Here is a 72,089-nt window from a genome sequence, read left to right as displayed (position 1 = left end):
CAAGCTCTATGTAGTTATTCATTAATAGGTACAAGGTACATGATGCAAGAGCTTAAACATGATCTATATGAGCACAACAATTGCCAAGTATCACATTATTCAAGACATTATACCATTTACCACATGCGGCATTTTCCGTTTCCAACCATATAACAATGAATGAAATAGTCCAACTTTCGCAATGAACATTAAAGATAAAGCTAAGAACATATGTGTTCATACGAAACAGCGGAGCGTGTCTCTCTCCCACACAAAGAATGCTAGGATCCGATCTTATTCAAACAAAACAAAAACAAAAAAACAGACGCTCCAAGCAAAGCACATAAGATGTGACGGAATAAAAATATAGTTTCACTAGAGGTGACCTGATAAGTTATCGATGAAGAAGGGATGTCTTGGGCATCCCCAAGCTTAGACGCTTGGGTCTTCTTAAAATATGCAGGGATGAACCACGGGGGCATCCCCAAGCTTAAACTCTTCACTCTTCTTGATCATATTGTATCATCCTCCTCTCTTGACCCTTGAAAACTTCCTCCACACCAAACTTAAAACAAACTCATTAGAGGGTCAGTGCATAATTCATATATTCAGAGGTGACATAATCATTCTTAACACTTCTGGATATTGCACAAAGCTACTGAAAGTTAATGGAACAAAGAAATCCATCAAACATAGCAAAACAGGCAATGCGAAATAAAAGGCAGAATCTGTCAAAACAGAACAGTCCGTAAAGACGAATTTTCCAGGGGCACTTAACTTGCTCATATGAAAATTCCCAAATTTAATGAAAGTTGCGTACATATCTGAGGATCACGCACGTAAATTGACAGATTTTTCTGAGTTACCTACAGAGAACCATACCCAAATTCGTGACAGCAAGAAATCTGTTTCTGCGCAGTAATCCAAATTTAGTATTGACTTTACTATCAAAGACTTTACTTGGCACAACAATGCAATAAAATAAAGATAAGGAGAGGTTGCTACAGTAGTAACAACTTCCAAGACTCAAATATAAAACAAAGTGCAGAAGTAAAATAATGGGTTGTCTCCCATAAGCGCTTTTCTTTACCGCCTTTCAGCTAGGCGCAGAAAGTGTGTATCAAGTGTTATCAAGAGATGAAGCATCGACATCATAATTTGTTCTAATAATAGAATCATAAGGTAACTTCATTCTCTTTCTAGGGAAGTGTTCCATACCTTTCTTCAGAGGAAATTGATATTTAATATTACCTTCCTTCATATCAATGGTGGCACCAACAGTTCGAAGAAAAGGTCTTCCCAATATAATGGGACAAGATGCATTGCATTCAATATCCAAGACAACAAAATCAACGGGGACAAGGTTATTGTTAACCATAATACGAACATTATCAATCCTCCCCAAAGGTTTCTTTATAGCATTATCAACAAGATTAACATCCAAATAACAATTTTTCAATGGTGGCAAGTCAAGCATATCATAGATTTTCTTAGACATAACAGAAATACTTGCACCAAGATCACATAAAGCATTACAATCAAAATCATTGACCCTCATCTTAATGATGGGCTCCCAACCATCTTCTAACTTCCTAGGAATAGAAGTTTCAAGTTTTAGTTTCTCTTCTCTAGCTTTTATGAGAGAATTTGTAATATGTTTTGTAAAGGCCAAATTTATAGCACTAGCATTGGGACTTTTAGCAAGTTTTTGTAAGAACTTTATAACTTCAGAGATGTGACAATCATCAAAATCTAAACCACTATGACCTACAGCAATGGAATCATTGTCCCCAACGTTTTGAAAAATTTCAGCTGTTTTATCACAAGCAGTTTCAGTAGTTTTAGCAGTTTCAGGTAATTTTGCACGCTTTGCACTAGGAGTAGAAACATTGCCAACACCAATTATTTTACCATTGATAGTAGGAGGTTTAGCAACATGTGAATCATTATCATTACTAGTGGTGGTAATAGTCCAAACTTTAGCTACATTATTCTCTTTAGCTAGTTTTTCATTTTCTTCTCTTTCCCACCTAGCATGCAATTCAGCCATCAATCTTATATTCTCATTAATTCTAACTTGGATGGCATTTTCTGTAGTAACAATCTTATTTTAATTATCCTTATTAGGCATAACTTTCAATTTTAAAAGATCAACATCAGAGGCAAGTCTATCAACCTTAGAAGCAAGAATATCAATTTTATCAAGCTTTTCCTCAACAGATTTGTTAAAAGCAGTTTGTGTACTAATAAATTCTTTAAGCATGGCTTCAAGACCAGGGGGTACACTCCTATTATTGTTGTAAGAATTCCCATAAGAATTACCATAACCATTACTATCAGAAAGATATGGCCTATAGTTGTTACCAGAATTATTCCTATAAGCATTGTTGTTGAAATTATTACTTTTAATGAAGTTCACATCAACATTCTCTTCTTGAGCAACCAATGAAGCTAAAGGAACATTATTAGGATCAACATTAGATCTACCATTCACAAGCATAGACATAATAGCATCAATCTTATCACCCAAGGAGGAGGTTTCTTCAACATAATTTACCTTCTTACCTTGTGGAGCTCTTTCCGTGTGCCATTCAGAGTAATTTATCATCATATCATCAAGAAGCTTTGTAGCCGCCCCTAAGGTGATGGACATAAAAGTTCCTCCAGCAGCTGAATCCAATAGGTTCCGCGAAGAAAAATTCAATCCTGCATAGAAGGTTTGGATGATCATCCAAGTAGTCAGTCCATGGGTTGGGCAATTCTTTACCAAAGATTTCATTCTCTCCCATGCTTGAGCAACATGTTCATTATCTAATTGCTTGAAATTCATTATGCTACTTCTCAAAGATATAATTTTAGCAGGAGGATAATATCTACCAATAAAAGCATCTTTACATTTAGTCCATGAATCAATATTATTCTTAGGCAAAGATAGCAACCAATCTTTAGCTCTTCCTCTTAAGGAGAAAGGAAACAATTTCAATTTTATAATATCACCATCTACATCCTTATACTTTTGCATTTCACATAATTCAAGAAAATTATTAAGATGGGCAGCAGCATCATCAGAACTAACACCAGAAAATTGCTCTCTCATAACAAGATTCAGTAAAGCAGGTTTAATTTCAAAGAATTCTGCTGTAGTAGCAGGTGGAGCAATAGGTGTGCATAGGAAATCATTATTATTAGTGTTTGTGAAGTCACACAACTTAGTGTTTTCAGGAGTATTCATTTTAACAATAGTAAATAAAGCAAACTAGATAAAGTAAATGCGAGTAACTAATTTTTTTGTGTTTTTGATATAGAGAACAAGACAGTAAATAAAGTAAAGCTAGCAACTAATTTTTTTGTGTTTTGTTTTAGTGCAGCAAACAAAGTAGTAAATAAAATAAAGCAAGACAAAAACAAAGTAAAGAGATTGGAAGTGGAGACTCCCCTTGCAGCGTGTCTTGATCTCCCCGGCAACGGCGCCGTAAAACGATCTTGATGCGCGTGAGACACACGTCCGTTGGGAACCCCAAGAGAAAGGTGTGATGTGCACAGCAGTAAGTTTTCCCTCAAAAAGAAACCAAGGTTTATCGAACCAGTAGGAGCCAAGAAGCACGTTGAAGGTTGTTGGTGGCGGAGTGTAGTGCGGCGCAACACCGGGGATTCCGGCGCCAACGTGGAACCCGCACAACACAATCACAGTACTTTGCCCCAACGTAACAGTGAGGTTGTCAATCTCACCGGCTTGCTGTAAACAAAGGATTAGATGTATAGTGTGGATGATGATGATTATTTGCGAAGAACAGTAAAGAACAATTGCAGTAGATTGTATTTCAAATGTAAAGAATAGGACCGGGGTCCACAGTTCACTAGTGGTGTCTCTCCCATAAGGTAAACAGATGTTGGGTGAACAAATTACAGTTGGGCAATTGACAAATAAAGAAGGCATAACAATGCACATACATATATCATGATGAGTACTATGAGATTTAATCAGGGCATTACGACAAAGTACATAGACCGCTATCTAGCATGCATCTATGCCTAAAAAGTCCACTTTCAGGTTATCATCCGAACCCCTTCCGGTATTAAGTTGCAAGCAACAGACAATTTTATTAAGTATGGTGCGTAATGTAATATCCTTAGACAAAGCATCGATGTTTTATCCCTAGTGGCAACAGCACATCCACAACCTTAGAACTTTGGGATTTCTAGTTTCGTGCCCCTGGTTCGTTAGTTGTACTCAGTTTTCCCCAGCCTCTTAACTTTTCCTCAGTTTTCCCCTCCCTCTAGTTTGAAACCCCTTCCGGAGGCTCGGACGGGAGGGTTGCCGTCTGTTCAGAGGCCTTCCGTTACCGGTGACGGCTAGGGAGCCGCGGTGGTTTTGACTTGACCGTTGCTTTCGAAATGTGTTGACTATTGACTGGAAGAGCCGACCCAAAGCTTTCCCCTCCGTCCGAGACTGGAGGAGCTCACACACCGCCCCTCCGCCGCCACGCCATCCTGCCCACCTACCTTATGGCGTCGTCCGCCGCCGAGCCGGCCCCGCCCCCACCACCACCCCCGGGCTCCGCCTCCACCAGATCTGGATCTACCCTTGTCCTCTTTGTAATTCCGTCTGGTGTGCAGACTATTCCCGCCAGCCGTGGAGAAGGATTGGGAATCGGAGGGATCTAACGCATGGATTCCATCTGGGTAAGCATCGTCTGCCTATCCCATGTGAATTAACAGTAGGCAGTTTTTGAGCGCCAATCGTTGTTGCTCAACTAACTGCGTTGCTTTTCGAATAGGATGGATCCAGCGGCGGCTTTTCGGCTGGTGGTTAGGCTGGATTCTAGCTTTACGCGTGATTCTAAACGCTGTAAGACCGGGTTTAACTTCCCTGCGGTGGTTGCAACCACCATTTCGTTAACGGATTTCAAAGCTAACATCTACGATAACTACACCGGAGCTCTCTCGATGCGGTTCATTTCGAATATTTCAACAGCTCGGAGGGAAGATTTGTTCCACTAATTTCCGAAGACGATCCGGGATTTCTTTTTGCTTTGAATGCTTCTTGCCGGTTCGGTAAAATTCGTATCCATGTGGACAGGGGCCGGGCATCATCCGGTGCTGGGGCATCATCGGGTGGTCGGGCATCATGTCTCTCTACTCGCTGCTGCCTCCGCTAATAGTGTGCGCCGTGGCGCTCCTTGTAGGTCCACAACGGCACCATCTGTCCCGGTGCTAGTGGTAGCCGGATCGTTCGTACGGTCGATGTGGAGGACGATGCGGACATTGAGGATCAGCCTCCTCAAGATGATGAGGATGAGTTGATGTTTCCTGAATTGGTAGATCGATGCGATAAGCGGGCAATGGAGGATCAATACATGGAAGATATGGCTTTTGGTGCCGAGATTTGATGACACTGATGATGAAGAGAAGAATGAGAATGATGACAGCCTCGTTTTAGCCGATTACGAAGGTGAAGACTTGCCAACAATTGAGTGGAACAGGGAGAAACCCCATCTTGTAGAAGGCACCGTGTTTCAAACGATGATGGACTGCCGTAATGCAATTACTACATATCACATTCTCACTAAGAATAATTTCGAGGTTATTAAAAGTGAGCCGAGTAGGTTCACAATTAAATGCCCATACCCAAGGTGTAGGTTTAGGCTGCATGCATCCACAATGCGCAGTACGACTTGGTTCGGGTACTACGCCAACCGATTGTGTATTTAGATCACGGTGTAAAATTTGTTATCTATTACCGACATCCCTTATCATTATGTTTCAGATAAAGAAGAATAATGAGATCCATAGGTGTCCACCTCTAGGGGAGAGCCGGAGCTGAAAACAAAGCTAGCGAAGACTAGGTGGTTGGCAGATGTAATCCTAGATTGGCTGAGAGAAGATCCTTCACTTGGTCCAACAGCACTCGTAAAAAAGGTGGTTGAGAAGTATAAAATGAAAGTACCATACATGAGAATGTTCTATGCAAAGGAAATGGCTCTTGACAAGATCAATGGTCCATGGAATGAAAGCTTTCAGTTGCTTTACACTTTCAAAGCTGAAGTGGAGATGGCTAGTCCAGGCAGTGTTGTAGCGATAGACAAGCATACAGTTCCCTACAAATTGAAAAGCGGGAAGGTATGCGACACTTGGTACAGAATTTTACAAAGAAATTCAAGGGTAAAGTTTTTACTGACAACCTATGGCCAGCTTCATACACATGCAGATCTAGGAAGCATCTGTTTCATTTGGATGTGTTGTATAAACAAAAACCTGGGGTGAAGGAGTACTTGGATGAACATCATGGTAGGGTGTGGTCAAGAAGCCAATTCAATGAAATTTGCAAGGTAGACTATGTAACAAGTAACCTTGCGGAGAGTTTCAATTCAAAGGTCAAGTCATTGAAAGGGCTTATGCTGTGGCAAATATTTGATAAGATTAGGCGAGATGATCATGATAAAGATCGATCTGCGTCAAAGAATTGCATCCACAAATTATGTTGGCCATCTCATGCTCCCGTCTTTGATTAAGTCTTTGCATGCCAGGGCAAAACAATTGAGGATGCGAGTGCGTCGGAAAAGGAATGGAGGCTGAGGTAACCTACACCGACAAAGAAAACGAGCAGTGGAGGTATCCGGTGAGTTTGGTTGATAGGACATGCCATTGTAGGGGATGGCAGATCCGTGGGATACCCCGCATACACGCATTGTTTTTCATGAGTGTTATAGGGGGTGAAGATGGTGAAGTTGATCGGTATGTGTCGAGTACTTCTCTCGTTGCCAAATTTAGGGCTGCATATGCTATGAATGTTCCTACCTTGTTGGGAAAAGACCAATGGATGAAAGTCGATCCAGGCTTCAAACTCGTACTCTCCAGTATTGACTAGACCGGCGAGTAGGCCGAGGAAGAATAGGATCAGAGCTAGTGCGAGAGGGTGGTGCACCGATTCGAAAACGTAAGTGCAAACGTTGTGGAATCCCTGGACACATTGCTAGGCTTTGTAAAAATGGAGTTGACCCAGCTTTTGGAATGGAAGATCAGAGCGGGAGCGAGAAAATGCGAGAGGAGAATGAAGCAGCAATTCAACTTGAGATTGAAGCGAGCAGTTCAACATGATGTGATTGAAGCGAGCAAATGCGAGAGGAGATTGAAGCGAGCACTTCAACATGAGGAGATTGAAGCGAGCAAATGCGAGAGGAGATTGAAGCGAGCAGTTCAACATGAGGAGATTGAACCGATGGATCGAGAGCGGGGGGAACAGATGGATGTAGAGCTGCTTGAACCATTGGATGGAGAGCGAGAGGGAAAAGATGGATATAGAATGGCTTCAACCGATGAGTCTAGAGGAGAGGGAACAAGTATAGTCGAGAATGCCACGAAAGTGGTAAGGCCATGATACAAGCTAACTTTGAAGAGTACATGGCAGAAGAAAAAGCACAAGCTTTGCGGAAGAAGAAGAACAAGAAAGAGGGCAAAAGGAAGGTAGACACCGGTAATATCCCCTGTTAGGGTTACCCGGAGTAAGGTGGTGGCCCCGGCGAGTCACACCAGGAGCAAGAGAAAGATTTTATTCTGAACAACTAATTTGAATTTGTATGAACAATTTGTATTGGGGTTCCCTTTGTATTGGCGATCCCTTTGTGTATTGGGGATGCCTTTGTGTTGAACAATTTGAATTTGTATGAACAATTTGTATTGTGGTTCCCTTTGTATTGGGGATCCCTTTGTGTTGAACAATTTGAATTTGTATGAACAATTTGTATGCCACATTTAAGCCACATTTATCATTTTAGGGTTTTAGGGTTTTAGGGTTTTAGGGTTTTAGGGTTTTAGGGTTCAATTCAAAATAATTCAAAACATGGTGGAACCTTCCCATGGAGCCTTGTTATGTTACCTACAACCTAGAGAAATAATAATGGAAAAGGAAATATAGAGATATGAAGTTTTTATGCCAAAAGCTTCAAAACCACTTCCTAGTCCATGAGCTACTAGATATGAAGATGCAGGGCTTTCTGCTCAATACACCTCCCAAATACCCACTATGCTTACAAACTTTGTCCAAATGAGTCCAAATTCGTCACACTTGTGTATCTTTGAGTTGCAAACAATATCTAGTCGGCCAAAATGTAATATATTGTTCAAATAACACAATTTTACAATTTTTATGCCAAAAGCTTCAATTTCCCTTAGTCCGTTTATTATTTGGGTGCCCCTTGTTTTACTTAGTGTTACTCGGTTTTCCCCCTCCGGGCCCACTTGTTTTACTCGGCCATACTCGGCTTTGCCCTTCCGATAAACATTTCCTCACTTTTCCCCCTCTTAGTTCTACTCAGTTTTCCTAACTTGTACTCACTGGCTGATCTCTGATTGGTCGAGATGTATGTCACACGGATCTTGGTTAGTTGAAAGCTCAACGAACGCTGATGGCGTGTATTTCACACGTTCGTTGGGCAACCCCAAGAGGAAGGTATGTGATGGCGTGTATTTCACACGTTCGTTGGGCAACCCCAAGAGGAAGGTATGATGCGCACAGCAGCAAGTTTTCCCTCAGAAAGAAACCAAGGTTTATCGAACCAGGAGGAGCCAAGAAGCACGTTGAAGGTTGATGGCGGCGGGATGTAGTGCGGCGCAACACCAGAGATTCCGGCGCCAACGTGGAACCCGCACAACACAACCAAAGTACTTTGCCCCAACGAAACAAGTGAGGTTGTCAATCTCACCGGCTTGCTGTAACAAAGGATTAACCGTATTGTGTGGAAGATGATTGTTTGCAGAGAAAACAAGTAAAAACAAGTATTGCAGTAGATTGTATTTCGAGTAAAGAGAATTGGACCGGGGTCCACAGTTCACTAGAGGTGTCTCTCCCATAAGACGAACAGCATGTTGGGTGAACAAATTACAGTTGGGCAATTGACAAATAAAGAGAGCATGACCATGCACATACATATCATGATGAGTATAGTGAGATTTAATTGGGCATTACGACAAAGTACATAGACCGCCATCCAACTGCATCTATGCCTAAAAAGTCCACCTTCGGGTTATCATCCGAACCCCTCCAAGTATTAAGTTGCAAAGCAACGGACAATTGCATTAAGTATGGTGCGTAATGTAATCAACAACTACATCCTTAGACATAGCATCAATGTTTTATCCCTAGTGGCAACAAGCACAACACAACCTTAGAACTTTCTCATCATCGTCCCGGGTGTCAATGCAGGCATGAACCCACTATCGAGCATAAGTACTCCCTCTTGGAGTTAAAAGCATCTACTTGGCCAGAGCATCTACTAATAACGGAGAGCATGCAAGATCATAAACAACACATAAGCATAACTTTGATAATCAACATAACAAGTATTCTCTATTCATCGGATCCCAACAAACGCAACATATAGAATTACATATAGATGATCTTGATCATGATAGGCAGCTCACAAGATCCGACAATGATAGCACAATGGGGAGAAGACAACCATCTAGCTACTGCTATGGACCCATAGTCCAGGGGTAGACTACTCACTCATCACTCCGGAGGCGACCATGGCGGTGTAGAGTCCTCCGGGAGATGATTCCCCTCTCCGGCGAGGTGCCGGAGGCGATCTCCGGGATCCCCCGAGATGGGATCGGCGGCGACGGCGTCTCGGTAATGTTTTCCGTATCGTGGCTCTCGGTGCGGGGGTTTCGTCACGGAGGCTTTAAGTAGGCGGAAGGGCAAGTCGAGAGGCGGCACGGGGGGCCCACACCATAGGCCGGCGCGGCCGGGGGTGGGGCCGCGCCGCCCTAGGGTTTGGCCACCCCGTGGCCCCTCTTCGTCTCGTCTTCGGACTTCGGAAGCTTCGTGAGAAAATAGGCCTCCGGGCTTTTATTTCGTCCAATTCCGAGAATATTTCTTTACTAGGATTTCTGAAACCAAAAACAGCAGAAAACGAGCAAGCGGCACTTCGGCATCTTGTTAATAGGTTAGTTCCGGAAAATGCACGAATATGACATAAAGTGTGCATAAAACATGTAGATAACATCAATAATGTGGCATGGAACACAAGAAATTATCGATACGTTGGAGACGTATCAGCATCCCCAAGCTTAGTTCCGCTCGTCCCGAGCGGGTAAAACGATAACAAAGATAATTTCTGGAGTGACATGCCATCATAAACTTGATCATACTATTTGTAAAGCATATGAAGTGAATGCAGCGATCAAAACAATGTGTATGACATGAGTAAACAAGTGAATCATAAAGCAAAGACTTTTCATGAACAGCACTTCAAGACAAGCAACAATAAGTCTTGCATAAGAGTTAACTCATAAAGCAATAATTCAAAGTAAAGGTATTGAAGCAACACAAAAGAAGATTAAGTTTCAGCGGTTGCTTTCAACTTGTAACATGTATATCTCATGGATATTGTCAACATAGAGTAATATAACAAGTGCAATAAGCAAGTATGTAGGAATCAATGCACAGTTCACACAAGTGTTTGCTTCTTGAGGTGGAGAGAAATAGGTGAACTGACTCAACATTGAAAGTAAAAGAATGGTCCTCATAGAGGAAAAGCATCGATTGCTATATTTGTGCTAGAGCTTTGATTTTGAAAACATGAAACAATTTTGTCAACGGTAGTAATAAAGCATATGCATCATGTAAATTATATCTTATAAGTTGCAAGCCTCATGCATAGTGTACTAATAGTGCTCGCACCTTGTCCTAATTAGCTTGGACTACCCGGATTATCACCGCAATACATATGCTTTAACCAAGTTTCACAAAGGGGTACCTCTATGCCGCCTCGTACAAAGGTCTAAGGAGAAAGCTCGCATTTGGATTTCTCGCTTTTGATTATTCTCAACTTAGACATCCATACCGGGACAACATAGACAACAGATAATGGACTCCTCTTTTAATGCTTTAAGCATTTGACAACAATTAATTCTTTTCTCATTAGAGATTTGAGGATATTTGTCCAAAACTGAAACTTCCACCATGAATCATGGCTTTAGTTAGCGGCCCAATGTTCTTCTCTCACAATATGCATGCTCAAACCATTCAACTCGGTGTAGATCGCCCTTACTTCAGACAAGACGAACATGCATAGCAACTCACATGAAATTCAACAATGAGTTGATGGCGTTCCCCAATAAACATGGTTATCGCACAACAAGCAACTTAATAAGAGATAAAGTGCATAATTACATATTCAATACCACAATAGTTTTTAAGCTATTTGTCCCATGAGCTATATATTGCAAAGGTGAATGATGGAGTTTTAAAGGTAGCACTCAAGCAATTTACTTTGGAATGGCGGGAAAATACCATGTAGTATAGGTAGGTATGGTGGACACAAATGGCATAGTGGTTGGCTCAAGTATTTTGGATGCATGAGAAGTATTCCCTCTCGATACAAGGTTTAGGCTAGCAAGGCTTATTTGAAACAAACACAAGGATGAACCGGTGCAGCAAAACTCACATAAAAGACATATTGTAAACATTATAAGACTCTACACCGTCTTCCTTGTTGTTCAAACTCAATACTAGAAATTATCTAGACCTTAGAGAAACCAAATATGCAAACCAAATTTTAGCATGCTCTATGTATTTCTTCATTAATGGGTGCAAAGCATATGATGCAAGAGCTTAAACATGAGCACAACAATTGCCAAGTATCACATTACCCAAGACATTTATAGCAATTACTACATGTATCATTTTCCGATTCCAACCATATAACAATTTAACGAAGGAGAAACTTCGCCATGAATACTATGAGTAGAAACCAAGGACATATTTGTCCATATGCTACAGCGGAGCGTGTATCTCTCCCATAAAGTGAATGCTAGGATCCATTTTATTCAAACAAAACAAAAACAAAAACAAACCGACGCTCCAAGAAAAAGCACATAAGATGTGGCCGAATAAAAATGTAGTTTCAGGGGAGGAACCTCGATAATTTGTTGATGAAGAAGGGGATGCCTTGGGCATCCCCAAGCTTAGACGCTTGAGTCTTCTTGATATATGCAGGGGTGAACCACCGGGTGCATCCCCAAGCTTAGAGCTTTCACTCTCCTTGATCATGTTGCATCATACTCCTCTCTTGATCCTTGAAAACTTCCTCCACACCAAACTCGAAACAACTCATTAGAGGGTTAGTGCACAATATAAATTGACATATTCAGAGGTGACACAATCATTCTTAACACTTCTGGACATTGCATAATGCTACTGGACATTAGTGGATCAAAGAAATTCATCCAACATAGCGAAAGAGGCAATGCGAAATAAAAGGCAGAATCTGTCAAAACAGAACAGTTCGTATTGACGAATTTTAAAATGGCACCAGACTTGCTCAAATGAAAATGCTCAAATTGAATGAAAGTTGCGTACATATCTGAGGATCATGCACGTAAATTGGCATAATTTTCTGAGCTTCCTGCAGGGCAGTGGGCTCAGATTCGTGACAGCAAAGAAATCTGGAACTGCGCAGTAATCCAAATCTAGTACTTACTTTTCTATCAACGGCTTAACTTGGCACAACAAAACTCAAAACTAAGATAAGGAGAGGTTGCTACAGTAGTAAACAACTTCCAAGACACAAATATAAAACAAAATACTGTAGCAAAATAACACATGGGTTATCTCCCAAGAAGTTCTTTCTTTTTAGCCATTAAGATGGGCTCAGCAGTTTTAATGATGCACTCGCAAAAGATAGTATGTGAAGCAAAAGAGAGCATCAAGAGGCAAATTCAAAACACTTTTAAGTCTAACATGCTTCCTATGCATAGGAATCTTGTAAATAAACAAGTTCATGAGGAGCAAAGTAACAAGCATAGGAAGATAAAACAAGTATAGCTTCAAAAATTTCAGCACATAGAGAGGTGTTTTAGTAACATGAAAACTTCTACAACCATATTTTCCTCTCTCATAATAACTTTCAGTAGCAACATGAGCAAACTCAACAATATAACTATCACATAAAGCATTCTTATCATGAGTCTCATGCATAAAATTATTACTCTCCACATAAGCATAATCAATTTTATTAGTTGTAGTGGGAGCAAATTCAACAAAGTAGCTATCATTATTATTCTCATCAAGTGTAGGAGGCATAGTATAATCACAACAAAATTTACTCTCCATAGTAGGTGGCACAAAAAGACCACTATCATTATCATCATCAGAAATAGGAGGCAAAGTATCATCAAAGAAAATTTTCTCCTCAATGCTTGGGGGACTAAAAACATCATGAAAACCAGACTTCCCCAAGCTTAGAACTTTCTATATCATTATCAACAATGGTGTTCGAAACGTTCATACTAATATTACTACCAGCATGCAAATAAGATTTCATAGGTTTTTTAATTTTCGCATCAAACAATCCATGTTTTAAATCAGGAAATAGAATAAGAAGCTCACTCTTGTACATTATGCCAAACTAGTGTAATAAAAACATGCATGATATTAAGTAAAGTAAAACAAGTAACTAATTTTTTTGTGTTTTTGATATAGAGTGCAAGACAGTAAATAAAGTAGTAAATAAAATAAAGCAAGACAAAAACAAAGTAAAGAGATTGAGAAGTGGAGACTCCCCTTGCAGCGTGTCTTGATCTCCCCGCAACGGCGCCGGAAAAAGAGCTTGATGGCGTGTATTTCACACGTTCGTTGGGCAACCCCAAGAGGAAGGTATGATGCGCACAGCAGCAAGTTTTCCCTCGTAAAGAAACCAAGGTTTATCGAACCAGGAGGAGCCAAGAAGCACGTTGAAGGTTGATGGCGGCGGGATGTAGTGCGGCGCAACACCAGAGATTCCGGCGCCAACGTGGAACCTGCACAACACAACCAAAGTACTTTGCCCCAACGAAACAGTGAGGTTGTCAATCTCACCAGCTTGCTGTAACAAAGGATTAACCGTATTGTGTGGAAGATGATTGTTTGCAGAGAAAACAGTAAAAACAAGTATTGCAGTAGATTGTATTTCAGTAAAGAGAATTGGACCGGGGTCCACAGTTCACTAGAGGTGTCTCTCCCATAAGACGAACAAGCATGTTGGGTGAACAAATTACGGTTGGGCAATTGACAAATAAAGAGAGCATGACCATGCACATACATATCATGATGAGTATAGTGAGATTTAATTGGGCATTACGACAAAGTACATAGACCGCCATCCAACCGCATCTATGCCTAAAAAGTCCACCTTCAGTGTTATCATCCGAACCCCTCCAGTATTAAGTTGCAAAGCAACGGACAATTGCATTAAGTATGGTGCGTAATGTAATCAACAACTACATCCTTAGACATAGCATCAATGTTTTATCCCTAGTGGCAACGAGCACAACACAACCTTAGAACTTTCCGTCACTCGTCCCAGTGTGTCAATGCGAGCATGAACCCACTATCGAGCATAAGTACTCCCTCTTGGAGTTAAAAGCATCTACTTGGCCAGAGCATCTACTAATAACGGAGAGCATGCAAGATCATAAACAACACATAAGCATAACTTTGATAATCAACATAACAAGTATTCTCTATTCATCGGATCCCAACAAACGCAACATATAGAATTACATATAGATGATCTTGATCATGATAGGCAGCTCACAAGATCCGACAATGATAGCACAATGGGGAGAAGACAACCATCTAGCTACTGCTATGGACCCATAGTCCAGGGGTAGACTACTCACTCATCACTCCGGAGGCGACCATGGCGGTGTAGAGTCCTCCGGGAGATGATTCCCCTCTCCGGCAGGGTGCCGGAGGCGATCTCCGGGATCCCCCGAGATGGGATCGGCGGCGACGGCGTCTCGCAATGTTTTCCGTATCGTGGCTCTCGGTGCGGGGGTTTCGTCACGGAGGCTTTAAGTAGGCGGAAGGGCAAGTCGAGAGGCGGCACGGGGGCCCACACCATAGGCCGGCGCGGCCAGGGGTGGGGCCGCGCCGCCCTAGGGTTTGGCCACCCCGTGGCCCCTCTTCGTCTCGTCTTCGGACTTACGGAAGCTTCGTGAGAAAATAGGCCTCTGGGCTTTTATTTCGTCCAATTCCGAGAATATTTCTTTACTAGGATTTCTGAAACCAAAAACAGCGAAAACAACGAACCGGCACTTCGGCATCTTGTTAATAGGTTAGTTCCGGAAAATGCACGAATATGACATAAAGTGTGCATAAAACATGTAGATAACATCAATAATGTGGCATGGAACACAAGAAATTATCGATACGTTGGAGACGTATCGGTATGATGCGCACGGCAGCAAGTTTTCCCTCGAGAAAGAAACCAAGGTTTATCGAACCGAGGAGGAGCCAAGAAGCACGTTGAAGGTTGATGGCGGCGGGATGTAGTGCGGCGCAACACCGGGGATTCCGGCGCCAACGTGGAACCTGCACAACACAACCAAAGTACTTTGCCCCAACGAAACGAGTGAGGTTGTCAATCTCACCGGCTTGTCTGTAACAAAGGATTAACCGAATTGTGTGGAAGATGATTGTTTGCGGAGAAAACAGTAAAAACAAGTATTGCAAGCAGATTTGTATTTCAAGTATTAAAAGAATGGACCGGGGTCCACAATTCACTAGAGGTGTCTCTCCCATAAGATAAAAGCATGTTGGGTGAACAAATTACGATCGGGCAATTGACAAATAGAGAGGGCATAACAATGCACATACATGACATGATAAGTATAGTGAGATTTAATTGGGCATTACGACAAAGTACATAGACCGCCATCCAACTGCATCTATGCCTAAAAAGTCCACCTTCGAGGTTATCATCCGAACCCCTCCGAGTATTAAGTTGCAAAGCAACGAGACAATTGCATTAAGTATGGTGCGTAATGTAATCAACAACTACATCCTCGGACATAGCGCCAATGTTTTATCCCTAGTGGCAACGAAGACAACACAACCTTAGAACTTTCATCACATCGTCCCGTGTGTCAATGCGAGCATGAACCCACTATCGAGCATAAATACTCCCTCTTGGAGTTAAAAGCAAAAACTTGGCCAGAGCCTCTACTAGTAACGGAGAGCATGCAAGATCATAAACAACACATATGTAATAACTTGATAATTAACATGACATGGTATTCTCTATCCATCGGATCCCGACAAACACAACATATAGAATTACGGATAGATGATCTTGATCATGTTAGGCAGCTCACAAGATCCAACAATGAAGCACAATGAGGAGAAGACAACCATCTAGCTACTGCTATGGACCCATAGTCCAGGGGTGAACTACTCACTCATCACTCCGGAGGCGACCATGGCGGTGTAGAGTCTTCCGGGAGATGAATCCCCTCTCCGGCAGGGTGCCGGAGGAGATCTCCATAATCCCCCGAGATGGGATCGGCGGCGGCGGCGTCTCGCAAGGTTTTCCGTATCGTGGTTTTTTCGCCTCGGGGGTTTCGCGACGGAGGCTTTAAGTAGGCGGAAGGGCAGAGTCGGGGCCCGACGAGGGGGCCACACCATAGGCGGCGCGGGCCCCCTTGGCCGCGCCGCCTTGTGGTGTCGCCACCTCGTGGCCCCACTTCGTATGTTCTTCGGTCTTCTGGAAGCTCCGTGGAAAAATAGGCCCCTGGGTCTTCGTTTCGTCCAATTCCGAGAATATTTTGTTACTAGGATTTCTGAAACCAAAAACAGCAGAAAACGAGAACCGGCACTTCGGCATCTTGTTAATAGGTTAGTTCCAGAAAATGCACGAATATGACATAAAGTGTGCATAAAACATGTAGGTATCATCAATAATATGGCATAGAACATAAGAAATTATCGATACGTCGGAGACGTATCAAGCATCCCCAAGCTTAGTTCTGCTCGTCCCGAGCAGGTAAAACGATAACAAAGATAATTTCTGAAGTGATATGCCATCATAACCTTGATCATACTATTTGTAAACATATGTAGTGAATGCAGCGATCAAAACAATGGTAATGACATGAGTAAACAAGTGAATCATAAAGCAAAGACTTTTCATGAATAGTACTTCAAGACAAGTATTAATAAGTCTTGCATAAGAGTTAACTCATAAAGCAATAAATCAAAGTAAAGGTATTGAAGCAACACAAAGGAAGATTAAGTTTCAGCGGTTGCTTTCAACTTGTAACATGTATATCTCATGGATAATAGTCAACATAGAGTAATATAACAAGTACAATATGCAAGTATGTAGGAATCAATGCACAGCTCACACAAGTGTTTGCTTCTTGAGGTGGAGAGAGATAGGTGAACTAACTCAACATAAAAGTAAAAAGAATGGTCCTTCGAAGAGGAAAGCATCGATTGCTATATTTGTGCTAGAGCTTTTATTTTGAAAACATGAAACAATTTTGTCAACGGTAGTAATAAAGCATATGAGTTATGTACATTATATCTTACAAGTTGCAAGTCTCATGCATAGTATACTAATAGTGCCCGCACCTTGTCCTAATTAACTTGGACTACCGGATCTTTGCAATGCACATGTTTTGACCAAGTGTCACAATGGGGTACCTCCATGCCGCTCGTACAAAGGTCTAAGGAGAAAGCTCGCATTTTGGATTTCTCGCTTTTGATTATTCTCAACTTAGACATCCATACCGGGACAACATGGACAACAGATAATGGACTCCTCTTTAATGCATAAGCATGTGGCAACAATTATTATTCTCATATGAGATTGAGGATATATGTCCAAACTGAAACTTTCACCATGAATCATGGCTTTAGTTAGCGGCCCAAAGTTCTTCTCTAACAATATGCATGCTCCAACAATGAAGGTGGTAGATCTCTCTTGCTTCAGACAAGACGGACATGCATAGCAACTCACATGATACCCAACAAAGAATAGTTGATGGCGTCCCCGTAAACATGGTTATCGCACAACAAGCAACTTAATAAGAGATAAAGTGCATAAGTACATATTCAATACCACAATAGTTTTTTAAGCTATTTGTCCCATGAGCTATATATTGCAAAGGTGAATGATGGAATTTTAAAGGTAGCACTCAAGCAATTTACTTTAGAATGGCGGATAAATACCATGTAGTAGGTAGGTATGGTGGACACAAATGGCATAGTGGTTGGCTCAAGTATTTGGGATACATGAGAAGTATTCCCTCTCGATACAAGGTTTAGGCTAGCAAGGTTATTTGAAACAAACACAAGGATGAACAGTACAGACAAAACTCACATAAAAGACATATTGTAAACATTATAAGACTCCATACCGTCTTCCTTGTTGTTCAAAACTCAATACTAGATGTTATCTAGACTCTAGAGAAACCAAATATGCAAACCAAATTAGCAAGCTCTAAGTATTTCTTAATTAATGGGTGCAAAGTATATGATGCAAGAGCTTAATCATGAGCACAACAATTGCCAAGTATCAAATTATCCAAGACATTTTAGAGTTACTACATGTATCATTTTCCAATTCCAACCATATAACAGTTTAACGAAGATGAAACTTCGCCATGAATACTATGAGTAGAGCCTAAGGACATATTTGTCAATATGCTACAGCGGAGCGTGTCTCTCTCCCATAAAGTGAATGCTAGGATCCATTTTATTCAAACATAAACAAAAACAAACAGACGCTCCAAGTAAAGTACATAAGATGTGACGGAATAAAAATATAGTTTCAGGGGAGGAACCTGATAATGTTGTCGATGAAGAAGGGGATGCCTTGGGCATCCCCAAGCTTAGACGCTTGAGTCTTCTTAGAATATGCAGGGGTGAACCACCGGGGCATCCCCAAGCTTAGAGCTTTCACTCTCCTTGATCATATTGCATCATACTCCTCTCTTGATCCTTGAAAACTTCCTCCACACCAAACTCGAAACAACTCATTAGAGGGTTAGTGCATAATAAAAATTCACATGTTCTATACATTGCATAAAGCTACTGGACATTAGTGGATCAAAGAAATTCATCCAACATAGCAAAAGAGGCAATGCGAAATAAAAGACAGAATCTGTCAAAACAGAACAGTCCGTAAAGATGGATTTTATTAGGCCACCAGACTTGCTCAAACGAAAATGCTCAAATTGAATGAAAGTTGCGTACATATCTGAGGATCATGCTCGTAAATTGGCTTAATTTTCTTAGCTACCTACAGGGAGATAGACCCAGATTCGTGACAGCAAAGAAATCTGGAACTGCGCAGTAATCCAAATCTAGTACTTACTTTTCTATCAAAGACCTTACTTGGCACAACAAAACATAAAACTAAGATAAGGAGAGGTTGCTACAGTAGTAAACAACTTCCAAGACACAAATATAAAACAAAAATACTGGAGTAAAAATATGGGTTGTCTCCCACAAGCGCTTTTCTTTAACGCCTTTCAGCTAGGCGCAGAAAGTGTATATCAAGTAACATCAAGAGATGGTGTGTCAACCTTACCTTGGGCTTTACCCTTACCTTACTTATTGTTTTTCTTTCCCTTTGGTTTAGGAAATATATGATTTCCCCCTGGTATAGAGGTGAATTTCAGAGTGCCTTCTCCCACATCAATGATCTGCTCCCAATAGTTTCAACAGGGATCTCCCGAGTATGATTTTTCCTGTTTCAATAACAAGATAATCAATGGATATTGTTCTTCCAAGAATGGTTGTATGCACACCTGCGGCTATTCCCTTAGGAATTATAATAGAGTTATCAATGAGAGTTATTTCTTCTCCTCCTTCATCGACTCCCCAAAGTTTCAAAGATTTATAAATGCTTTCGGGCATAAGGCAAAATTCATACATAATATCACAAAGTAGGCATGAAGAGTTCGATCACCGATAACAATTTTAACAAGAGGATCCCACAATGAAAGTTTAGAATTCACTAAAACTTGTTCAAGACGATTACGAACGTGGCAATAGTTATCATCCAGGCGAGATGTACTTATCTCGAGATTGTTTAATCTACTATATATGCTAGTGAGGGCTGAATCAAAGTTATTAGCTGAATCATGTGATGCAACCAACTTCTTTATGGCATTAAAAGCTTGATCCCCATTGCAATGGAGGAAATCTCCTCCCACTAAAGTATCCAAAGCATATCTATAGCGAACCATAAGACCAAAATAAAAATTACTAAGGAGCAAACTTAGAGTCATTTGAGGTTCAGTTTTACGATAAGAAGTAAAAATTCTAGACCAAGCATCCTTAAAACTCTCCTCATCCCCTTGTTTAAAAGTGAAGACTAATTCTTCAGGCAAAGAAGTAACAGGTTCAGAGCTAGACATGGTAACAAAAGTAACTAAATATTTTTTTTGTATTTTTAATATAGAGTGCAAGACAATAAATAAAGCAAACTAAATAAAGTAAATGCAAGTAACTAATTTTTTTGTGTTTTCGATATAGCAAACAAGATAGCAAATAAAGTAAACCTAGCAACTAATTTTTTTGTGTTTTGATATAATGCAGCAAACAAAGTAGTAAATAAAATAAAGCAAGACAAAAACAAAGTAAAGAGATTGAGAAGTGGAGACTCCCTTGCAGCGTGTCTTGATCTCCCGGCAACGGCGCCGGAAAATATGCTTGATGGCGTGTATTTCACACGTTCGTTGGGAAACCCCAAGAGGAAGGTATGATGCGCACAGCAGCAAGTTTTCCCTCGTAAAGAAACCAAGGTTTATCGAACCAGGAGGAGCCAAGAAGCACGTTGAAGGTTGATGGCGGCGGGATGTAGTGCGGCGCAACACCGGGGATTTCGGCGCCAACGTGGAACCCGCACAACACAACCAAAGTACTTTGCCCCAACGAAACAAGTGAGGTTGTCAATCTCACCGGCTTGCCGTAACAAAGGATTAACCGAATTGTGTGGAAAATGATTGTTTGCAGAGAAAATAGTAAAAACAAGTATTGCGAGCAGATTTGTATTTCAAGTATTAAAAGAATGGACCGGGGTCCACAATTCACTAGAGGTGTCTCTCCCATAAGATAAAAGCATGTTGGGTGAACAAATTACGAGTCGGGCAATTGACAAATAGAGAGGGCATAACAATGCACATACATGACATGATAAGTATAGTGAGATTTAATTGGGCATTACGACAAAGTACATAGACCGCCATCCAACTGCATCTATGCCTAAAAAGTCCACCTTCAGAGTTATCATCCGAACCCCTCCAGGTATTAAGTTGCAAAGCAACGAGACAATTGCATTAAGTATGGTGCGTAATGTAATCAACAACTACATCCTCGGACATAGCGCCAATGTTTTATCCCTAGTGGCAACAAGCACAACACAACCTTAGAACTTTCTCATCACCGTCCCGAGTGTCAATGCAGCATGAACCCACTATCGAGCATAAATACTCCCTCTTGGAGTTAAAAGCAAAAACTTGGCCGAGCCTCTACTAGTAACGGAGAGCATGCAAGATCATAAACAACACATATGTAATAACTTGATAATTAACATGACATGGTATTCTCTATCCATCGGATCCCGACAAACACAACATATAGAATTATAGATAGATGATCTTGATCATGTTAGGCAGCTCACAAGATCCAACAATGAAGCACAATGAGGAGAAGACAACCATCTAGCTACTGCTATGGACCCATAGTCCAGGGGTGAACTACTCACTCATCACTCCGGAGGCGACCATGGCGGTGTAGAGTCCTCCGGGAGATGAATCCCCTCTCCGGCAGGGTGCCGGAGGAGATCTCCGTAATCCCCCGAGATGGGATCGGCGGCGGCGGCGTCTCGCAAGGTTTTCCGTATCGTGGTTTTTTCGCCTCGTGGGTTTCGCGACGGAGGCTTTAAGTAGGCGGAAGGGCGGAGTCGGGGCCCGACGAGGGGGCCACACCATAGGGCGGCGCGGGCCCCCCTTGGCCGCGCCGCCTTGTGGTTTCGCCACCTCGTTGCCCCACTTCGTATGTTCTTCGGTCTTCCGGAAGCTCCGTGGAAAAATAGGCCCCCGGGTCTTCGTTTCGTCCAATTCCGAGAATATTTCGTTACTAGGATTTCTGAAACCAAAAACAGCGAGAAAACGAGGAACCGGCACTTCGGCATCTTGTTAATAGGTTAGTTCCAGAAAATGCACGAATATGACATAAAGTGTGCATAAAACATGTAGGTATCATCAATAATATGGCATAGAACATAAGAAATTATCGATACGTCGGAGACGTATCAAACGCTTGCACCGTTCGATCATTTATGATCGGACGGCCTGTATCTCTCTCTCTACCACGATGGACGCATACGGAGACAAGAGCAGAGCACATACCTACCAACCCTGGCAGTCGCATATTCCAGTCGCATCCTCCTCTCTCGTATTTCCTCTCTTACTACGGCGGTCGCGGCGGCGCGGATCTAACCGTGCGTGCGGCGGCGTGCGGCGGCGCGGATCTAACCGTGCGTGCGGCGGCGTGCGGCGGCGCGGATCTAACCGTGCGTGCGGCGGCGCGGATCTAACCGTGCGTGCGGCGGCGTGCGGCGGCGCGGATCTAACCGTGCGTGCGTCGGCGTGCGGCGGCGCGGATCTAACCGAGCGTGCGGCGGCGTGCATCTAACCGTGCGTGCGCCGTGGATCTAAGAGTGCCGGTGAGGATCTAACCGTCAGAAATAGTTGAAATGTCTCTCTCTGTCTCACTTTCGATTCTATTCTCAGATCCGTTGAATGATGAAGAACACCAAGACGGCGGCCGTGCCGACGGTGGTCATCGATGCCACGAACATTGAAGCCATCGCCTACAACATCGCTTCGACGGCGCGGACCCAGCCTTCAATGTCGGAGCTCGTTGATGTCTCACTTCCGGTGCCGAGAGTGCGAATCGATGCCAAGACGATTGAAGCCATCGTCTACAACCGCGCTACAAAGCCGCCGATCCAGCCCTCCGCAGATCCGTCGCTGATGAAGTACACCAAGACATCGGCGGTTCCGACACTGGTCATCGATGCCACGAACATTGAAGCCATCGCCGATAACATCGCTTCAACGTTTGATGGCGCAGATGACCACCCTCAGCCGCCCGTCGTCCCGGCCTTTCTTGCCCATCGCTGCGCGACCGTGTTCGACGCCGCAAATTGGGATAAATTATTATAAATTTGTATTTTTCAATTTCCAAATGGGATAAAATTGTTCGAACTACTACCTCCGTCTCAAAAAAAGCTTCTTCACGTTCTTGATGTGTCCATGTACATCCGTATGTATGATTTGAATTCTATCCCAACTTGATTGGGAAGATATTGATATGTATTTGATCCGGAGGCTGGTACATGCTTTCACTTTTGGGATCCCTTGCTAAAATTATCGTGCACATTACTTAGCACAAGTAGGAAATTGTACACCGAAATACGAGTGCTTAGAGCCACAACAAAATACAGTGGTTAGAGCCATCTACCGAATAACAATTCTATACTAAATCGTCTACCGGAACCACATAACCGCTAGGACAGGGATGACACCTAATAAAACTGCACAGTATGAATCTACTTTTCTCCTCTCCCATCACTTTAAGTTCATGTTCTAGATTTTCTACCACTTGATCAAATACGGCAAGATCTGTCTCAACTCTCAACTTCTCCTTGCGAATAAGCTCGAATTCTTCTTTTCTTCATCCACAATACGCTTCAGCTCGAATATCATCAGGTTTTTACGGGCCAATTCATCACCTAAATTGGCCACCTTCTCCTCCAAATCCATCCTCCGGCTACACCACCGGGTTGATTCATCTTGGTATGCAATGTACCATGGATCATCGGCTTGCCCGGCTAACCGTAACAATAATGGAAAAAAGAACAACCGAAATCACCCCAACGAAGCCATGGCGGAACTTCAAATTCAACGGTAGTACGAGAGCTGAAGCTATATACCTGCACTTCCGACGAGGTAGGAGAAGTAGAACGTGGCCACGACATGATCGAATCCCCACCCTCGCCGGTGTACCCGCTACGACGAGACATTGAGGACTATTTCGTACCCGCAAACTCCAATAAATTACGGGAACCGAATCGATTAGGGGGCGGGGGAGTGCAGAAGCGGAGGTCTACCAATTGGTGCGCGGAACAAATCCCGGTCGTCGTGGGCGGCGGATCCGCTTGCGGCGGACTTTCCCGCGGTGGGTACAATGCGTGCGGACGAAACAAGTGCCGGAGCCGTGGTTGACGTGCGCCGCCGCGGTTCGTCCGACGCCGCCGGGGGACAGAGCCGGCGGCGCGATGAGGCGCCGGCGCACCGCCGGCGATGGCTGCTCCGTCCGACGGTGGGGAACGAGCTGCCAGCGGTTCTCCGGTCTAGCTTAAGAATAATTAATTAGCGAACTTGTTGCTTCTCTCTATGATATTCTCTAAAGACATATATCGGAGCGGCAAGATATGATTTTTTCTCTCTAAATAAATAGACGACCCCACTCGGTCATTGGCTGCGGCAGCCCACAGCAGCGGCAATATATGAGTTTCTCTAAATAAATAGACGACCCCATCGGTCATTGGCTGCGGCAGCCCTACGGAGCGGCAATATATGTCTTTTCCCGAAAAATAGACGACCCCACTCGGTCATTGGCTGCGGAGGCCCCACGGAGCGGCAATATATGAGTTTCTCTAAATAAATAGACGACCCCACCGGTCATTGGCTGCGGCAGCCCACGGAGCGGCAATATATGTCTTTTCCTGAAAAATAGACGACCCCATCGGTCATTGGCTGCGGAGGCCCCACGGAGCGGCAATATATGAGTTTCCCTAAATAAATAGACGACCCCACTCGGTCATTGGCTGCGGCAGCCCCACGGAGCGGCAATATATGTCTTTTACTCGAAAAATATACGACCCCACTGGTCATTGGCTGCGGCAGCCCTATAGAGCGGCCCCATTTGTCATTGGCGGCACCGCGTATAAAATCATGAAATAAAATGGCCCACACGTCGGCGATAGATGGATGGCTGCTCCGACGTGTCTCCTCGACCCTACCCGTCGGCACGAGACGGTCGGGGAGGAGCTGCCCCTGTGCGGCCCCACCCGGTCGGACTAACGGTCAAGGCCTCCGACCCGACGGCTACCGGCCGTTCCAGGCACTTGTGCGTGTTTCAAACTAGAGGAGGGGAAAACCGAGGAAAAACTAAGGGACCGGGGAAAACCGAGTACAACTAACGAACCAGGGGCACGAAACTAGAAATCCCCGGAACTTTTCGTCACATTGTCTCGGATTTAATGGAGGCATGAACCCACTATCGAGCATAAATACTCCCTCTTGGAGTCACAAGTATCAACTTGGCCGAGCCTCTACTAGCAACGGAGAGCATGCAAGAAAATAAACAACATATATGATAGATTGATAATCAACTTGACATAGTATTCAATATTCATCGGATCCCAACAAACACAACATGTAGCATTACAAATAGATGATCTTGATCATGATAGGCAGCTCACAAGATCTAACATGATAGCACAATGAGGAGAAGACGACCATCTAGCTACTGCTATGGACCATAGTCCAGGGGTGGACTACTCACACATCGATCCGGAGGCGATCATGGCGATGAAGAGACCTCCGGGAGATGATTCCCCTCTCCGGCAGGGTGCCGGAGGCGATCTCCTAAATCCCCCGAGATGGGATTGGCGGCGGCTGCGTCTCTGGAAGGTTTTCCGTATCGTGGCTCTCGGTACTGGGGGTTTCGCGATGAAGACTATATGTAGGCAGAAGGGCAGGTCAGGGGGAGTCACGAGGAGCCCACACAACAGGCCGGCGCGGCCAGGGCTTGGGCCGCGCCGCCCTAGTGTGTCTCTACCTCGTGGCCCCACTTCGTTTCCTCTTCGGACTTCTGGAAGCTACGTGGAAAAATAGGACCCTGGGCATTGATTTCGTTCAATTCCGAGAATATTTCCTTACTAGGATTTCTGAAACCAAAAACAGCAGAAAACAGCAACTTGCTCTTCGGCATCTCGTCAATAGGTTAGTGCCGGAAAATGCATAATAATGACATATAATGTGTATAAAACATGTGAGTATCATCATAAAAGTAGCATGGAACATAAGAAATTATAGATACGTTTGGGACGTATCACTCAGATATAGTCTAATCATCATTATTTTTTTCTTATTTTTGCCAATAATTCCTCAGCTTCGGCAGGAGTTCTTTTCCTGAAAACACAACCAGCACAACTATCCAGGTATGTCCAAGATTCAATAGTTAGTCGATTATAGAATATATCAAGGAGTTAATTTTTTGATAGTGGATGTTTAGGTAGTGCTCTAATTAAAGAACAAAATCTTTCCCAAGATTCAGGCAATTTCTCTCCTTCTACCTGCACAAAGCCAAAGATTTTCTGCAAAGCAGCATGTTGAGCACTAGCAGGGAAATATTTATCAAAGAAAGCATTAACCAAACCAATAGGACTATCAATAGATCCAGGAGATAAATTATCATACAAAATTTTAGTTGCTCCTTTCAGAGAGAAAGGGAAAATTTTAGTGACAAAGTAAGTGTGTATCTTAATATCATCGGAGAATAAATTTCTCAAAGTAGAGAGTTCATTCATATGTTTCGTAGCACTTTCATTTTCAGTACCACAAAAAGGTCCTTTCTCAACAATATATATGTAAGATAAATCTAGAGAGAAATCATAATCCTTATCTATAATGTTTATGGGAGATGTGGCAAACTTAGAATCAGGAGACAAATTATATCTAATAGCTCGTCTTGCAAGAAGACTTTTAATAGCACTTGCATCTCTAGTAGCATGACATTCTTCAATGAAGTCATCATCAAGTTCAATATAAGTTTCATCAAGATCATAACTAGGATCCCCCTAGCTTCAGGTGAACTAACAGGTGTAATAATATTTTCAGCATTTTCAATTTGTTTAGCTCTAGCAATTGTATTATCAAGGAAAGGACCTAACGAACCACTCTTATCAAGCACAGTAGAAGCATCATCAAAATCATCATGAGCATTATCAGATTCATCAGAAGTAGCGGCATATGGTGGAGTAAGAACCTTACTCATAACAGATGGCGAATCAAGAGCAACAGAGGTGTTCAGAGTTGTACCTCTTCTTGTAGTGGATGGCAATATAGGAAACTTCGATTCAGGAGCTTTCCCCATAATAAATAAATTGCAGCAAACAATATCACCTTCAAGTGGGCTTGTAAATAAAGCTATGCTCCCCGGCAACGGCGCCAGAAAATAGTCTTGATGATCCACAAGTACAGGGCATCGCAACAGTCTTCGAGGGAAGTAAAACCCAAATTTATTGATTCGACACAAGGGGATCCAAAGAATATTTATAAGCTTTAATAAATGAGTTGTCTATTCACCTGCACCTGGAAATATACTTGCTCACAACAGTTTATCAGTAGTAATAGTTTTATAGCAGTGGTAGTAGTGAAGTAACAATAGTAATAAAATAAAAACAGCAATAGCGATGATTCCAGTAGAAAGCAGGATTAAAATACTGTAGGCACGGAGATGGATAAACGGGTGTTGCATGAATGAGATAGTTCATATAATAACAATTCATAGGCATTGCAAATAATAATGATAAAAGCATCCTAGTATAAAATAACCATAGGCGTGTGTTCCTATTTAGTCGTGTGTGCTCGCAATGAGAAACTTGCACGACATCTTTTGTCGTACTAGTTGGTTGCAACGGGGCCTGAAGGGAAACTACTGGTAATTAAGGTACTCCTTTTAATAGAGTACTGATACGTCTCAAACGTATCTATAATTTCTTATGTTCCATGCTACTTTATTGATGATACCTACATGTTTTATACACATTATATGTCATTATTATGCGTTTTCCGGAACTAACCTATTGACGAGATGCCGAAGGGCCGGCTTGTCGTTTTACGCTGTTTTGGTTTCGAAATCCTAGTAAGGAAATATTCTCGGAATTGGACGAAATCAATGCCCGAGCATCCTATTTTTCCACGAAGCTTCCGGAACACCCGAGAGCCACCGAGAGGAGGGCCTCGGGGGCCCACACACTAAGGCGGCGCGGCCAAGGAGCCAGGCGCGCCGCCCTACTGTGTGGTGGCCCCGTCAGCCTTCCGACTCCGCCTCTTCGCCTATAAAAAGGTCCCTGACCTAAATCTTCGATACGAAAAAGCCACGGTACGAGAAACCTTCCAGAGCCGCCGCCATCGCGAAGCCAAGATCTGGGGGACAGGAGTCTCTGTTCCGGCACGCCGCCGGGACGGGGAAGTGCCCCGGAAGGCTTCTCCATCGACACCACCGCCATCTTCATCACCGCTGTTGTCTCCCATGAGGAGGGAGTAGTTCTCCATCGAGGCTCGGGGCTGTACCGGTAGCTATGTGGTTAATCTCTCTCCTATGTGCTTCAATACAATAATCTCATGAGCTGCCTTACATGATTGAGATTCATATGATGATGCTTGTAATCTAGATGTCATTATGCTAGTCAAGTGGGTTTTACTTATGTGATCTCCGGAGACTCCTTGTCCCACGTGTGTAAAGGTGACAGAGTGTGTGCACCGTGTGGGTCTCTTAGGCTATATTTCACGGAATACTTATTCACCGTTATGAATGGCATAGTGAAGTGCTTATTTATATCCCTTTATGATTGCAATGTGTTTTGTATCACAATATATCTCGCGTGCTACTCTAGTGATGTTATTAAAGTAGTTTATTCCTCCCGCACGGTGTAATGGTGACGAGTGTGTGCATCGTGTAGTACTTGGCGTAGGCTATGATTGTGATCTCTTGTAGATTATGAAGTTAACTATTGCTATGATAGTATTGATGTGATCTATTCCTCCTTTCGTAGTGTGAAGGTGACAGGTGTGCATGCTATGTTAGTACTTGGTTTGGTTATGTTGATCTGTTATGCACTCTAAGGTTATTTAAATATGAACATTGAATATTGTGGAGCTTGTTAACTCCGGCATTGAGGGTTCGTGTAATCCTACACGGTTAGTGGTGTTCATCATCCAACAAGAGAGTGTAGAGTCTAGCATCTATCTATTTATTCTGTTATGTGATCAATGTTGAGAGTGTCCACTAGTGAAAGTATGATCCCTAGGCCTTGTTCCTAAATATCGCTATCGCTGCTTGTTTATTGTTTTACTGCATCTTTACTTCCTGCAATATTACTACCATCAACCGCACGCCTGGCAAGCACTTTTCCGGCGCCGTTACTACTGCTCATATTCATTCATACCACTTGTATTTTACTATCTCTTCGCCGAACTAGTGCACGTATTAGGTGTGTTGGGGACACAAGAGACTTCTTGCTTTGTGGTTGCAGGGTTGCATGAGAGGGATATCTTTGACCTCTTCCTCCCTGAGTTCGATAAACCTTGGGTGATCCACTTAAGGGAAACTTGCTTGCTGTTCTACAAACCTCTCGCTCTTGGAGGCCCAACACTGTCTACAAGAATAGAAGCACCCGTAGACATCAAGCACTTTTCTGGCGCCGTTGCCGGGGAGGAAAGGTAAAAGGCACTCATACTCCGGTCCCAGGTAAGTAAGTACTTTTATGTTGCCGTTGTGTGTGCGCTCGAAGCTATTTCCTTTAGATCCTGCAGTTGCATCTTTTTGTCTCGTGTTTTACACTAGTAAGGCTTAATGGAAGACAACAACAAAATGAGAGATCTTTATGAACTTTATCTTGAATTAGGACATGATGTGTTTGAAGAGAAAATTTAAAAACCCATGGAACTTATGCATGCTAATGGGAATGTTATTAGTATGAATGCTTTGAACACCATTGTTGCTAATGCTATGGAAGAATTTAAGCTTGGGGAGGTCGGTTTTGATGAAAATGATCTCTTTAGTCCTCCGGGTATTGAGGAGAAAGTTTATGTTGATTATGATATGCCTCCTATTTATGATGATTATAATGATAGTAGTCTTTTAGTACCGCCTGTTATGGAGGATAAATTTGATTATGATTACAATATGCCTCCTATATTTGATGATGAGAATAATAATGATAGCTACTTTGTTGAATTTGCTCCCACTATTACCAATGAAATTGACTATGCTTATGTGGAGGGTAATGATACTTTTATGCATGTGAATAAAGATGTTTTATGTGATACTTATATTGTTGAGTTTGTTCATGATGCCTCTGAAAAGTATTATGAGAGAGGAAAATATGGTTGTAAGAATTTTCATGTTACTAAAACACCTCTCTATATGCTGAAATTTTTGAAGTTACACTGGTTTTATCTTCCTATGCTTGTTACTTTGCTCTTCATGAACTTGTTTATTTACAAGATTCCTATGCATAGGAAGCATGTTAGGCTTAAATGTGTTTTGAATTTTCTTTTTGATGATCTCTTTTGCTTCAACTCCTATTTCTTGCGCGAGCATCATTAAAATTGCTGAGCCCATCTTAATGGCTATAAAGAAAGCACTTCTTGGGAGATAACCCATGTTTTTATTTTGCTACAGTACTTTTGTTTTATATTTGAGTCTTGGAAGTTGTTACTACTGTAGCAACCTCTCCTTATCTTATTTTATTGCATTGTTGTGCCAAGTAAAGTCTTTGATAGCAAAGTCAATACTAGATTTGGATTACTGCACAGAAACAGATTTCTGGCTATCACGAATCTGGGCAGCATTCTCTGTAGGTAACTCAAAAAAATCTGCCAATTTACGTGCGTGATCCTCAGATATGTACGCAACTTTCATTAAATTTGGGCATTTTCATCTGAGCAAGTCTGGTTCCACTTTAAAATTCGTCTTTACGGACTGTTCTGTTTTGACAGATTCTGCCTTTTATTTCGCATTGCCTCTTTTGCTGTGTTGGATGGATTTCTTTGTTCCATTAATTTCTAGTAGCTTTGTGCAATGTCCATAAGTGTTAAGAATGATTGTGTCACCTCTGAACATGTAAAATTTTGATTATGCACTAACCCTCTAATGAGTTTGTTTCGAGTTTGGTGTGGAGGAAGTTTTCAAGGGTCAAGAGAGGAGGATGATATACTATGATCAAGAAGACTGAAAAGTCTAAGCTTGGGGGTGCCCCGGTGGTTCATCCTTGCATATTTCAAGAAGACTCAAGCGTCTAAGCTTGGGGATGCCCAAGGCATCCCCTTCTTCATCAACAATTTATCAGGTTCCTTCTCTTGAAACTATATTTTTATTCGGTCACATCTTATGTGCTTTACTTGGAGCGTCTGTTTGTTTTTGTTTTGTTTGAATAAGTTCATCCTTGTGTGGGAGAGAGACACGCTCCGCTGGTTCGTATGAACACATGTGTTCTTAGCTCTTAATGTTCATGGCGAAGGTTGAAACTGCTTCGTTCATTGTTATATGGTTGGAAACAGGAAATACTACATGTGGTAATTGGTATAATGTCTTGAATAATTTGATACTTGGCAATTCTTGTGCTCATATAGATCATGTTTAAGCTCTTGCATCATGTACTTTGCACCTATTAATGAATAACTACATAGAGCTTGTTAAAATTTGGTTTGCATAATTGGTCTCTCTAAGGTCTAGATAATTTCTAGTAAAGAGTTTGAACAACAAGGAAGACGGTGTAGAGTCTTATAATATGTACAATATGTCTTTTATGTGAGTTTTGCTGCACCGGTTCATCCTTGTGTTTGTTTCAAATAACCTCGCTAGCCTAAACCTTGTATCGAGAGGGAATACTTCTCATGCATCCAAATCCTTGAGCCAAAACTATGCCATTTGTGTCCACCATACCTACCTACCACATGGTATTTTTCTGCCATTCCAAGCAAATACTTCATGTGCTACCTTTAAACAATTCAAAAGCTATTATCTCTTATTTGTGTCAATGTTTTATAGCTCATGAGGAATTATGTGGTGTTTTATCTTTCGATCTTGTCATTTACTTCTGACAGACTTTCACAATGGACTAGTGGCTTCATCCGCTTATCCAATAATTTTGCAAAAAGAGCTGGCAACGGGGTTCCCAGCCCCAATTAATTAACTTGCATTAATAATTCTCTTCACATGTTTTGCTCTGATTCATCAGTAAGCAACTTAATTTTGCAAATAGACACTCCTTCATGGTATGAGATTGTTCGAAGGCACCCGAGGATTCGATTACCCATGGCTTGAGAAAGCAAAGGTTGGGAGGAGTGTCATCTAAAAAAACTAAACTAAAGTACATGTGTAAACAAAAGAGAAGAGGGATGATCTACCTTGCTGGTAGAGATAACGTCCTTCATGGGAGCCGCTCTTGAAAGTCCGGTTGATAAGGTAGTTAGAGTACCCATTACCATTCGTTGACAACAACAAACACCTCTCAAAACTTTATTTTTATGCTCTCTATATGATTTCAAAACTTAAAAAGCTCTAGCACATGATTTAATCCCTGCTTCCCTTTGCGAAGGGCCTTTCTTTTACTTTTATGTTGAGTCAGTTCACCTATCTCTCTCCACCTCAAGAAGCAAACACTTGTGTGAACTGTGCATTGATTCCTACATACTTGCATATTGCACTTGTTATATTACTTTACATTGACAATATCCATGAGATATACATGTTATAAGTTGAAAGCAACCGCTGAAACTCAATCTTCCTTTGTGTTGCTTCAATACCTTTACTTTGATTTATTGCTTATGAGTTAACTCTTATGCAAGACTTATTGATGCTTGTCTTGAAAGTACTATTAATGAAAAGTCTTTGCTTTGTGATTCATTTGTTTACTCATGTCATTACCATTGTCTTGATCGCTGCATTCATTACATATGCTTACAATAGTATGATCAAGATTATGTTGGTAGCATGTCACTCAAGAAATTATCATTGTTATCGTTTACCTACTCGAGGGCGAGTAGGAACTAAGCTTGGGGATGCTTGATACGTCTCAAACGTATCTATAACTTCTTATGTTCCATGCTACTTTATTGATGATACCTACATGTTTTATACACATTATATGTCATTATTATGCGTTTTCCGGAACTAACCTATTGACGAGATGCCGAAGGGCCAGTTCTTTGTTTTCTGCTGTTTTTGGTTTCAGAAATCCTAGTAAGGAAATATTCTCGGAATCGGACGAAATCAATGCCCAACATCCTATTTTTCCACGAAGCTTCCAGAACACCCGAGAGCCACCAGAGGAGGGCCCTGGGGGGCCCACACACTAAGGCGGCGCGGCCAAGGAGCCAGGCGCGCCGCCCTACTGTGTGGTGGCCCCGTCAGCCTTCCGACTCCGCCTCTTCGCCTATAAAAAGGTCCCTGACCTAAATCTTCGATACGAAAAAGCCACGGTACGAGAAACCTTCCGGAGCCGCCGCCATCGCGAAGCCAAGATGCGGGGGACAGGAGTCTCGTTCCGGCACGCCGCCGGGACGGGGAAGTGCCCCGGAAGGCTTCTCCATCGACACCACCGCCATCTTCATCACCGCTCGCTGTCTCCCATGAGGAGGGAGTAGTTCTCCATCGAGGCTCAGGGCTGTACCGGTAGCTATGTGGTTAATCTCTCTCCTATGTGCTTCAATACAATAATCTCATGAGCTGCCTTACATGATTGAGATTCATATGATGATGCTTGTAATCTAGATGTCTAGTCAAGTGGGTTTTACTTATGTGATCTCCGGAGACTCCTTGTCCCACGTGTGTAAAGGTGATAGTGAGTGCACCGTGTGGGTCTCTTAGGCTATATTTCACAGAATACTTATTCACTGTTATGAATGGCATAGTGAAGTGCTTATTTATATCCCTTTATAATTGCAATGTGTTTTGTATCACAATATATCTGTGTGCTACTCTAGTGATGTTATTAAAGTAGTTTATTCCTCCTGCACGGTGTAATGGTGACAGTGTGTGCATCGTGTAGTACTTGGCGTAGGCTATGATTGTGATCTCTTGTAGATTATGAAGTTAACTATTGCTATGATAGTATTGATGTGATCTATTCCTCCTTTCGTAGTGTGAAGGTGACGAGTGTGCATGCTATGTTAGTACTTGGTTTGGTTATGTTGATCTGTTATGCACTCTAAGGTTACTTAAATATGAACATTGAATATTGTGGAGCTTGTTAACTCCGGCATTGAGGGTTCGTGTAATCCTACACGGTTAGTGGTGTTCATCATCCAACAAGAGAGTGTAGAGTCTAGCATCTATCTATTTATTCCGTTATGTGATCAATGTTGAGAGTGTCCACTAGTGAAAGTATGATCCCTAGGCCTTGTTCCTAAATATCGCTATCGCTGCTTGTTTACTTGTTTTCATTGCATCTTTATCGCTCGCAATATTACTACCATCAATCGCACGCCGGCAAGCACTTTTCCGGCGCCGTTACTACCTGCTCATATTCATTCATACCACTTGTATTTTACTATCTCTTCGCCGAACTAGTGCATCTATTAGGTGCGTTGGGGACACAAGAGACTTCTTGCTTTGTGGTTGCAGGGTTGCATGAGAGGGATATCTTTGACCTCTTCCTCCCTGAGTTCGATAAACCTTGGGTGATCCACTTAAGGGAAACTTGCTGCTGTTCTACAAACCTCTGCTCTTGGAGGCCCAACACTGTCTACAAGAATAGAAGCACCCGTAGACATCAAGTACCGAAGCAAAGCATTAACACTCCATGAACACACGTGATCCTCACATCATAGCCATCCCCTCCAGTTGTCCCAATTATTGTCACTTTGGGGCCTCGGGTTCTTGACAACGATATGTGTATAAAACTTGCAGGTATGATCAAAAACAATAATTATCATCATGAATCAATAACATATTCAGATCTAAGATCATGGCACTCGGTCCCAAAGTGACAAGCATTACGCATAACAAGTTGCAACAATGTCAAAAATACTTACAACGGATACTAGGCACTATGCCCATAACAAGCTTATAGCTATTACATGAACAATCTCATCCAATATGTACCATCCCCTACAGCCTACAGCGGGGAATTACTCACACATGGATGGGGAAATCATGGATGGTTGATGGAGAGGAGTCGCTGATGGCGATTGCGATGATCTCCTCCAATTCCCCGTCCCGACAGGGTGCCAGAACAGAGTTTCTGGTCCCGAATTGGGGTTTCTGGTGGCGGCGGAGCAGCGGAACTCTTTCTGGAAAAATATCGAACCCCCCGTATTTTCAGGTCAGGGGATTTATATAGTGCGAAGGAGAGGTCGAGGTGGTGGCCGAGGCAGCCAGACCACCCCTAGGCGCGGCCAAGCCTGGCCCGCGTCTAGGGCAGGTGTGGGCCCCTCGTGACCCCCTCCGTCTCGTCTTATGGCTCTATGAGTCTTCGGGTAAAATATGAGTTTTGCGATATTTTTTTGGGAATTTTCCTGAAAGTTGGATTTCTGCACAAAAACGAGACACCAGAGCAATTCTGCCGAAAACATCGTTAGTCCGTGTTAGTTGCATTCAAAACACACAAGATAGAGGGCAAACAACAACAAAAGTGTTCGTGAAAGTAGACACGTTTTGGACGTATCAATTGCACCTTGAAGAGGAGCAAGGCCAAGCTCATGGAGATCAATGCCATGCAAGAGGAAGCCTTGAAGGAGTACTTCCCCTTCAGCAAGGACCGAGCTTGTTGCAATCATGAAGATGATATCTCCACATTGGAGAGGCACAAGCGCTTTCTCTTGAAGATGAACTCTCTCCAAGAAGATGCATTGAAAGAGCATTTCCGGGTGAACAAGGAGAAGGAGGTTAAGTGTTTGATATCACTCATCCTTTCCCGGAGCGTGAAGATGAAGTCAATCATTTGAAGATCAAGATTGAGAGGCTCCGAATCCATGCCACTTACTTGGAAGGGGTCCTAGAAGCTAAAGATGGAGCCAAGGAGGGCTCTAGCAATGAAGTAGGTGTGGCTACAAGACAAAGAGAAAGAGAAGAAGAAGAAGGACCAAGAAGAAGAAGAACAAGAAGGACATGGGTATCGCCCGTGAGGATGATGATTCTAGCCCAAGGAGGGGTGGAGTCCCCGACCCCACCACAAGGCGCTATGCCGGTGCTAACAACCATCTCATGTTCTTTCCGTTGATTACTATGGTCGTGTTCATGCTTGTTTCGTTGGTCCTTATGAGGAGAATATTGATTGGACTATTTGTGTTCCCAAACCCCTTGTTACTAACATGATAGGATCCATCGAGAAATGGGTACCTAAATCCAAGACTTGATTCCTTGTAGGACTATGTTTCCGGTGGTGCTTAATGGGTGGTTGATAGTGGAGCCACTAGTCATATGACCGAGAGGAAGGAAATTGTTGTCGACCTCGAGCCATCACATTCTACCGTATCATATGGCAACAACACAAGCTCTAAGGTATTGGGTCTTGGCAAGGTGGTGGTAACACCCGACATCTCACTTGTGAATGTCCTCCTTGCCGAGATCCTTGGTTACAATTTATTTCCCGTTCATCAAATTGCACACATGGGTCTTTGTACCTTTTTCGATGAACATATGGTGCTACTCTTATGGAGCAAGACACTCCGTGTAGCCTTTGGATGATATGTGGAGAGCGGGTTGTATGTTGTTGACTTCTCCAGAAAAACAACCTCAACAGTTCTTTGCCTATTTGCTAAAGGTGACAAGGGTTGGTTATGGCATCACCGACTAGCCCATGTCAACATGAGGACTTTGCAAAGTATCCACAAGGGGGCCACATTCTAGGACTAAAATAAGATGTCTCCTTTTGCAAAGATCGTGTTTGTAGGGCTTGCGTTCAAGGGAAGATGCATGGAGCTCCACACAAGGTCAAGACAACTATATCTTACAAATTCAGCAATATAGGCTGATTTGCTTACTAAATGTCAATTTCAAATTTTTTACTAAAGTTTCCACTAACCGTGTGTCAAATGTGGCTCACAAAGTGGTAAGACCTATGCAGACGGATTTTATGCCGGGTCGACATATATTAGAAGGATTCGTCGTGTTACATGAGACGATTCATGAGTTGCACCGTAAGAAGTTGGATGGAGTACTTTTTAAAATTGATTTTGAAAAAGCGTATGATAAAGTTAAGTGGCCTTTCCTTCAGCAAGTTCTTCGCATGGAGGGGTTTTGATCAAATTTTGTGTGATCGCATTCGAAGTTTTGTAGAAGGGGGAAGTGTGGGAATTAATGTCAACAATGATATTGGCCATAATTTTCAGACTCGTAAGGGGTTAAGACAAGGAGACCCTCTATCACCTATCCTCTTCAATATTGTTGCGGATATGGCCATTTTGATTGCTAGGGGCCAAAGAGGAGAGTCAAGTTGGAGGTCTTATTCTTCATTTAGTTGACGGTGGGATATCCGTTTTACAATATGCGGATGCTACCGTTCTTTTTATGGAACATGATTTGGATAAAGCCATAAATATGAAACTTATTTTATGCATTTTTGAACAATTGTCTGGCCTTAAGATAAACTTTCATAAGAGTGAATTATTCTGCTTTGGTACAACTACAGAAATGTAACACCAATACAAAGATATTTTTGGGTGTACATCCGGAGCTTTACCTTTCCGTATCTAGGGATCTCGATCCATTACCGGATGTTACATAATTCCGAATGGAATTCGGTGGAAAATCGATTTGCGTCAAAGTTAGGGTGTTGGCGGGGTAAAATGCTATCGTATGGGGATCGTTTGGTGCTTATAAATTCTGTGCTTACAACTCTACATATGTCCATGTTATCTTTTCTCGAAAAACCTAAAGGATTAAGGAAGAGACTTGATTATTATCTTTCTCGCTTCTTCTGGCAATCGGATGAGGACAAGAAAAAGTATAGATTATCCCAGTGGAATATAATTTGTAGGCCTAAAGACCAAGGTGGCTTGGGTACTGAGGTACTAGAATTGAAAATACGTGCTTGTTAAGTAAATGGCTTTTCAAGTTACTACACGAAGATGGGATGTGGCAAAAATTCCTGCACAATAAATATATTAAGAATAAAATGCTAGCACAGATCGAGGCCAAACCAACGGATTTCCCTTCTTGGAAAGGCCTTATGCGGGTTAAACCTGATTTTTCAAGAGAGGTGTTTTTAAGGTAGGTAATGGGGAGACTTTTCATTTTTGGGAGGATACTTGGCTTGGTGAATCTCCTCTTGCTACCCAACATCCGTCGTTGTATAATATTGTCCAACGAAAAGTGTTGGTTTCACGCTATTGGAGCAAACTCCTCTTAATATTGCTTTTAGGAGAAAACTTAACGAGTATAAATATAATCTATGGTTACACTTATGTCACCGTATTATGTCTATTCAACCAGCTGATGAACTGGACAAGTTTTCTTGGAATTTAGCTGAATCTGGTTCACCGTTAAATCTAGGGTTAATTGGATATACGCCAATACAATTTCCGGCTATTTGAGAAACGCCACTACAACTTTCATCTTTTGAAAAATGCCACTACAATTCTATGTACATCTCACATATGCCATTACGCCCATTAAACACATATAACAGACAATACTAGGAAGCATAGGCGCGGCGGCACGCCGCGCCCGTGGAGTTACCTTTTTCTAGTACATGTAGTTGGTGTTAGTCCGTTTTATGTATATTTAATGACTTTTGTGATGGCTGCCGGGGAAGAGCAAGTTTGATATCTTTCTTGACGGGTATGTACCGAACGAAGAATCTATTTAGATATATGATAGAAGGTAAGATAGATAATGCAAGCTGTGGCATTAAAAAAATGACTCCATACCTGAGACCCTCGTTAGTTGGCAGCCTCGGTTGGACTAAGCCAGACGATGCTCATACAACGTTTGTATTGAATTGGAGCTAGACGACATTAATACATGTTTCTACTGGACTGAGGGAGGCAGCGACGATATAGATAGGTTATTTAGTAGATGGACCTACATTATATAGGCGATAAAAATCTAGTGGTTCTGAACTATACTACTATTCTCTTACTCCGAGCTTGTTAGTGCCCTGCGTCGTCGTCCTCCTCTTCGGAGGAGAGAATTAATGATTATGGTCTCTCTCGCTGGCACCAGAAAAGTAAGGACATCTCAAGTCTTCCACTTTTGGTTTGTGTAGAGAGGACGACACGGACAGACAAAAAGTTAGGGTGTCAGCAGGGTCGACAAAGGAGACCTCGCGAGCTTGCTTATAGTTGAAGGCATCTTAGTTGGCGAGGAAGGCGGCATGCAGAGATGATGATCCGAAGAGACCTCTGCAACATCTTCGTATGAGACTTGGGTTTTGGCTCGTTGTCGGAAAAGAAGCATGTGTTGTGCTCGTTGTGTGTGTCACCCGTTCTTTGTTTTGTTGTTCTCTCCTGTTATGGTACTCCGATAAGCGGTGATCCACATGCGTACAGAGCAAGCTACCATAAAGATAAGAAGGAAAATGCTACTTTTCAATTTATAATAAGTGTCGTGGTTTTAGTTTAAATTTAATTAAAAATGAATATTATTGTGGATCAGAGGGGTAGTAGGTTATTCAATAATCCAGCTCAACTGTGGCGATCATGGGCCCTTTTTTAACTGGATCGGTTAGTTCAAAATATCTCTGGTTAGATAGGCTGCGGGACAAAATTTGGCCCATACGTGACATATCAATGTTGATTGCTTTGTTGCCTATTTTCTTGCATTTTTTAGTTGCATGTGACTGAGCAAGAGCGGTGGCTTTTGACCGGTAGTGAAGAGTCCATGGAAGATCGGGAGCTGACCAGTAGAGAAGAGACATGAGAGAAGTACTCTATCGCCATCTGTTCCGGTGCGGCCTCGCCGCAGTCCAAGATCTGGAACTTCAGCGTCACTAAATTTTTCAGCGGCTCAAATAGGGTCGGCCACAGAAGGCAGCGGCGGATGGAGAGCAGCAGAAGACACAGCAAGCGCACGAGAGCTCTACTCGGTCGCTGTCCGCACCAGCCCAGCTTCGCCGCAGGCCAAGATCTGGCACTTCAGCACCACTAAGCTCGTCAAGGAGCTCACAGACTAAGAAGCATCGGTTGGTGGTAGCAAGCAGCAGCAACATAAGGCGAATTGGGGGCAAACCATCAGAGCGACTACTCGAAAGAACGCAAGCCGATCCATCTGCTGGCTGGTATGCTGGTATGTTTCTATTTCTTGTTCAATTACTGTTGCACTGAAACACTAAAAGTAATCGAATCTGAAACTGGAAGTATATAATTTGACTACTACTTTGATAGTGTCCTACCATTTTGCTGTTACTGAACTAACTGTTGTGTCCGCATATTAACTAAGTGGACCTAGTCTTCTGAATTTATTTTCGAGTTACTTAATTGGTTGAATTTTTTTCGGTTGATTCATAATAAATATATACTAAATGTAGAAAAGCAAGGCAGAAGTCAACTTATAAAAGCATAGCCAATTACCAAAGATAATAACCATAACAATAAGAGACGATCTGAAAACAAAGGAAGAAGAAGATTATCTTCAGTGCATACTGTATACTAAATTATGTTACAGCCGTACAAAAGAAGAACCAATGAACAAACTACATGTAATATAACTTGACTATTATCTAGATTTTTGTGCTAGCAAGTGCATCAGTTCTTGTAGGTAGTTTAAGCACCGAATGTCTACATCTTTCGTGGGCAGATATTTGATGTTCAGTGATGGAGCATTGTCTTGGTCCTGCAATTAGTGTCAAATTATCAGGGCTTAATCTGTGTGGTAAAAATTACAACACATCTCCTTAATCAAATTTGCCGATGTATCTGCTAATTATGTGCATGTCTACTTATTAGCATTGGACGACTCTGTCAAGAGCCCCACTCGTGTCTGTCACCAGAAGAAATTGCTTAACTGAAATTAAACGTCATAGAAAAGCGATAAATTCAGTTTAATACTGCTTTAATGAGTCGAATCGATATGCTAAAACTAAAATATTACATTTGAAACAAATCCACAGCATTTATTTTGAACTTACTGTCCTTACAGGGAGATCAATTGTTGGCCTGGAAAACAGTAAAATCAAGTAGGGGAACACAGCAGGAGTAATTAGCCATTTTTACTTGCAGAGGTACATCGTTGATTGCATGTGGCCTTGATAGATAAATCAAATATCAGATGCTTGCGGTTGCTATCCGTGGAGATCTCAGTCCAAAATTCTGACATGTCATGCATCCTATAATAATAACATTTGTCATGCAGTACAATTACATAGATTTTTTATTTTACGGACATATCATTTCCGATTCCTTCCTGCGACCCACTATTTTCATCCCTTGATCAACGAATATGGCAGGTCACCTAGTCCACAGAAAACAGGAGCTAGTTGCTAACACATTTTTTACAAACCATAAGAATTAACTTGGTCTGAAGAAAAAAGGGAAGCTACATTATGATACAACATAGATGGGGGGACCATCACATTAGTACATAAGAACAGAACACAGTCTGAAGATAACAATGATGAGATACTATGATACAATATGGAATCAGTAGCTACCATACAGGATATAAGAACAGAGCATTGCATTACGTCAGCACGCCCGTGCATTGGGACGATATTAATGATTGATAGAGTTGTGCCGCTGCGTGACCCAATTGGATTTCAATCACAGAGGTCTGAAATAGCAGATAATACAAACTTCATACAGGTTACCTACAGAAAACCTGGAATTACATGGCTTAGGCCTTAGGCTATGTACCTAGTCGAACTTGTCACAAGCTAATTAACATACATAAAAGTTGAACAGTTTTGGAATTACGTTGATAAATAATTTCTTGCTGGATCGGTTGCCTGAACTTAATTCCACACAACTCCCTTTCCTGAAGAAGTTCAAACTGGCACCACAAACGTCCCCCTAAAAGAATCAAGTGCAAGATAAGAAGATTGGGGAGCCTGGTCAATGTTTTGTGTAGCTAAACCAGGAAGGCGGACATACACCATCATCCAAAACTCCGTGTGATACTAATTATGTCCTACAGTGGGAAAATTAAATCTCACTCTTAAGACTAAGAGGCATGACTCTTTTAGAAACTCAAACTAAATTATGCACTATGAGATATGCATTGATTAAATTGTACACTTAGACTAAGACACATTGCTCTTTGAGAAACTCAAACTCAATTTGCATGATACGTTCACACGTTTTGATGTGTTTGTGCTCCCTGTCGGCCTGGAGTGTCCTCGATAGGGTTCACCGTGGTCCACCTTGGAGGATGCGCGTTCCGACCCATTCATTCCATGCCTAGTAGGTACTGGTCCATCTTTGGTAATCTCCATTTGTCCACTTCAACCTTAATACCTACGGTTGACAAAAGATCATCCTAACTCAGCTTGCTAACAATAAAGCTCTCATGGAAGCATCTTTTTGTGGAAGACATGGGTTCAAGACAATGGATACAGTTAGTGAACTGAAACCAATTGGAAAGTGTAGCGCCAAATGATTCAAGCCGCAAACCAAACAACACATGCATTTTCCAGAGCGCTTTCATGCTATTCGCATCACACACACATGATGCCAAACAAACATGCTAGTGCAGATCTAGTTTGAATTGGTCAGGACGCAAGAAGGGATATATAAAATACCCCTAGTAGCTATAGCAATAAACTCAAACTAAGTAATTAAAATGAGTTGTGTGATAGTTCCAGATTAAAACGATATAAAATATATCATACAACCATACTTTGTATCGTGATCACTGAAACAAAATCTCATGATCATAGAAGGGAACACATAGTAACTAATATTGTTGTTCTTGATCCATTTCCCTGAACCCAGCTTTCTCTAAATTAACGATGTTGGTGTGTTAACAATCCACGATAAGAAAGAACTCATAAGAACAATTTCTTTAGAAAAAAACATAGGAAGCCCCCAAAACCCAGGACAATATAAGCTAATGTTTCTCTTGTTGTGATGAACACTATGTTCAGCTCCTTGAAGAACAAAATAGAACATACCGGCAGGAGTCATAGGTAGAAGCATTGGAACTTGGCCTCGAAGCTAATACCAGCCCAAGTGAAAGAAAAAACAGATCAGTAAATCTGGAATAAAAATCAATAAATTTAGAAGGAGAACTGTAAAAGTAATTCTTGTTTGGTAATGGATATAAATAGAGAAGTATATGTGCAGCAAAGTTACACTATCCAATGTACCATAAAGTCATCTGATCACAATTCAGAAGGATATCTGCTCATACACTTAAGAGTGGTGTAGATACCAAAAAAGATGTATCACAATGTTTATACACATGATGAGGGCCACCATTTGAAGACCTGGCAGGCCATGTACCTACCAAAACAATAACCAAAGATAAACTACCAAAAATAAAAAGATCCAACAAATACAAATAAATGGGCCAAGAAAGAAAGAGAAATGCACTTACCTCAAGCAATCAGCATGTTATGCAGAAGCAACCCGACGACTCCTCCTGGTTACACGCAGGCAGCTGCTGCACTTCCTTCTGCACTGGATGGTCAGCAGGTGCGCCTGCCCACTGTTCGACCTGAGACTCCTCCTGCTTACACGCAGGCAGCTGCTGCACTTCCTTCTGCACTGGATGGTCACCAGGTGCGCCTGCCCACTGTTCGACCTGACCAAGAAAAACAAAATCCCCAACAATTCAGCCTCTGATTCGAATAATACAGTGAAAAGTTTGATGTGGTGTGGGTTGGTAGGACGCTGAGCCGCTGACTGCTAGTAGTGTTGAGGTTTTTATTTTGTGCAAGGAGACATCTCCTTCACCAGGATTGTAGGGGCGACACTCTAGGCGTTCGTGTTGGCCATCTCTCCTCCCATGTTGCCATCCACCAAGAGCTTCAGGCAGCTGGAACACACTGCCAAGCAAAGCCTGCAAGCATGAATCAATAAATAATTGAAAATTTAAAATCAATCAGGGGCAGCATTCCGAAAACAATCGTGGATGTAGATTAAGGCATGGCTAGGGACCAACTAAATGTTGGAGACAGCATCGCCGAACATCTACAATAGTGCACAATCAAGGGGATGCATCAAGGCTCCAGTACACACCTGCTGGCAACTCCCGTGTAAGCCGGAGAAGACTGCGACCGCGTCCTGGATGTCCACCACCCACCGTGTGCAACTCTAAGGATGAGCTCAGAATTGCTAGTGGCACAGTACATGCTCAGACCAGCATTGCAGACTCGGAAGAACCAAGCATCCACTCAATTTTGGCCCCAAAAACGGTGGTGCTAGATTGGGAGACATAACATCCCGCGGATCCAAATCAGAGTCACAGAGAAGGGCCTTCCCCGCCCATCCTCCCTCCCAGCCGCTATGGATAGGAAAAAACATGTGAAGAAGAAAGCCTTGCCTCTCCACATCAGAATCTAGTCTAGGAGAAGGCCTTTCGCGCCTGTCCTCACAGCCGCCATGCCGCCATGGATAGAAAAAAACAGAGGAAGAAGAAAACCAAGCCTCAATTTCAATCTATTGGGAAGAGAGAGTGACCTAGTTACTGGATGCAGACCTTCCTCTCTCTAACCTTCGGCCATGGCGGTCCTCTTTGTTTCCCACGACAGCCGCCGCCCAAAGAACTACAGGCAGCCATCACCTTGTTACCACCGGTCGCGGTGCCCGCTGTGGCCTGCGTGAGGGCTTGGCCCTGGCTGTTCCAGGGAGCCATGTACCATCCGGGCTCGAGTTCCACGAGTCCAGTAGTGGGAAACCAGGATTTCGATGGGGCATGGGAGGCGCCGACCGCAGTGAAGAGAAGTGGGGTGGCACGTGTAGCTCGATGAGAAATTGGACTGTGCGGAGAGGCGGTTCCTGAATTTCTGGATAGTTCGGTCAAAGCGGCGCATGTAGGTGGGTCCATCCTCTAGATATTTGTGGAGTAAGAAAACCAGGACCAGAAGTGGTGTGCAACATTTAAAAGCCGGAAGTGGCCTACGACCGGTAACCGGTAATCTATCCATCTAAAAATAAATCAAATAAAAAATAACCATTGATCCAGTCAACCAAAAGATGAAAGAGGAGGGGTACGTGTCGCCTGATTGACTGAAATAACGGAGAGGAAAATAGCTCTTCTACAGTGTCACCATGACGGGGAGAACACTAAACTGTATGAACTTTATATAGTGTACTAGGAGGCGTCGGCGCGGCGTGGCATTTTGCTTGTAGAATGGTTCTAGATTAGCGATGTGTATGAAGATTCCTTTGCCCGGAGGGGCAGCAGCACATCTGTGTACCGAACTAATCAAGGGGTACCATACTTGTTCCTAGTGGAGTGATTCAGACGGTGCCGATTTTAGTACCTACATAGCTATTGACACGTGTAGATAACAGGACAATGAGGTGGCCGTCGTTCCTATCAGTTGGCCCCATCGCTGTCTTTCTCGCCGGAAGAGAGGCTCCTCTTCGGTCCGAAAGCAACGGCTGGCTCAACAATGGCCCTGCCGTCGCATTATGCGGAGATCGGGGCGGAGGTGCCGTCGGTCGGAGCGAGGACTATAGGGTCGTCCCGAGGGATCTCCGGCTCGCTCCGCGAGTAGGAGAGTAGTAGCCTCGTTTTGCTGCCGTGCGCGGTGGTGAATCCCAAGCTGCAGGTGGAGACCGAGTGTTCTCGAGTCGTCGGTCTAGTCGAGCGAGCCCGTGGACGAAGAGAAGGCGGTCGGTGGTAGGAACGGGCATAGAATAGGAGAGGAGAAGTTTGATCTCAGCGATGTGTGAGTGTGGGCATTGGCGGCTGCGGGTGTATTCAGCTGTATTCATACGAATACCATTCCGAGCGGCCGGCGGAAAGCGAGCGCAGACGATTGCGGTGATGGCGGGTAGCATAGCAGCGGGCAGCGGAGAAGGCGACCGCGAGACGCGAGTCCGCGACGGCAAGTCGGTAACACACCGACTAAACCTGAACGCAGCGGCTGGCCGGGTACTCTTCACTCATTTTCTGCAGCTCGAGCAGCCGCACATTATTAGAACTGAATAGTAGATTAGCATTAGCTGTTTGGCATATTAGGTGAATTCATTTTCGCTAGTTGGTATGAATACTGTAGCGAGCTGCAGAGTAGATGAATTTATTTTCGCTAGCAGAGTAGATGGATTCAGTTTCACTTCTAATATCCTGAATTCCTCTTGTTTTTTGGTAATCTAGCTGAAGAAGAAGAGTGATTCTTGCAGTAGCATGTTTCCAATTTTTGAATTGTGGAAATGAATAGCTACCATCTAGAGTATGGCGCAGCCATGGACGGCGGGGCAGTATCGCCGGTCGGAATTCAGCACCTGGCCGCCATGAATCCTATCGGTGAGCTTGTGGACAAAGAAGAGCTAAGGTGGAAAACAGGAGCCAGTTCAATATCAACTGGTATGTCCAATTTCTTGAGCTCGTAGAAGAAAATTTTCTAATTAACTCTATATTTCTTTTTCTGAAAATTTTCTAATTAACTCTATATTAACTTCTGTGATGTTTTTATTTTATTTTCGTTTTGATTAATATGATTGGTTCTAGTCTGTGCGCTTATGTAAATACGTTGCAACTGAAATAGCAAATTAGAAAGTAAATATAAATATATAGAATAGCTGGTTATACAATAGGGACAACTTAAGACAGGTGAAGCAAAAGACAGCCTTCAGCAACTCCATTACATCCTCAAAAGCCAATCGAAAGCGCAGAAGAGTAACCACTAAGTACAGTGTAATACAAAAGTAGCTGCTAGTCAAAAGTATTATCCAAATTGCTTTTCTCGGGAATGCAACAGCTCTTGTAAGTAGACTGGGCACCGAATATCTGTAGCTCCAAACATCTGAATTTAGCTGGGCTATCTTCCCTGAAAATTTACCAGCTTCGGTAGGTAACACTTAACCACTTTAGCATCTTCTGAAGAATAACTCTGGCACTGTTAAATAATTTGTTTAGAGTAATCAGCACCTGACTTAAACACGAAACAATGCATGAAAATATCAGTAATGCAAGAACATGAGAGGATAAACCTCCATAGAAGAAAAACCTTATACGTGAACTAACACATCTACATAAAGCCAAGCAACAGAAAAACCTACCAATGATGATTGCAGTTGAGAGACAAATATCTGAAGCCTCGCCCCAACTCGACGCCTGCGGCAGAGAGGATACTCTAAAAAAAGAAACATGTAAAAGTAAAACCAATTAGAAAAACACATATGAGCTGCATATTTTACATAAAATGCAAGAACAAACACCGTAGAAAGAAGGTTACATGTAAGCTAGTGCATCGACCTTCGCCGTGATGACCGATGTTCTTTGAAAAGGACTGAAGTGGAAAAACGGGGAGAAATCGTGGTCCTGAATTGAGCTTCAGAAATAGCAAATCACCAGATGGATGTTGACTTGATAAACACCCAAATTGTTATACGTATATACATAACTATTAAGAATCACCGAGAATTCAGAATCCGGTGTAAAAAGTATAATGCATATGAAGTTTTGAAATCTCATCTCTTATAAATAAAAGTCCCTTTATACATGCATATTACTCATTATTTCAAGGGACGGGAAGAAAGATATTCTCCATAAAAAGAATGCTCCCTTGTACTGCATTTGAATTGTCCTGTTAGAACAGAAAAAATAAAGAAACTATCTGAGAAATCATCAGTTTCTTGATTGGTTGATTTTGCAAATTTACTGGCGAATGATGGTATGCATGGGTCCAGTTAGAGGTTATTGTGAATATCAGATCTAAACTAATATTTGTTCTAGAATTCTAAGCAATATGTGTGAGACTATATATCCAATGTTCAATATAGGCACTATGATTGAATCCGCAGTTGATAGGGCAAGCAAACAACTCAGTTTAATTCAGCGAAGAAGCAACCTAAGTAGTGTATCGTTGCTGAAGAGTACTCTCATCAAATATGTAGGTAAAGCAAGGATATCAAATATTATAGCAATTACCTGCAGGAGTGAGCAGCAGACAATCTTTGGCGCACCAGCTTATTCTCTGATCTACTCGGGCACACAAATTAATTACGAAATGCAAAAGCACAACAACAATTTTTGTAGGGTACCGCAAAAAAAATCTGATTAAAGGAAGCCACGGAGCTAACATGAAGCAAACGATCTTTCTGCTTAAGTCAGCAAAGGAATTAGTAACTGGTACTGTAGGAAATTAACTGAAAGATAATGGCACTCCCAACAATTTGTATGAGTTATGCAGAGGAGCCTTTCTTTAGGGTAATCTTGAACCCGTATGAGTTCTGGAGATGAGCCTTTCCTTTAATGGAAGCTGAATTCTGAGGTCAGCTGAATCCAACAATCCAGAAAATCATTTGAACATCAGTAAGGAATCTTGAATACTGTAGATACAACCCAGGCAGCAGTGAACTAATGCAGCAAGGAAACAAAATCTTATCTGTGTTGCAAGTAAATACAATGGCCTCATTTTTTAAGCACGAATTCCCTTAGTTTTGTAGGCATATGATCTGCAAATAAGCAAGGCAAGACTTTCAATACATACACTTACATGAAAATAAATTGTTAATATAAAAGTGAATATATGGTACTAAAATTAGTTAAGCAACTTGATTACGTATGTCTCCAGCACCAGCCAATACTTGCCGAGCTCGCATCCGCAGGAAATTACCACAACAGACTATGCCAACATCAATAAACCTGAAACTATGCCAATATCAATAAACCTTGAGGACCATTTAAAGTATCCAAACGTGGGACCCTAACTTTGATAAATTCAGAACAAATCAAACAGCAGTTTTCATTACGTGTACTTAAGCTACTCTTTGTATAATTCATGGAAGGGAAGCAAGGTCAGCATAATTAATATTACTTTTGTTTGAGAAAAGTAAACGATACCTGAGAACCTCGGCATTTGTTTCATCGTCTGAAGAAATTTCATGGGCTCTCTCAAGTTAGCAACAACAGCCTGAATGCATTCCTGAGTCAGCTATAGCCTGGAAAAAAAGAGAAAATGTATTTGCATTAAACTAAGAGGTGGCTCGTCGCCACTATGTCTCTAGCTTGACTTCGCTCTCAATACCATGTCAAAAACCAAGTCAGAGATATAATATATGCACGTAAGCATGGAATACAAATAAAAATTCTGTAAATTTTGGCCCATGGAAATCAGCAATAAAAATTCTCAGTACATTCTGTGTGGAAGCATTGATAGCTGGAAAATTTTCATTTACACATGCAATTATGCAGATGCAGCATATTATATGCATGAACAGAGGCTATAATTATATAGAGAAAATGAATCCATGCCATTAACAACAACCAAGAAGGTTTGTTCATGCCAAATCTGGTAAACCAACGAGTACTATCTCAACTACATTAACAATCCTAGCTATTCTGAACTGTACATTGGCTACTCGGCTACACTTATGCATCAATCATCACGATTACATGATCTTACCAAAAGGAGCTGCAACATTGCTCAGTGCCTAAGTCTAGAATTAAACAATTGGTACTGATGATGTAATAATTAGCAAGCATTACACAGGAATTGACCGGGGAAGAGGCCAAATATGTAGGATGCTTATTAGAAGATAGGAGGGCAAAGGAAACCGACATAGCAATTGAGGAGGCTCGGCGGCATGGAAGCGGATACCACTGGGCATGAAGACATGTAGAAACCGAGACGAGCAGCCTGCTCCGTCGGCAGTTAGGTAGTGCATGAATAATAACGTGAGAAAATGTTTTGAGTAGACAGACATAAACACTAACACATGTACTTCTTCGGGAAGGACAGCCCAAACCTGAACTCCAAGAAACCGGTCTTCTTCCCCGTGCTCCTCTCGAATAGATGCCAACCTGAACAAACCAAGATATGTATAGGAGATGAGGAGAACAAACCAAGATATGTATAGGAGATGAGGAGAAAATGGAATTGAGCAGAGGAATAGGCGTTTACCAAGCTAATCGGGTAGCACCTCCGGCTACCCACTTCCCGCCGCCGCCGATCACCATGTTCGGCACCTTTGCCGCTCCTGTGGTCATCATCGAGCGCCGGCAAGCAGCGAGCGCATCCGCATCTCCTATCCCAACCCACGACGTGTGTGGGTCCGTAGGGACGGCGCCACCAAGACTCCTCCGTCCCTGCGTCCGCTCCACCTGCGGTCTTCTCGCCCCCATCGTGCGGCCGACCGGCCAGCGGAGTAGGGGACCGCCATCCGGGCGAGGAACCGCGGCGGGGAATCGCATGAGAAAGGAACCGCACGGCGGGCTGGAGAGTGGAGATAGAACGGATACGTTTCGAGAGGACGGAAGAGCCTAGAAAGTTTAGTAAGCGGTAACTTCGCCGTAAACTGCCACGATATCCACGAAGAAACCTACTCGTGGCATGTATATCACCGGTCAGATATCGCCAGAAGACCGGCTCGAAGGGCAGCAGAAGCCTAGGAACCGGTTGCCGGTAACCCCCAGATCCAAAGAAAAAGGAAAGAAAAAATAACCGGATGGATCAAAACAGATTTAGAGCCACGCGTCATGCAACTGTTGGAGGGATGATTGGATAATTCTCACATCAACAGTACCCAAATCATGCAGATGGCGTGAAATCAGCTAGCAATTATATAGGGTATAATAATACATGTGTAATTCTGTTGTACATACGTATCTACGGTGGGACCCACCAGAAAAATAAGCAAGGATTTAGTTTGAGATAAAACAGGGATCCGTATTATATAGCTCCACGTTCAACACTGGATAAATCGTAACAAATATGCAGAAACATTTGACATGCATATAACTACAGGTCCAAATGGTATCATATGGAGCTGGAGATACATGCACCAATGTAGAGAGAACATTCAATAGAGCATCAGCTTCAAATGGCCATCAGATGCATACATATAACTACAGGTTCAAATGTCCATGACTCGATCTTTGACTTTGGTGCATGTATCTCCAGCTCCATCCATGTCTCGATCTTCAGCTTCACCAGCGGAGATACTTCCCAGAATCTATCTCAAACTGCTCTGCTAGTATATCTGCATAATGCGCTAGATACGGCCCCAATCTATCTTAATCTGCTTGCTCCTGTTGCAACTACAAAAAACCGACACAAGCAACAGTAAGAATGGGATGGACAGAACATAATTAATACGGATTGTTTACTAGAACCAGGAATCTAATTCGAAACAGAGAACCAGGATTTGGGGATTATTGTTGTACTTACGGAGGAGATGATTCCGGGCCGCAGTCGTCGTTGCCGTGTGGTGCTGGCCGCCGAGGAGACGGGATTGGGGGAAGTTTCCGTCCGCTCGGATAGGAGGGGAGGGAACGCGGGAACCAAGTGCTCTCCGCCGCTGGATCGCCGGCGTCTGTCGCGGCCATGCCCATGCTCGCCGGCGTCAACGTTCTTGGGTTGGGGTCACGACGGGGGAGCATAAAGAAAATCGCGATGCGTTTTGGGTCAAGCCATTCGCACAGTCTACTGGTGAACATAGTAGGGCCCACACCATATATATGTATGTACCGCATAATACATAGTGTATATTGTTTGTTATATGTTTTTAAATGTGTGTAATGGGCTAATGGCATATGTGAGATGTACATAGAATTGCAGTGGTATTTTTTAAAAGTTGAAAACTGTAGTGGCGTTTCTCAAATAGCCGGAAATTGCAGTGGCGTCTATCCAATTAACCCTTAAATCTATGTATCTTGATTCTTATGAATGGACATACAATATTTTTACGGAAATATCTTTGGAAATCAAAATTCCTCTTAAAATCAAGATTTTCATGTGGTTTCTTAGTAATAAAATGTTGCTTACTAAAGATAATTTGGTGAAGAGAAAGTGGACAGGGTGTCAAAAATGTTGTTTCTGTAACAACAATGAAACAATTGATCATCTGTTTCTTCACTGTCCTTTTGCGAAATTTTTTGGCGAATGATATATTTTACTTACAATATTCCACCACCATCTAATGTTACTAATATGTTTGGTAATTGCTTAAATGAGGTTAGAAAAATTGATAGTGCTCATATTCGAATTGGTATTTCGGCAATATGTTCATCTATTTGGACTAGGCGGACTGATATTATTTTTAACAAACAGAAGGGGACAATTTTTTTGAGGTTATTCTTCGTGGGCGCATTGGATACAACTACGGGTGCATATGCTTCCGGAGGACCAGCGGAATACTTTGGATACTGGGTGCAACCGGCTGCTCAAGGTCGCCCAGGATTGCTATTTTCAGGCTATTGGATGGTGGCACATTAGTAGAATCCAAGATGGATAGTCTTGTGTACTTTTCATCTTTCACTGATCGTTTTTGTTCTATCAAATTTGTCACATGTAATAAGCACTTTTGAACATCGTACTGAGTTAATAAAGGGATGTGTGTATCGATTGATGCAGAGGCTGGGGCGATGCTCCCATATCGGAAAAAAATATGGTACGTAAATTTTTTAAATCTTGTACACTAAAATTACAGATCTAACAATTAAAATAATTTCGATGATGTGGATCAATATAGTGTCTTTATTTTAGACCCCATATTGCGCTTTTAGTATATATAAAATAGATACAGATTAGAATAGATGTTATTCTGCAGTTATTTGAGAGCCACCATGAGTAACAACTTTGACCCAGGAGAGGATTTTTTCACCAAAGCCTCGTTTCTCTAACAGATCAATTAAGATATCCAAAAACATTTTTTAATCAAAAGCTTTTTCATGATCTAACATTAAGACTAGGCCTTGAGTTTTAGCATGAACAAGTGAATGGATAATTTCATGGTAGTGCCTACACTTTTTTTTTTGAGAAAAGTGTCTACACTTTCTAGTTAGACCAAATTACGAAGTGGCCACAGATGAACTGTGGGGGGTAAACCTGTTTATTCATATTTCTCTGGTCACACATATCCCATGCATCCATACGTTAATCACCTGTATCGTGTGTGTGCGTGCACGGAAAAGCAACTGCGGCTCACACCAAAAATGCAAGTCCAGAGAGATACGCCACGCTAAGCCCCGCAAGCTCCCCCTATATAAACCATCTCATCACTACACAATTGTACCCATCCATCTATACACCGCAACACCAGCATGGCTAGCACCAACTCAGCCCTCCTCCTCCTGGTCCTCGTGGCCCTGGCCGGCCTCGCTGATCTCCAGGTCGCTGCGAGGCCCGTCGACGTTGCAGCAGCGAAGCACCCGGTGACGGACAATTCTGCTCCGGAGCTGGACGGGATGATGGAGTGCATGATCGGATGCTTCACCACGGTGATGAGCTGCGCCTTCGGGTGCATGGGCAAGGGCCCCGACCTGCCGCTCTGCGTCATCAGCTGCAACCAGAAGAGCATCGTCTGCATGATCCGCTGCGGCCTCTCGCCCTCGCCACCGGGGCCCAAGCCGCCGGCGCCACCCGCACCCACCCCAAAGCCGCCCTCACCCAAGCCGGCGCCCCCCAAGCCGCCAGCGCCAGCTCCCGGCCCGCCTTACGCCGCCCACAACACTGAGACCTCCGTCTAGACTCCCATGATTACCATGCACTTATCACACCAGTCCAGTATATACCAATTAACTTAAAAGAAGATACGTATATATCATGGAGATATCCAGAGATATAAATTATATAACTAGTGCTCGTTATATAGCTTATTACTTAATTATACTATCATATATGTATGACACTACGACTCATATAGTGAGTGCACTTATACTATATTTAAGCTATATGTACATTGGTACGAGACTACATAAATATGTAATGATAGCTCATTTATATGTATTACTCCATGGCCCCAAAAGTGTTACAGGATTGCTCTACTATACTCTGTGCCAGCACCGAGTAGATTCGATCTGCCGTCAAACCATGTATTCTTCTCAGTTCTCACAGGTGACAGGTTAAGCTAGATTTCATAGAAGTTCAGCGTTTCTTCGTTGTGGTGTACACACGAAACCTTGATTTGAATCTGGCCCAGCCTGTCAGTGTGTTGTATCATAAGTATCTCTTAAATGTGGAAATAAGCTACTCCAAACAGCTTACTAGTGCAACACTTGTATGTGAGCCTTCAGGAGTTTTGCGTCACATCCCTTCGATATGGAAATATGTCTCAACTATGAAACTTCATAAAATGAAGATGTCGAAATGTAACTTTACAAATATGTGAGAAACTGAACTTATGATATTGCTCCAGTGTCTGTTTACGGCATCGTGACCAGCGAGAATTGCATCTTTTTTCTTAACTTCAGTCACTTGTGAGTTGTGACAGTATAGTGTGGATAATCTGGAACCCCATATAACACAATCACGAAAATTGCTAACCAATATGACAAGAGAACTAACTTAGGTTGACATGGTCATTTCATTTCTTAAATTCTTTATATAATTACAAAGTTACAATCGGTTCTGGTCCCGTAAAATCTGCATTTTTTCAGTTCAGTCTTCTCAGTGACATCAGAGAATATACAACACAGTTAAATACCATAGAACTCTATATGGATCTTAAAACTTCTACGAGAAAGGTACAAAAAAACAGAACATCACAAGGTCATCAAAGCCAAGTCTTGCAAGGAAGATTCTGTGTTACCAAGGCTTCAGGTCTCCAACAGGCCCGGCTGTCCAGTTGAGATGCTTCTCACCGGGCTGTAAGTATACACTCTCTGGGTGTGGGAGTTTGCGAGCAAGGCCGTTTAGAATCTGATGGAATGCGTCTCTGGGTTGCGCTGGCTGCGGGAACAACATGGCCTTCTTCATTGATGGATTGGCAAGCAATCTTTGCTTCCTTAGGATATCATCAATTGGAATTGACGTTAGAATTGAATCTAGCTTTGGAACATCTTCCTCGTCAACAAAAACACCAATTTCGTCCCAAGGGATTGCGTCGGCAAAAGGAAGCACAATGTCATCAGCTATGATGACTGGAATGCATCCAAAAACCACAGCCTCCACCAGCCTAGGGCTCCATGGTGCCCACCCCAAAGGACAGAGGCAGAAGACTGAGCGCTGCATATCTTCATAGTAGGTGGCAGGGTGTTCTGTGGAGATGTCAAAGAGAGCATTGTTTTTGAAGTTCTCCCACAATGAAGCTCGAGCACCTCTACATAACACACTTAACAAAGTAAGTAACAGGATCAAGTATCATGCGAAAGAGATATATCATTTCTGGGAGTAATTCTTACCTTGCATAATACCCACCCTCGGGGTCATTCCCATTGTCATAGAACAATCCCCTGAAGTAAACAAAGATTGAACGGGCAGTATCGGGAGGAATCAAGTGAGCCTGCATTTTTTGTGGTGGTGCAAATGGCGGTATCGTGATAGAACCCTCTTTCAAGCAGACATGGTTCTTCTGTCCAAATGTTTGAACCAACGTAGCACGGCGTAGCAGTGGAAGAATTCCACGTGCAATGGCATTCTCTTCCTGGAAGGATAAATGACGATTACACATATAACTTCAGAATAAATGGCTGCTAAAGCCAGAAGGCAGGATGTATCCCAGGTCACGTATCTCTGCTAAAAGTTACTGTTTGTGCAACTAAAATCGTGAGTAGCTGTCGCGGTCTCAAGGACATTGGAAGTATGAAGCAGGAAATCCAACATATTTTTACCTGATAATGAAAGCATGCCGCAAAGTCATGTGGAACAACAAAGAAGTGATCTCCTCCATCAGTTCTATTCCAGAAAGGCCACTTTTTTGAGATAAACTGGATCGCGCTTCTCATCATCCTTGGAGACTTAAATGGTAACGGAAGTCCAGCACGAGTTAGATCACAAGTAGTGTAAACAGGAGTGTAGAACCAATCAGCCTCTTCAGGGTTAACCGTCCTCACTGCACTGGAGAGCAAGAAACGGTGCATGAATATCTCGGCAGCAAACATGTGACTGAGGCATCGGGGATCCTTGGTGACAAGCCTCTTGTTGTACTTGCTTGGTAAATCATAGATGAAAACCTTCAACTTCCCAACAGGATTGTCTTCTAGCACATCACCAGCACTTCCTGCAGATCAAAGGTCATGGTTGAGTGGAAGCCCACGATAATTTCCACAAGCTACCGAACAGATTCTAAGGAGACCAATAATGCAACCATAATGAACAGGCTAATAACTAATAAGGTGGGAATAGCATGTGTTTGTGCAGGAGAAAGCATATTAACGAAATGCAAGTCCAGGGAAGTCTATTCGATAAAGCCTTTAAACATGATTGGCCGGACCTAAAGTACGGTGGCTGATGCATCATTCAGAACAGTATATCGTCATCGGGTATTTTCTGCCACAAACCGAACTTATGGCCAACTACCTATCTTACAACTACCCCATTGATTGGATACGTTGTGAGATAGGCATCAAGCATAATTAATTTGCATGCACACAGTGTCACTACTCATGGTAGATGAATAGGCCGTTTTCAACGACATCACTGAAAACAATTGGAATTGCAGATCGTGCAGGCAGATATGGATAGCTAAACTTAAAGTGAAGGAAATTAAGTATTCCCATGATAATGCTATGTTTTGGAAAAAAATATAGTTTTGTTGGGACCGTCAGTGTAGTATTAAGAAAAGTATGTGATTTTAAGTTGCTAACAATCAGATAGCTTTTACAATTCACAAATTTCAGCAAATTGCAGTATCAAATAATGATGACATGTACTCCTGTCCATGATAAGCTAAGAAGTCCAACTGGAGAGCTGAATGGCAGCGGCAACTCCAGAATCTAAACTAGCAACAGCATCCCAACTTGAAACCAAAAGAAAAGGGTAAATTTCAGCCGCCGTGCGGGACCCAACACAAGAATTCTCCGATCCGCGTGCTCACAACCCACCAATCAGAACCAGCACTAGGCAGAAAAGGAAAGGTCACCTGAGATGCGCTCGGTGTTCCGCTGAGCGTCCCTCCCTTCCACCGCGTCGGCGGCGGCAGCCAGCGGCTGGAACAAGAGATGTGAGAAGCAGGCGGCCACAAGGAGGGCCGTCACAGGATGCCGCCCATGCTTCGCGCCCGCCATGGGCGCCATCGTGCCCAGCTAGAAGAAGAAGCTTCCCAGAGAGAGGAGCAGGGCGAGAGATCCTAGGGAGGAAGTGTTTAGTTAGGGGGGCAGAGAAGATTGCTGGAGCAGGAAGGGAGAGAGGGAAGAGCTAAATGGGGGTTTGCTTTGTTGCTTGCGAGGACAAGACTGCAGAGAGAGAGGGGAATGTGTCAAAAGGGTGGGTGAAGAGGAAAGAACACGTCTGACCAGGACAAATCAGAAAGTCAGGACTTCCGAAATTTTGATAGAAACATCAAATGGAGCTCGAGCTCCATGTACCATATTTTCTGAAAAAATAAAAAAACTTTATTATTTATGTCAAACTAATCTAGAAAAGTCATACATTGTTATGTACTACCAAATGTGTCTGTGCATCATCGTTGCACTCGTTGTCGATTTTCTTAGGCTTAGAGTGTCGGGGCACCCGATCAGATGCATTGCTGATGCCGACCTAAGTTGCTCCTTGTCATCACGTTCGAGCTTTTGCCGCTCGTGGATCTAATAGATGACATGGATGACACTTTTAGTGATGTTGATGCTTCCACCGTCGAACCGGGAGAAGGGTGGGTGGGTGTGGACGAAAATTTATTGATTCGAAGCGCACCTGGTTACTCGATCCAGTCGAGTTGTTGCTTGAAGAAGAGTTCGTTGAATTCGTGCTTCCAGCATCCAAGCTCCCCACAGAAGGTGTCAATGACAAAGGGTTAAATTTGTCGATGCCCATAATGATGGACTTGGGTTTGTTGGAAGGAGAACGCTGGCGAATCAACAAACCAGTCAAATAAACTAGGCAGCCTACGAAAAGTATGATCAAGGGTGAATCGTCAAGATTGTATTACATGTGAATTAGGGTTACAGGGTATCACGTCTGGTTGAAACTGTCGGTTTACCTCGAGGTCGTATATAGTGGGCTAGGTCTTAGAGTCCACCTAGCTCTTAGGAGGAGATTGGTGGCTCCTCCTAGCTCTTATATAGTGGGCTAGGTCTTAGAGTCCACCTCGAGGTCGTTTACATGATGTATGTTGGTTTACCCGATATGGGCCTAGATTTCCTATTTTACATAGTATCTAGGCTTCGGCTTCATGTATATTTCTTCATGGGCCTTCATCTATTCCTTCCCGGACTTTGCACCAGGGATGTTAATACTGAGTACCCGATATGGTATACACATATCACCTCGACCGGTGTCTTCCTAACGAAACTAGATGTATTTGTTGGCTTCTTTAAGTTCACGGGGTACAACCTTGAGCCCTCATTGAAAGATGCCTATGTAGTTTAGCGGCATTCTGGAGGCTTAGGTTGGCTGGGGACTTTCCAACTCCTGGTGAAACGGCCTCCCGGACTCCGGTGTTGAGGGGATTCACATCTTAGCGTGTGTCTTGTATCAGGATGAGCAAGTTAAAAACTACGATTGGATGCTTGTCGTGGCATATGTTGGTGTGCAGGGATGATGCCCACACGATAAGTATCCGAATCTTGTGAGGAGAGTATATAACCTGAGTGTAAAACTATTTGAATAGCTGTGTTTGCGGTCATGGACGGTTGGTATGGTCTTGCCCTAGCCATCTCGGGGTTTTAGTTTATAAAAGTGTTTTCAAAATTTGTTTTTGAAAATATACCTGCGGGTATGGAAGGAAGGGTACCATGATGGTACGGAGGAAAGATGAAAGAATGTTTTGGTCATATGGAGATGGACGGAAAAGTGTATAACCTCTTTAGAGTGTAAAACTATTCGAATAGTCGTGTTCACGGTTATGGATGTGTCGTCGTGGTGAACAGACAGATGCCATAGGATGGCTTAAGTTGGGGCCGAATGGACGCAAGAGGATTCGGGGGAGGGTTTGTGATTAGATGGGATGAACTTCCGGATGGTTTCCTCAAGAACTTAGCCAAAGCTAGAGGTTGAAGAAGAAAGACATAAGGAAGAACTCGCTCTAGATCATCATCTTTATTGATCTCAACAGGCTACAAGTTTCTCAGTACAAGTTCTTCTGTGTTCATGCGCGCGTCTGTAAGAAGGGCTGCCCCCTCTCCTTATATAGGGGAGAAGTGGCTTACGGTGGCAAGAAACCCTAATGGCATCTTTGACTAGACAAACTACTTTACAAAGCTACTTTAATCATAGAAGACACCGGAGTCCTCTTTAATCAGAGATGCTGACGTCCTCCGGCTTCTTTGACCGTCATCCTTCTCTTTATCGTCAGCCCTTCGTATAAAGTCACTTTGCTTAGCTCATCTTTGTCTTCTAGCTCTGGAGAGAATCTTTGACCAGTCCTGCCGACCTGCTCTTCCCTCCGGTGGCCCGGGTATCTTCTTACCCTGTTCCGGCATACCCCTCTTGGGGATACCGGCTTAGCTTCACTTAGCTAAGTTCCTATCTTTAAGTTCCGGTACGAACATTAAACCGGTATCTTGATGGCTCAAACCATCCGGTTTGGCATGCCTTTGGCATACCGGGGTCATCCCCCCAACATTAGTCCCCGAAGCTGGTATAGTCCGGCGGATCCTATCCAACGGACCATGCCGAGTTCTTTCTTTTAGGATACCGGTTTAATCTATCCGGCCTTAGGCTTGGATCCGGCATCTTTGCCCAGATCATCGCTATCTCTTCTCCTTAAGGCATTATCCGGTGTCTTATCCTCCGGCATCTATGGCCATTAAACACTTCCTCGGCGATGTCGAGAATATTTTGGGCCCCGCGCCTGTCAGTGACATGCGCACTGTTAACTGTCACGCCAGTGTCGGTTGTCACTTCGCTTCGACTCCCGCGCGCCCATTTAATGCACCGCTGCGGATCCCACTAGCCGTTTTGGATCCCGTGTGCGCCTCCGTGTGGCCTCCCCTTTTTTCGCGTGTACCTCTTTGCCACGTGGCGGCCCGTGGCACGAACCGTCGCGGGCCGCGAGGCGAACCGCCGAGGCCCAGCGGTTTTCGGCCCACTTCCTCTCTCCTTTATAAGCACAACTGCCCCTTCTTCTTCCTCTTCTCCGCATTCCCCTACCTTCGCGCACAGCGCTCCTCGCCTCTGCGCCTTCGCCGCTCTCCGTCCGCCGTTGCTCGCTTGAGTTCCGCCGCCCGGCGAACTTACGCCGCGCTTCCTCCGGACCTCGTCGTGCGGGAATCTCCTGCAGCACTTTCTTTGAGCGCGCTGCATTCTTGCTTCTTCGTGACCTTCTCCGCTTCGACGTCGACGGGGCTCGTCGGCGACCGCAGGTTCCTTCCTTCGCCGGCGAAAGTCTTCCTCAGCGACTGCGACGCTCAAGGTTAGTTCCAATCTTACTTCGCTCGCCATCTGCTTGCTTTTCAGATCTTGGGTCTACGGTGTTCTTATTTCCTCTTTTTCTTTGATTTTCTTCTTACTCGTAGATCTTCACGCGGGGTCCAAGTGTGGGATTTCTGTTTTTTCGCCTACTCATCCAATGTCCGACGAGGAATCTTCCTTCGCACCTTCTTCTTCCTTTCCCGTTAAGCGCCGTAGACAATCTCCCGGCGAATCCACGGCTTCAGATCCGATGGAGACCGATTCCGGCAACCAGCAGGGATCCGGTAGCCACCAAGAGTCCGGTGGCCATTTAGAATCCGGTAGCTTTAGCCAAGCATCCGGTAGTCACCTTGAAGCGAGTAGCTCTGGCGAAGCATCCAGTAGCTCCAGCCAATCATCTGGCGCAGAGCCTTCCCCAATCACCCGCGGAGCCTGGATGGGCTCCAGCGTTACCGAACTCGAGATCGATTGGTTATACCGGTCCCGAAGAATTCCGGAAGGAGTCTCTTGCCGGATTCCTGACGACGAAATCGAACCGGACCCCGAGCCCGATGAATATGTTGTTTTTCTTGCTCACTTTGAGCGTGGCTTCGGCCTTCCTGCCTCCCCTTTTTTTCCGGGAGTTTTTAGATTTCTACAAACTCCAACCTCACCATCTTCCTGGCAACGCCATCTTCTACCTCTCTTGCTATGCTACCTTCATGGAGGCCTACATCGGCATTCGTCCCACTCGTGAGACGTTTGCCCGCTTCTTTTGCTTGCGGATTAACTCCGTCCAGGGCAAGGAGATCCCTAAGCCCAAGCCGCCTGTGGAGTGCGGATCTTGCATCGTTGGCTCTCGCCAGGGGAGCACTTTCCTTAAATTTGCCGGCCTCGAATCCTGCCGCGTCTGGCAAGGAACCTTTTTCTACGTGAAGAACAGCGGCCGTGCCGATCTTATTGATCTTCCTCCTTACCAAGCGGGGCCTCCCAGCAAAACCAACTGGAGCTACAACCCGAAGACGGATCATGCCGAAACCAACCGGGTGGTACGCTTCTTGGCCTCTTTGAAGAAGGAGACCAACATCTGCTCGGATGATATCATCCGCACCTTTATCTCACGCCGGGTGCTTCCTCTGAAGCGCCGTGCGCATAGGATGAGCGAGATGTATGGCCCAGGCGATCCTACCAAGATCACAGGCCGTCCCCTTAGCAAGAAAGACGTCGTTCGCAAGGCTAAGCAGATTTGCCAAACTGCTATGCCATTTGACTGGGAATGGGGCCTCCTTCCCCTCAGCACTACTAACCCTCCGACCCAAGAAGTAAGGGACTATGCGATTGGGGTTGTTTTTGGCCGGTAACTTTTTGCTCTTGCTAATCTTCCTTTCTTGTTTTATGTTCCAGGCCAAGGACCGCTTCCCCCTTATTGAAGCAGAGCGGCGAGGACCTTGCCGGAAGCGTGCCCTTGACTCCTTCGACCCAGATCCCTACATCTTTTGGAAGGATCTGAAGATGGGCAAGACCCCGGCTGCGCATCTTGGCCGGACTCCGCCGGAGCCAACTGGGTCCTCCGATGACCTGACCATGCTCGAGGTATTTTCCTTTCTGGTTTCTTTTACTTTTCCACTATTACTTTCATGCGAATTGTTTCTTAGCCATATTCGATCCATAGATCCACGAGCGCGTGCCGCCCCTACGCGCCGAGGCCGGCTCCGAGTTTGTGGACAAACTCATGGCCCAGGGCCAAAAGAATAAGGAGCCGGCATCTAATGCCGGTCCCAGCCAGGCCCCTCCCTCCAAGCGCTTCCGGACCGAGCCCGTGGGGGAGAAGCAAGTGGGCATGCGTCGCTACGGGCGCAAGGCGATGCCAACTACTTCCGGGTAAGTTTTTCATTTTCCGGCTTGCCTCTTTTTGCCAAGTTCTTTTTCCGGTTGCTCTTTTCCAACCGTCTTTCTTTCTTTTTCTCAGCCCTGCGCTCAAGCTTGGCCCAAGGCCATCGAGCTCTGAAGGTTCCGCAAGGACTTCAACCCCTCCTCCTCGCTCAAGCCCGGCACCACCTGGTGCCGGCAGCACCTCTGCCTCCCTTTCGGGGGGCACAACAAATTCGGGGCATGCGGCCCCTCCATCATCAGATCACCGCACGGAGGAGGATCCTTCCTTCCCCCAAGAGAACCAGGATACCGGCGCCAGCAACATCGGCGCCGGAGAAGAAGAAGCTGCCGGGCGGGCGGAGCCTCCGGCTCCTCCCGTCCTTGAAAAGACGACAACTTCCGCGCCGGAATCTTCCGCGCCGGAAAGTTCCAAACCGGGTGACGCGCCCAGCGCTCCCCAGTCTCCACGAACCATCCTCATGCCGCCGCCAGGTGCTCCTCGCGCCAAGCCTCTCGGGGCCGCTGCCACCGCGCCGCCGCCCAAGACTTCCAAGCTCATTAAGGGGAAGGCGGCGGCCTCCAGCGCCCCTTCCGTCGGCCAGCAGCCTCTGGTGCTGCACGTCTCCAAGGCCGCCAGGGATACCACCACGAAGGCCACCGGTCTTCTTGGCCGTATCACTGAGTTCCAACGCCAAGGCCGGGACCCGGGGCATCTCCTCGCCCTACGCCCAAAAGTGGAACGCCGCGGACATGACTCCGGCGACCCGCGGTCAGGGCAAGGACAGGCTGCCGGCACCTGACCCTGTCGGGGACCGGTCTTCCGAGGAGCACTTCATGCGGCTCCGCAGCGCCGTGAAAGAGCTCGACAGCGCGTGGTATGATGCCACGAACAATCTGATGGTACGTTTTACTAACTCTTTCAACCCTTATTGATTTCTTCGTTTCCGGCTTTGTTCTATCTTTTCTTTAGTTTCATGCCGGTTTCTATTTTGTCTATCTTCCCAGTCCCCGAGTTTTGTGGTGAGAGCGCAGCTCTTAGCGCAAAACTTGACTTAAAAACTTAGCGTGAAACCGGCACTGCCAGTCCCCGAGTTTCGGGTTAAGAACTTTGTTCTTAGCGCAAAACTCATCTTAGAAACGCGCAAAACCGGCATCGCCGATCCCCGAGTTTCGGGTTAAGAACTTTGTTCTTAGCGCAAAACTCATCTTTGAAACGCGCAAAACCGGCACTGCCAGTCCCCGAGTTTCGGGTTAAGAACTTTTGTTCTTAGCGCAAAACTCATCTTAGAAACGCGCAAAACCGGCACTGCTAGTCCCCGAGTTTCGGGTTAAGAACTTTGTTCTTAGCGCAAAATTTAACTCACTTCTTCTTTCTGAACAGCTCACGGCTGACGCTCGGAAGGCCCTCTTTGAGGAGCTCTTATGGGAGCATCGGGAGCTCGCTGAGGCACACGATAAGTGCCAAGGTAAATTTTGTTCTGCCGGCACCTTTCCTACCGGAAACCTTTTTGCTCCTAACATTCGCAATTTCTGCTTAACAGTGATCCCGGAAGCTTCCATTGACGCTCTCAAGGAGCAGCTCGCCACCGCCCAACGTATAACTTTTCTCCTTTCTCCTGTTACCTTGGTTTCCTAGCATAATCTTGTTAATATTTTCTTTTCCGGGTTGCAGAGGAGAAGGACCAGCTCATCCGGCAGCATCAGGAGGAGCTGAGCGCCCTCAAGACCAGCCACCGGGAGCTCAAGGCCCAGCTCATTCAACTGGGGCTTGACCATGCCAATGCCCTCAAAGCCGCTGAAGCTGACGCAGCGGCCAAGATGGACGAGGCCCTGGAGGACGCCAGCAATGCCACCGTGGTACTGCGGGCTGAGCTGGAGGAGCTGGCCAAGGCCCGGAAGGGTGCTGAGGAGAAGGCCGCGCGGCTGGAGGAGGAGCACAAGGAATGCAACCAGCTGATCCTGCAAACTGACGCACTTGCCTACCGTGAGTCCTTTTCCTTTGCATACTTTTACTTTTGCATACGAGCCTTTTTTCCTCCAACCCTATTTTCTTTTCGTTATCTTTCCTTCCGGTCTCTTTTTCTTCCGGATTCTTTTCCTTAGCGCTTTTCTTTCTTCGTGCAGGCCTCTTCCCGGACTCGCAGAAGTACGCTGTCAAGAAGGTTGACGCGCGCCGCCAGGACCAAGGCCACGCGAATCTTACCGTGCCATGGACGCCCAACGACCATCTGGTCGCGCTCAACGCGCGGGTGTCTCATATGCGCGCCATAGATCGCAACTTATCTGACATTCCTGATGTAGCTACCCAGCTCTTCAGGACCCTGTGGCCTGGCGAGGAGGTGCCGGATACGTTCTCCCTCATCAGCGACCGTCTCAAGGGCGCCGGCAAGAGGATCCGCGAGTGGCAGTGCTCTGCTGCCCGCGCTGGGAGCAGATTCCCGCCCTCCGCGTCGCTTGTTCCCGGTACCCGGAGCTCGACCCGGGTGCCCTCACCGGAGTGCGCGAAGGCGCGGAAACCGATCCGGACCCGACTCTCACCGCTAAGCGGCGGGATCGTGCGTACCATATCGCGGAGTACGCCGACATGCGCACCTTCATCCCTCCCCTCCCGACGTTCAAGATTATCTTGATGAGGAAGAGGATGAAGCCGAGGAGGAGCCTCTAGACGACGCTCGATGCCGGCGACGCTCCTCCGAAGCTCTCGCCGCGTGATTACCTGCCTTAAGATTTACCTTGCCGTGCTGTTTGGCCCTGCGTGCCTTAAAACAATGTTCTGTTAAATTCTACCCCGGTATGCCGGGGTTTATGATGTAAAACTCTAAATCTGCTTTTGGTTGTGGCACAACAATTTATGCCGGTATGTTATACCGGTGTTAATTATCTTATGTTTGCCTTAGCATATTTGCTCATGGTTTTGCTTTTATCCTGTACTGCAAAGATTTCTAGATTGTTTCCGCATCCAATTCGATGCATACTTGGTTCTTTTGCCTTGGCTCTGCCTCGCCTTCTCTCGGGCGTTCTTTGGCGTATGAGCACAAGGTTCTTTCACCAAAACAAGCATCTTCTTGAACTTAGAAATAACTCGAAATTTTTGCAAAAACCGGTTTAACCGGGGTTAGTTAAATTTTTCGGATTGTTCTTTCCTGCTCTCCTTCTCCACAGTTCATGTGCTTATCCCCTACCGGTTTATCTTGCTTGCCATGAAGCCGGTTTGCGGACAGCAGCAGAGTCGAAGACTCAGGTAGGGTTTAGCACACTACTAAACCGGAAAGAAAAACATTCAATAAGCAACCAGTAAACTGAAAAAATAGACAAGTTACATGCAACTTAGTGGGGTAGCCCCGAGATTCATTCGAGGTTCCGACATCTTTTATTCATAGCAAATAAGGTACAAAAAGGAACTTCTTACACCACAAGCTTCCTCAAAATCCAACCAGCCATTTATGCTTCCTTCCGGCAAGTTGTTCAGCCAGATTCTTGCCGGTCCTACTAGGAACGTCGGCACAATTCTCACGGCCCAACGCCGGTTTCCTCCTCCAGCTATGACTCCTCCGCCACCAGCAACGTATACCGCGGTCACGTAATCCGCGAGCCAATCTTCCGGCTTAGTGGTGCCATCGTATGTTTTGGTGTCACGGGGCAACCGAAAGTTGCGAACTGGGTGGTGGCTCTTTCATGATCCTTGGGCCAAAGCACTTTGGACCCGGAGGACCCTCTCGCCTCAATCATTTCGGACGGGTATACTCTGTCCGGACGGTGCCTCGCATCCCGTTCCGGTAAGTTTCTTTCTCCCAACCGCTCTCCCAAAGGTTTCCGTAAGCGGTGAGTCTTGTTGAATCAGCTTCATCGTAATGTTCTGGTGCCGCGGCCCTTGCCTGCCGGTACCTTGGTGGAGGCATCTCCTCCTCATCGTACGCTGCCCTTGCAGCCGGATAGTTTTGCCCGGTTTCGTGTCTACCGGCATGATTGTTTCCGGCATAGCCTTCCTTGGCGTAGCCTCGCTCTGCCCCTTGGCTTTTTCTACCGGCATCGTGTTGCCCGGCTTGTTGTTTACCGGCCAGGACTGGATCGTACACAGTCATCTGCCGTGCGTTCACTTCTTTTTCTCTTCTTCTATCCGGATGGGGGGACGAGGCCTGCCCATGGGACTTGCTTCTGGCATTCTTTGTTGAACGCGCGGATTTCGAGGCTATAGCCTTGTTCAGCTTAGCCAGCTGCTCAGCGTTCTGCTGCTCTACAGTATCTAGCAGCTCTCTGACACGCTCTTGTTGTTTTGCCAGAGCCTCTCCGGTAAGCGAGTCACACAGATCTACAGCAGCCTTAGCAGCTTTTATGGTTTTATCCGGGCTACTGTACTTAGGTTTCTCTACAATGCTAGCAGATGCAGAGGTACTCTTGCCGGTAAGAACTTCCTTACGCAAATCCCGATCTAGATTGCGAGCCTTAAGCCGGTTTTCCGGTATCCTAGCAGCATGAGCGCTAACGAAGCAAAGCCATGGGCAGCGTTATACTCACGTACGGTTAGGTTCAGCTCGCGCTGCGCCCCGACGACGTCCTTGCCGCTCTCGAGTATCTTCCGGCGCTGCGCCTCCGGCTCCGCTCCGAGACGTTGCCGGGTCGATGTTCCGCGCGATGGGCGTCGCCGGCACGTTCATCGCCGCTTGGAGAGGTGTTGCCGGTGGTGCGGAAGACGCTCCCGGCGCGCCGGTGTCGCGCTCCGCCGGTGGCTTGGCCGCACGGGTCGCGGCCCGCACGACCGAGCAACTCTCGTCCGCGGCCTCCTTGCCCGCGCCGGCTACGCCAGCCATCATTACCTCGACGCTGCGCCGGCGGCGCGGCCCTGCACGCAGCCACCTTGGCGGGTCCGGTGCCACCAGCACCGGCGAGAGGCGCCGGCGCACGGGGACGGTGCCGAAGTAGACGCGGTGGCTGCCGAACTCGATGATGCGGCCGTTCTTGGGGAAGATGCCGCCGTTGGCGAAGCAGCCCGCGTTGTCGTTGATGAAGTCGATGGAGTAGAAGCTCTGGACGAGCGCAGACACTGTCCGCTCGCCGGCGAACTCGAGGAGGCCCGCCCGAATATGTATTCCAACATGCGCCACTTCATGCCCCACGGTGGGCGCCAACTGTCGTCGTGGTGAACAGACAGATGCCATAGGATGGCTTAAGTTGGGGCCGAATGGACGCAAGAGGATTCGGGGGAGGGTTTGTGATTAGATGGGATGAACTTCCGGATGATTTCCTCAAGAACTTAGCCAAAGCTAGAGGTTGAAGAAGAAAGACATAAGGAAGAACTCGCTCTAGATCATCATCTTTATTGATCTCAACAGGCTACAAGTTTCTCAGTACAAGTTCTTCTGTGTTCATGCGCGCGTCTGTAAGAAGGGCTGCCCCCTCTCCTTATATAGGGGAGAGGTGGCTTACAGGGCAAGAAACCCTAATGGCATCTTTGACTAGACAAACTACTTTACAAAGCTACTTTAATCATAGAAGACACCGGAGTCCTCTTTAATCAGAGATGCTGACGTCCTCCGGCTTCTTTGACCGTCATCCTTCTCTTTATCGTCAGCCCTTCGTATAAAGTCACTTTGCTTAGCTCATCTTTGTCTTCTAGCTCTGGAGAGAATCTTTGACCAGTCCTGCCGACCTGCTCTTCCCTCCGGTGGCCCAGTATCTTCTTACCCTGTTCCGGCATACCCCTCTTGGGGATACCGGTTTAGCTTCACTTAGCTAAGTTCCTATCTTTAAGTTCCGGTACGAACATTAAACCGGTATCTTGATGGCTCAAACCATCCGGTTTGGCATGCCTTTGGCATACCGGGGGTCATCCCCCCAACAGGATGGTTGGTATGGTTTTTCCCTAGCCGTGTCAGGATTTTGGTTTATAAAAGTGTTTTGAAAAGATGTTTTCGAAAAGATACATGTGGGTATGGAAGAAAGAGTACCATGATGGTACGGAGGAAAGATGAAAGAATATTTTGGTCATAGGGAGATGGCTGGGGAAAAAATATGAGTTATCCTTATCTATTAGTTTTCAAAAGAGAAACACTGTTTTCAAAATGTTTTTAACAACGATATAGAGATGCTAAATCTACAAGAGAAACTATTATTTTATTAAAAACAGCTCTTGCTACTACCATATTGCATATTCTTTATTTAGTCCATAGGTGGTTTGCGAGTACATTCAACGTATTTAATGTTGTCCATGGCTATTTACTTGGCCACTTGGAGCAGTTTGGCAAATAAAGAAGGATTTGACGATGTCTATGCGAGCTAGAAATGTTCTCCAAGTCAGTAGCCTATAGAGTTATGGCTTTTGTGAAGTGATTTTGTTACTCTGATGTTAAGTTAGGTTCGAGGCTTTTATGTTAGTATTGGTTATCTGATATATTTGTAACTTTATTTCAGTACTGTAATACATGATGTAATTTTATTTTAGCTCGGTTATATTTTCATGACTGGTCAGAGGATCGTTAAACGAGTGCATAACGACTGTTTCGAATAGCTAGTCCGGAATCCCACACGGTTGAGAGAATAAGAGCTATTTGAAATAGCTAGCCCGGAGTCCCACGGGACAGGATCCTCTAACGTTGAGGTTTAAAGTCAGGTAAGCTACAGTAGCCTGACTTCTCTTCTTCTAAATTATATGATTAAGCCCAAAATAACATAAATTATTCTTCACAATACAAATTTATGTTATGCAATCAGAGTAATTACATACAGACAAAATTATGGTGTAATAAAATTTAGTTAATTTTTTTAATATCTACAGTAGTTGTCTACAGTAATTAATTACATCACATAATATGGTACTAATGCTACTTTGCCCTAACTTTACTTCATTCTTTTCCCTGACTTTGCTTCTTAACGTTAGAGGAGCCCGTTCCGAGTCCCACACGGTTGAGAAATGAGAGAATTTCTTCTTTGGCCTTATGATTAAAGTTTGCCTTCCTTTTTTAGCTCTAGCATATTTTTTCTTCCTTTCTTAACACAAAAAGTTTAGTTAGTTCTTTATTTAGCTCTCTAGTATAATTTAAACACTAACGGTGTTAAGTAGATGTCAAAGATAACACTTTTACGTTTTACCTATGCTACAATATGTAACGAAATGGCATTGAAAATGCTCGAAAGAAGTCCTTATTTGCTATCGAGTCGAGGTCGAGCACCAGCCAAGCAATTGCTGCAGCCGCAATGGAGGCATGGCCTAGGCAGGGTCGACGCCAGCGCGGCCCTGGCGGAGCCGGCCGTCGCCGAGGCGTGTTGAGCCGCGCGTACATGGACTCCACGGTATTGCCGACACGCCTCTATCAATTAAATCTCGTGTCCATCTTGTGTTTCACTTAAGTTCCGTGTCCACCATAATCTATCAACCCGCTAGCTTGATGCCTTGTTAGAACATGTCTAACAGATTCCTTAAATTTCTGCCCCGTATAACACGAGTAGAGGGTTCTGTATTCGATTTTAATCTGCCGAAAACTCGTCCGAGCTAGCAGACCCCGTATCCCTAAGCTGTAAAAGAGCATATTTTGAGAATATGCCAAATCAATTTCTTTTTCTTTTTTTTCCCTCTTTCTTCCTCCTCTCCTTCTTCCTCCTCCCCTCCATGACGCGCCCCCGCCCCTCCACCGCCTCTCCCTGACCTGCCGCGTCCCCGCCCCTCCCTGACCTGCCGCGCCCCCGCCCCTCCCTGACCCGCCGCGCCCTCGCCCCTCCCTGACCCGCCCCCGCCCTCCCTGACCTGCTCCGCGTCGAGCTCGGCAGCGTCAGCAGCCGCCGATCCACCTCATCCGCCTCCGCTGCCGTGGCCGCGGCGCCGCCGCTGGACGGGGCGCTCGCCACTCCACGCGCCCACCCGCTGCCGAACCTCCCCAACTCCACCACGGAGTACCTCGTGGAGGAGGACCTGCAGGTCGTCCTCAAGCCGACCAACCCGCCGCTGGCACCCACGGCGCGAATTCACCGGCGAACCGAGCCAGCAGCTGGCAACCGCGGGGAAGAGCGCGCTGCTGCCGCAGCAGCAGGTACGACGCCGGGAGCATGACCACCGTCGCCACGCCGGAGGCACCGACGAGCGCCAACAGCCGTCGCGCGGAAGCAGTTGCGATTTCTGAAAATTCAGCGCGCCACGAGTGAGGGTTCGGCCCTGTATTCGGCCTCCCGCCCAGTACAAGTAAGGGGCCAAAAACCATCCCGTAACCGAAACTATAATCGACGCGGGGGCCTGTTTTATGGGTAGACAGCCGAATAAAGTCCTACCCCGTATATCGACGGTTATTTTACGGGATTAGATCTTTTATGGGGTCTGGTAGACATGCTCTCAGCTAGCTTGTACGTGCCTTGTCTTGCCGCTAGCTTTGCTCGTACATGGCCGCGTTTCCACTGCATTCACAGACGCCAAACAAATCCGGGATGAAAGCAAATTTAGCACACTGTCAGATTAAAATTTTCTCTGTCCAATCACGCACACACTGCCAAAATATGGAACGAGGCGTACAACTCGGCGTCGGGCGCAACGGCCAGCTCTTGCGACGGCTCGGCAGCGTCCGATTCTGTCCATGGAACAGAGCTTTCCCGGCTACTCCCACCGTCCATTCCAGCCCGTGCACGCGTTTAGTAGGCTGTATGCTCCTTGGCTCACATCGGTTTAATTTTTTCGGTCCGTTTGGTTATCTGGTCGCCGTCGCGTTCTTGCAGGAACCGGTTCTTAAAGCATCCACAGGCTAAGCCCTGGAGGAACGCCCGGTTCGGCCGTTTCTAGCAAGTCACCCCGTTTTCGCAGAAGTGAAGAACACGGCGTCCTCGCAGAGCCACCATGAATTCGGTCACGGCGCTTGAATTTTCGCCACTGTATATAGGGGCCGCTCTCTCACCGGCACATCCAAATCCCCCATTTCCCCCATTTCGAGCTCATCCAGCATCCCCGATCTAGCGACATGGCCGGCTCTACCTCACCCGCACTAGTGGCCGCGGAGGATGGTCGTCTTCTTCGTCGGTGTCGATAACTTCGGTTGTGGTAAGCTTCTGCAAATCCTAGTCTTAGATCTAAATCTTATGGGTACACAATCGGGGTCTAAACGAATCCATTGTAGGACATTCTTTCGTCGCCGGTGGAGGTTGTGGAGGTTTTCCAGGTTCCATCTGACTCTACGACGGGGACGGTGGTGCTGCCTGCATCTTCCACTGGGACGGTGGTGTTGCATGCATCTTCGCCAGGGTCCCCTGCTTCACCTACCTCGGTGTTGCGTGTGGCTCCTTTGACTGTAAGGCCGATCTTACCTACGTCGATGTTCTTTGATGTGGTACTGGTAGTTCATAGATCTGCTAGTGCTTAAGGATGTCCATGTGGTAGTTCATTGATCTGCTAGTGTTTGTCATGTAGGCGATCATACCTTTAGGCTTCCCTGATTTGTCTGCGCCAACTGTGCATGCTCAGCCATCTTTGATAGCAAGCAAACCAGCCATGGTTTAGAAACCTGAGCTATCAGAGTTTGTGCTGAACCGGTTGGTTTAGCTCGTCCGTAGCGGCGTCTGCTTCAACATGGGATTCAAGGAGGAGCAGATGAAGAAGGTAGCCGTGGATGTTCTTGCATTCGTCGGCGTACATGTCACCACTCTTCAGTTGTACAACCACATCAGAAACTGGAGGATGAAGTGGAGCGTCATCACGAAGATAAAATCCGATCGCATTCTGGATTGGAGCAAAGCTGGTTGCTACTTCTACGGTGGTGATGAAGGGGCGGCGGACGAGTACATCCTGGTACGAATCCTCATTGAGCTCCTGCATAGATCTGAAAGTATATACATGTCAATGGTGTGTACGCTTACATGTGTTCCTTGTCGATTGCAGCGGTACCCGAAGCACCGTCAGTACATCTGCACTCCGATCAGCAACTACGCTCAGATGACGACGATCTTCACTCCTCGGTTCGTCTGCAAGGCGCATCTGTTCCAGCCTAACTTGCTGGTCAGGTGATAAGGGGTGGCCCGATCTTCTTAGTAAGCAACGGTGGTGATGATGATAACGGGATGAACACAGCATAGATAACTTGATGAAGAGTGGATGATAACTTGTATGACGCAACGAGATCTCTCGATTGGTCCCTGTCGCCAATGCAACATCTCTCAACCCTGCAAGATATTCGCAACTCCATACACTTGCGCACGTAGCCGCCGACCACGAAGCGGTAAGTTGCAACCTTCTAATTCCCAATGGAACAACAGATCACACAAGACTTTCAGAATTACACCAAATCAAGGCAATATGGTGTAGGGATTCAATAGAGTTGCAAAAGCAATCAACTATGAACTAGGGTTTATCTTAAACGTGGTCTAAACCTA

The 72,089-nt window shown here is 44.6% G+C and overlaps 1 protein-coding gene and 3 long non-coding RNA genes across 4 annotated transcripts; all 4 read right to left on the bottom strand.

Annotated features, from left to right (window-relative positions):
- Positions 1-42,794: 42,794 nt before the first annotated feature.
- On the bottom strand, positions 42,795-43,207 carry LOC124687159. The gene is made up of 2 exons (XR_006998119.1): positions 43,094-43,207; positions 42,795-42,999 (listed from the first exon to the last, which is right to left on the bottom strand). It is a non-coding gene; the product is annotated as an uncharacterized LOC124687159 (long non-coding RNA).
- Positions 43,208-46,291: 3,084 nt separating this feature from the next.
- Positions 46,292-47,000, bottom strand: LOC124687158. Its single transcript, XR_006998118.1, has 3 exons — positions 46,905-47,000; positions 46,729-46,802; positions 46,292-46,565 (listed from the first exon to the last, which is right to left on the bottom strand). It is a non-coding gene; the product is annotated as an uncharacterized LOC124687158 (long non-coding RNA).
- A 903-nt stretch (positions 47,001-47,903) lies between these two features.
- LOC124687157 lies at positions 47,904-49,289 on the bottom strand. The gene is made up of 4 exons (XR_006998117.1): positions 49,233-49,289; positions 48,515-48,612; positions 48,234-48,316; positions 47,904-48,126 (listed from the first exon to the last, which is right to left on the bottom strand). It is a non-coding gene; the product is annotated as an uncharacterized LOC124687157 (long non-coding RNA).
- Positions 49,290-53,953: 4,664 nt separating this feature from the next.
- LOC124692294 (probable glucuronosyltransferase Os02g0520750) lies at positions 53,954-56,650 on the bottom strand. Its single transcript, XM_047225633.1, has 4 exons — positions 56,473-56,650; positions 55,223-55,611; positions 54,794-55,035; positions 53,954-54,711 (listed from the first exon to the last, which is right to left on the bottom strand). Exons 1-4 carry the CDS (start codon positions 56,624-56,626, stop codon positions 54,198-54,200), a joined length of 1,299 nt encoding a protein of 432 aa, XP_047081589.1. The 5' UTR covers positions 56,627-56,650; the 3' UTR covers positions 53,954-54,197.
- Between the last annotated feature and the right edge of the window lie 15,439 nt (positions 56,651-72,089).

Source organism: Lolium rigidum, chromosome 2 (genome assembly GCF_022539505.1).
Source record: "Lolium rigidum isolate FL_2022 chromosome 2, APGP_CSIRO_Lrig_0.1, whole genome shotgun sequence".
NCBI lineage: Eukaryota > Viridiplantae > Streptophyta > Magnoliopsida > Poales > Poaceae > Lolium > Lolium rigidum.
This window is presented reverse-complemented; position numbering and strand designations above follow the sequence as displayed.

What these genes read in the sequence shown, in the direction of transcription:
- LOC124692294 (XM_047225633.1), bottom strand. Translation starts at nt 56,626, where the DNA reads ATGGCGCCCATGGCGGGCGCGAAGCATGGGCGGCATCCTGTGACGGCC. An exon ending in CGGCATGCTTTCATTATCAG is followed by an intron (nt 55,036 to 55,222) that starts GTAAAAATATGT and finishes TTATCCTTCCAG; the next exon opens with GAAGAGAATGCCATTGCACG. An exon ending in GAGGGTGGGTATTATGCAAG is followed by an intron (nt 54,712 to 54,793) that starts GTAAGAATTACT and finishes TGTGTTATGTAG; the next exon opens with AGGTGCTCGAGCTTCATTGT.